Below are 72,089 nucleotides of genomic sequence, written 5' to 3' on the forward strand. Positions count from 1 at the left end.
TTCCTTTTTACCTACCCCTGCTTCGATGCACGGTTTTTGAGTTATTAATTTTTTAAGCATTTTGCGCAAATTAGCCAGTTTTCCATATGAACGCGCTTTGCTTGCTTCAGAACCGTGATCTGATGTCATAACCCTGACAACCACTTTTCCCTTGATATTTTTCCTTCTTACTCCGCGTCATTCGGCTCCACGGTTTGTCCAATATTCATTTTCCGGTTTTTTACACCTTTTTCGTGCGTCTTTTTGATATTTTTCCATGTGAACCTGCCCTGTTTGCATCGGAATTCCAATTTGATTTGACACCCGTGTCCCTTGTGTCTTCCTCACCTTTTTTCTTTTTCCTTCACCCTTTTTTGACTTTCGGATTTTTACTTATTAATTTTTAAATCAGTTTTCGGGAGTATTTTTGGAGTTTTTCGCATGTGAACTCATCCTACTTCCACCGGAACTGTGGTTTCACGTGCCAACCCTGTGCCATTCCTATCTGCGGACATTTTTCCTTCTTCCTGCCTGTCATTCCGGTGAACGGTTCGTCCGATATTAATTTTCGATCCCATTTTCGAGTCTGTTTTTTGGGTTTTTTCCATGTGAACGCGTCTTATCTCAATCGGAATTATGTTTTGATGTGATAGGATTGTCGGGAACATCTTTCTGCACAATTTTCCTTTTTTTTGCACCTCATTCCAATGCACGAATCTCCTGCTATTAATTTTTATTTGCGTTTTTTGATACATTTTTTGTGTTTTTACACGTGACCGCCCTTTCTCCCCCCTGAAACCTCCGTCATATATTTTCCTTGTTTTCCCCTTGTTGTCCTGCCCACTTTTTGTTTTTCCACTATTTCGGTTTGACGTCCGGATTGGGAGATATTAATTTTTCTTTAATTTTACGTGTTTTCATGCGACTTGTCCCGTGTGTGAACACGCCCATTTTTTATTTTACGCGTCTTAAGGCGCCTCAGTCGCTTCCACGTGCCCTGTCGCGACGTTCCGGTGCCTTTTCCATCCCGTCACGGCAAATTTTTTTTACCCTCGTCCCGCGCACGCGCGTGGGACGAGGGGGTCCGCCCCTTGCCTGGGCCCCTGCCCATTGACCCCACCCCCTCCCCTTCCCCTTGGGTACCCCTCCCTATACCCTGCCCATTGACCCCTCCCCCTCCCCTTCCCCCACCGGACCCCCCCCTCAACTGCCTCCTTTCTCTCTCTCTCTCTCTCTTTCTTTCTCCTCCTCTTCCTTCTCGCCTTCATGCTCCTCCCTCCCACCTTCCTTCTTCTTCCTCCCTCCTGCACCTCCTGCCTCTTCCCCTCCTTCCTCCACCTCCTGCCTCAGCGCCTCCTCCTCCTTCTTCATCCCCTCCCTTCTCCCGCTCCTTCTCCCCCACGCCTCCTCCCCCTCCACCCCTCCTTCTTCCCTCCCTCCTTCTTCTCCCTTCCCCGCCGCCTCCTCCCCCTTTTTTCTCCTGCCTCCCTTCTCCCGCTCCTTCTCCTCCTACCCGCGCCACCACTGGGCCCCTCGCCAGCGTCGCCTGCCGGCTGGATCGTCACGCTAGTCGCCGTCCGCCGGGATCGCCGTCGCCCGCCGTTGCAGTCGCCACGCTCGCCGCCGTCCGCCCGAACCACTGGTCGCCCGCCGCGCCGCAGAGCCGACGTCGCCGCCACGCTCGCAGCCGTCCGCCCGGACCACTGGTCGCCCGCCGCCGGACGCCATCGCCTGTCGCCTGGTAGCCGCCCGACCGCCCCTCGTCCGCCGTCTCCGCGCCGGCTTGCCGCCACCAACGCCGCCGCCCCCTCCTCCTCTTCCACCTCCTCCTCCTCCCTCCCTCACTTGAGGTTAGTTCCCTAACTTGAGATTAGGTAACTAACTTAACCTTAGGTTAATTAACTTAACCCTAGCCCTAGTTAGTTATCACTAACCTTAGGTAGGTTAACTAACCTAACCTACCCCATTAACCCTAACCCTAACCCTAGTTAGTTATCACTACCCTTAGTTAGGTTAACTAACCTAACCTACCCCATTAACCCTAACCCTAACCCTCGTTAGTTATCACTAACCTTAGTTAGGTTAACTAACCTAACCTACCCCATTAACCCTAACCCTAACCCTAGTTAGTTATCACTACCCTTAGTTAGGTTAACTAACCTAACCTACCCCATTAACTTAACCCTAACCCTAGTTAGTTATCACTAACCTTAGTTAGGTTAACTAACCTAACCTACCCCATTAACCCTAACCCTAACCCTCGTTAGTTATCACTAACCTTAGTTAGGTTAACTAACCTAACCTACCCCATTAACCCTAACCCTAACCCTAGTTAGTTATCACTACCCTTAGTTAGGTTAACTAACCTAACCTACCCCATTAACCCTAACCCTAACCCTAGTTAGTTATCACTAACCTTAGTTAGGTTAACTAACCTAACCTACCCCATTAACTTAACCCTAACCCTAACCCTAACCCTAACCCTTACCCTAACCCTAACCCACCTTAGGTTAACTAACCCCCTTTAGGTTAGTCTCCATTGACTTAGTCCCCTTGACTAACTTATCTAACTTCACTAGACTAACCTAATTCCATCTGACTAACCTGACTTGACTTAGTCAGACTAACATGACTTACACAGATTAACCAGACTTAACTGACTTACTTTCAATTTACTTATCAGATTAACATGATTTACCTGATTTAATTAATTTATAAATTAATTTCCATATCATAAAAATTCAAAAAAAATTCTAAAAATTTCCTTCGCTTTTTGCCAATTTTTGGAAATTTGTCCGCTGGAAATTACCACCCCCAAAAATTTCTGAAAATTACATATTTCCCAATTTATCCCCCACATTACCAACAAATGTAGCAAATTTATTTAAAAATAGTAGAAAAATTCTAAAAAAATCTCCAAAATTCCCCTCACCTCCCCTTGCCCATTTTCCATTTATTTTTCACTTTAAAATATTATCATACATGGAACCCTTATTTATAAAAAAAAACAACCCCACATATAACAATTAACCATACAAAATCCTCCTCTTATTTTCATATACTCCATTGTGGATATTTTCTCCATGGCTGCATTTTTATTTTTTCCCTTCATCACATCTTCATGTGTTATATATCTTGATTTCCCTATTATTATTTTTTCTTATTTAAAAAAAAAACAAACAAACACACAAACAACACCCTCACAAAAAAAAAAACAACATACATCCACAAAACATAATAACCTCATAAACAAAAACTAACCATAAATAATCATAAATTACAATTTTTTTTTAAAAAAACACCAACAAAAAAAAAACAATCTCAACACATCCGCTTAGGTGTTGTCTTTGTTGTTTTGTCAGTGGTCTTTACTTTTTCTTTACTGGATTCACTTCTTTTGGGAAACTCTTCCGTGCGCATTTCTGCATTACATACATACCTCTTCCAGGTATTTATTTTATGTGCTTTATTTATTTTCATTTCCCTCTTAATTACATATTAATTCGTAAAATGAAATCTTTATTCACCCACAGTTCCACGTGCATTTGCGCGCTCAACACATACATACTTTTTAATTAAAATAAACCCACCGTTCACTTAGCACGCGCTACGTGCGCTACAGAGGCACTTTAATTTTTAATGAAAATGAACCAGCCGTCACATGAGCACGCGCTGGCAAAAAGGCGCATCACCTTAATTTGTAATCAATGAACTTGCATTTAGAGACCCAGTCTGGGTATCGAAGTCCGGGATTCGAATTTAAGCACCGTTTTCACCTAATAATTGGTAATTTAATTTATAATAAGGAACCGCCGTTTTCTTGCTAAGGTTTATCACTTAATAAAAATTCACCCATTCTTATAATTTTTTTTAAAAAAATGAACCCTTCATTAAATTCATCCCCCCCTCACTGCACTTAATTCCCCTTTTTAATGAACCCGTTTCGTGGGATGGGTATGCGCACTCATTAGAGTTGTTTTCCTGGTCCAGTCCTGGTTTATCACCGATGTAGTCTTGATATGTGTTGGATGTGGTATTGTTTTGGTTTACTGTCTTTGTTACGGTTAAGGGTACGGTCTACAGTTTTTTTTCTTTTCTTGCCTGATACGGGGTTCAGGGTGTTTGTCTGATGCATCGCATGAAGCTTTCGGTCGCATATGTCTCAAGGTCATGTCGAATTTTTTCTAGGTTGTGGTTTGCTTGGGGTTAGTTGGTCGAGTCCCGTTTTGTTGTTTTGGTTATTCTCTTATCCTTGGTTTTTTGTCTGTTGCTTTGCAGGCATTCTCCTTGATTGTCTGTGTTTGTGGTGTGTGTGTAACCATCTAAATTGTGCCTTCTCATGCTCCTCCCCCTATCCAGTATGTCCCATTAGTTAGTAGGGATTACTCTTCCCTACTTACTTTTGAGCCTCTCACGAAGGCGGGACTCGCTGCTTTTGTGGCTACTTCCTTTCCATTGCTTCCAGAGGATCTGTTGTTATGTGATGAGTTTCTGGCCTCTTACAGCAAGAAGACAGGACTAGTCCAGGGAATTTCTATGACTTTGATACCTTGAGGCTTAGGGAAGGCTTTGTCTCTTCCCTCCAAAGGTAAACCTTTTGTGACCACTCGTCAGCTTTTCTCTAATGAAGAGATTCTGAAGCTGTTGCAAAAGCAGACAAGGGAAATCCTCGATGTTAAGAAGGTGATCAACTCTTCAGGAGTTTCCTTTTCTATGATCACTGAACCCGTATGGAAGACGATCTGTCAACTTCTCCAGGACAGGTTTATGCCTGCCAAAACACCATCCCAGTACTTGTCCAAAGAGCTTTTTACAGCTTCCAGGATGGTGTTAAAAGGAGTTGCTATTGATTGGAGCACTTACCTCCTCACTAAAATGGATCAGCATTTCGTTAAAGCCACCAGGGGTAACATTACCAATGTCACATATGGATCATATTTGTCTACCTTCTTGACCTATTCAGGTTTACAGAAGACTGTGCCTCCACCTCCTCCATCAGATCCAGTACCTCCTCCTCCACCTTCAGATGAGTCAGAACCTATTGATATAGAGGATGATGATTCTCCGCCTCCCTTGGTCATACAGCGCAAACGCTTGAAGAGGGTAGCGGATAAAGCTCCTTCCGTACTTCCTTCAGTGTCCATCCCTGCTACCTCTGGCAGTGAACTCCCTGGGTATCTCACTTGTAATAACATGTTCAGAGCACATCGAGAAGGATCATTGGACATATCAGTTCCCTCCTTGCACAGTCTAGTTTCAGGAGATGCAATTCCTTTTCTCTGTAAAGATATTCAGAGTTCCATTGAATTATCCGTGACAGCCTGTGTTCAACTGCTATACGCGTCTTTTTATGAAGAACTCATGCAGTCTAAGGACCAGTTGCATAAGGCAACATCTAAGTTAGCTTCTGCTAAGGATACCCTAGCAGATTTATTTAAGCAAATGGAACAGCAAACCCAACTAGTTGCCACCCAAAGCGATGAGATCTCTTCTTTGAAGATCCAGTTACTCGAGGCTCAATCCCAGGTTACTAGCCTTTCAGAGGAGAAGGAGAGGATGTCCAGAGAAGCACAGGAATTCCAAGCTATCTTCGATGACAAACTTTCAGCTTTACAGATTGCTAATGACACAGTGGCCAACCAAGCCTCCCAAATCCAGCAGTTGCACGATCAACTTGCAAAGTCCCGCTCTGTTCCTCCAAGCCCTAATGTTCCATTGATTCCTTCTCTTTCACAACAAGACTTGGCTGCTCTTCAGAGACAATCTACTTTGTGCCCTCTATTCCAAGATAAAGTGGAAATATTGCAGTCCAGAATGGACTTGTTATGGTCTACCTATGAGCAGTTTCAGGAATATGTCTCACTAGACTATTCTTTCTTTGTCCACTACCACTTACAGAAGTTGGTCTTCTACATGAAGCTTTCCACGATGGATTTACCTCTTCCAGAGGATGGATGGAGTGGGGCTTGGTCTGCTGAGTTGTTGATAGAGGTAGTCAGAATGGTGTTTGAAGATTCTGTCACATCAGATACCATGTTGATGTCATAGATGTATCTACGAGGAGACTTGTTAATTCCAGATGAGGTGGATATGGCATGGTATGTGGGGGATGTGGTCTTACAGGCTGTTTTGTATGTTAATCATTTGGAGTTGCGCATAGCTGACATGTTCCAGAGTTATTCCTCCAAAGTGGCTGATTGTCATGATAATTCCTGGCATCCCATGATTGATTCGGTGGTCCTAAATCAAAGACAAAACACAGCTCCTACCTCTGCCCAGAGTACTAATCAACTGAGGATGGATCTCTTAGCCTATCTTTCAAAACATAATCCATTTGATGGTACCTTCTTTGATGCCTATCATCGACGATCTCTCTTAGGACCTTCTGTTCCTACCCTCCTCTATTACCAACAAATGGCTCACCGCTATGTTATATATCTTTCCCTTTGTCAGCTCCCTCCATTTTACATGCTTGAGTATGAAAAATAAGAGGCTAAAATACCCAATGTGCTAAAAGATAATATTTCTTGATCAAGCTATAGGAGTTCTCACCTAGTAGAGGCTCCTAGTTGAGTTGTTCTTAGTTAGGTAGGTGGTTCAGACCACCACTTAGGATGACCTCTTTGATAGTTCTTTGTAGCTTGGTTGTGTTGCAACAGTTGGTTAGTGACTAGTTTTTGGCCTTCTGCTAGTTTATCCTCGGCCTACTCCTCGTGGATTTCATGCCTTAGTTTTGGCAGGGGGTAGGGTGAGAGTTGTGATGTGTTTTGTTGTGTATTTTCCGTATTAGCTTGATGCTCTTTATGGTTGTGTTTATGTGTAGATTAGTTCATGGGATTCGACGGACTCAGTTGCCCTATCCCGTGGTCGGCAATGAGAGCTAGGTTTAGGACCCGATTTGGACCCATTCTTGAAGCGATGGAGCCCGTTTTTGGGGCCAAAAAGTGTCTGAGAGGCGGTAAAGAGTCAATTTTCATGAAAAATCAAACGGTGTGATAGATGACCAAGCTAGAGTTTTTCTAGATGCATTTCGATGTCAGGACTCCAATGCAAGTCTCGTTCGTCGATTGAAGGTCATTTAACCCCCCCATTTAATCCCCGTAAGGGTTGGCATTGTAAAGCAGCTACTAGATGCGGGAGCCAAAAAGTGCATGACAGTGCCCAAGTTTATAGATTTCAACGTCACAAAGCCAACCATCCAATCGGATCGTGAATCGGAGTCCGTTTGTACCCCCAAACACGCTGAAAACCCTTCAATAGTAGTGTGACAATGGTTTTTTTTTAAGTGGACATTTTATAAATGAAATAAAATGAAAATCTAAATGAAGAAAACATGCAAAAACATGTCGTGATATAGGGAGGGGCGTTTTTTGATTCACGCCCCATTTTTGGGGATGTATGTGCCTCTTGGATGCTCAATCATGTAGAGAGAGAAGAGGAGATCCCTGATCTATGCAGAGAGGGTAAGATTTTGATGGTAAGCACATGCAATATAATGAAGGGAATGAAATTCTAATTTTTTGTCTTTATCTCTCTTCCTTATCTCTTTTGCACAGAGGCACTTCATGTCGCAAGAATCAAGAAGAGAATCGGATGATGGATGCTTGTCTGGGAGGCACCGAATTGTTCTAAGAGACTGAGGAGGCTGAAGGTTGGAGTTCCATGCTTAAATTCATGGCTAGTTGGTCAATACACAATCCTAATTAATTATTCAAGAAACCCGAGACACGCAAAAAGGCGGTATGCTCTATTTTATGAAAGAGTTTTGCTTGTTTTCTATCGTTCATGGTCTAAATGGTGTGCACACGGGCTAAATCTTTATTTGAATGTTCCTTGCATTATGTTTGAGGGCTGCAATCACTGTTATGCAGAACCCATATTGATTTACAGCAATTATAAATTTTCAAAACCCGAAAAAACTTAATTTTGATGAAAGTTGATAGTTTCTTTGATTTTTGAGTTGGGAAAAATAAGTGGACATGGGATAAAATAAGGAAAAATATTGAGTTTTAGTTCCAATGATCACTCATTTAAAAAAAACCAAAACTATATATTTTCTATTAAAAAAAGAAAAAATAAAAATATAAAAAAGTGGATTTTTTGCATTCGAAAAATTTGGAAAAATAAGATTTATTTATGTGAATGTCTGACGGGGCTGAAGCATGAGGTTAAGCCTTGTCCTTTGTGTTAAAGTACGTATTTATTGCTTTTACATACAAAAAAATGACATAGAAAACCCTCTATATCTATGCACCACAACAAAATTTAAACGGTGAGGGGGAGGGTGATGTTATACATTAGTTTAAGCATTGAAATAATAAAAAGTCTGATTGTTCTCTTTATACATAACATTTAGGATGCGGTTTATTTGAAAATAATGAATCTAGTAGCACGAGATTAGCCTTGGTGCTAGGTTCCTACAACGAAGTATTGAATATTAGCGGGAATTCATTAAAAGAGTTGTTTTTGCACGACATATAGGCTGATTTTAAACTATAATTGTTTGTGCACAATAAACCATTCACCATTGCATGCGGAGAGACCTCTCGCGGTGGGTTTGGTCCACGTACCCCGCGTGGTTAACAACCCCCTTGGATAGGGTTAGGCAGACAGTCAGAGGTAATTGGTACTCCCTCTCCCTCCAAGCTTTCAACTTGAAGCATTAGTTATTTTTCCTGAATTAGTTCTTTGATCAAGGAAGTACAAACAGTGCATCTAAATGTACAATCACGAGCATTCCAATGATCGTTTGTATGGCCAACTGCTAAGGTGTGACTCCTTCTCTCCGAATGCCTCCAGCATTCGATCTTGGATCAATCGTGACTTGGGAAGATCCCAAGGGTTTCGTAAGCTGAGTTTCTTGTTTACCCTCTTTCCTTGGGTTAGGGTTTATATCGTGTTGACCCAAATTGTCAATACCTTAGGTTTCCTTATATTAAGGTCAATAAATCCTGGGCAACCTCGTCGCCCTAACTAATTAGTTAGTCAATTGCTTCCTTGGCAATTCATTACTTCCTTGGCTTGGAAAATTAGTCCCAAGGAAGAGTGAGTGGCGGGATGACTACTCATATTCTAGAAAATTAGACTTGTAATTTGAACTCGCTAAACTTGGTCTAAGGAGTGGCAATACTATTTTGTGATTTAGACATAAGACCATACGATGTTGCAGCTTGTTGCACGAGATAGGTGTCAGCACCTAACTTCTGGGATTATTTTCTCATCACATGGTATTCCTTGGTCAAGAATACCTTTGATCAAGATGTAGGGTCTAGGAGTCCTCTTGACCCATTCCAAACCCTAACCCTACTAGGCCGATAAACATTTTGGCCCTAAGGTTCCTAGATTCCTTGCGGAAGTCTAGCATTTGGTTAACTGATCCTTAGGATGAGAACTCTAGATCGTTCTTACATGGGTGATTAGATAATCCTAACATTTCGAGAACTGTGGGTAGGACCTTTGAGATCGAAAATATTAGATCGACATCCTAAGTGCGATACTAGGCAGAATTTTAACACAGCTTAACCCTACCTAGCACGTTGAGATGGCCGTCATATGCTAACTAATCGTGAACTTCATGTAGGCTACTCATTTACGCGAATTACTTAATTGATATAACCAACCCACGACTAAAGATGAACTTCCCCTTAAAAGATGCAAATATTTTCTTCTAAACTTGCAAGTACTTTCCCTGAAGGATGTAAGTGACTGCATGACGTGTGAGATGTATCATTCCATGCAATTTCATGACCATAGACCCTTTTTGAGTACATTTATTTTTGGGAAGATAGAACAAGCTGATTGGCACATCAGTTTGGGGAAAATAGGAATGTGTTACATTGAGCTATGGAAATTGAGTAATAATATGGAGAGGGGTCATGGATTTTCAAGAATCAATAGGTCATAGAAAGCTTGGGGTATCCCTTCCTTTGATACCCGTTCTTCTCATAACGTCCCAACACCTTGATTCTATTTGCAGGGATTATTCAAGTCACTTCCTCGTACACATACTTGTTCTGCTTGACCTTTCGACTGCTGACATATAGGGTTGTGTTTGCATGAGCCTCAACAAAGATGAACAACTTCACGATCTTTAAATCCTCCATCCACTTGATTCTCTTGAACTTGGTCTGAATATACGCAAGTCGGTGGGCCGCTATGTAATAAATTCCTGATTCTCTCGTCCATCTCCGTTCCACATAGAGGGGTGAAGGATTGTAGATATGGTCTAGAATATTCATCATGCCTAGCCTCCGTCGATGATCCAAAGCATGCATTGTAGTCATAAACATAACTTGGAACACCAAGAATTGTTCCATGCTTCGCGACTCTGTAGGCCACCATCTATAAGTAAGTAAGGAAATGTTCTTAACGACAACATTGCTCTACTTTCCCTCGTTAAATTCCCTTGTAAATATTAGATCTCGTTGGTTCGCTCTGATACCAACTGTAACATGTCCCCCTATCCACTTGTAGGACACGTCTTAGCGTGAAGAGGAGAATCTCGGACAGTGGTAACCTCGAAGTGCATAAGGGAGCCAAGGAAGTTTGCTGAATCGAAATCTACTACATCAATGGCTCCTAAGCAAAAGGTGAGAGGAGCACATGCGGAAGCTTCCACCCAAAGTATGAGAGTGGACAATGCCGCAGTATTGAATGCCCATGTTCCGAAAAATTAACCCCATATGGAAAAGTTGCATTAAGCATGTTTTAATTTTTATAGGGAAGTTTAAATGCATTGGAAAATTTATATACTCATTCGATCTACAAAGTTTAGTTGCATGTCGTGTATTTGCAATTGCTTGCAATTCCGTGATCAAGGGTAGTTGCAATTCTGAACATATGATGCATAAGTAAAAAGACAGAATTGTGCAAAGGCATCCTTGTTGCATCGCGCAAAGGACAGGGCATATAACACATAGTGCACTCAGGTAATAATTTCCTAGTTGTGACTCGTGTATAAGATAATCATAGACGCCCATTAAGTGATATCCGAATAGTCGTAATGCATGGAAAGGATTTATGGACTTTGCAAATCGCATGTGATGGTAGTTACATTCTAGGTTAGGTTAAGTGCTAAAGAAAGGACTAAATCTATGATGGATTCATGGCAGTTGATCATGAAAGAGTGATGTACCCATGCATGGAGTTCTTTTATTAAAGTTTGAATTTGGGAAAGGATGCATCTTCATTAAAATATTAAAGCTTTCAATTCGATGCATCAATGTAGGGTTTATAAGAGTTAGCTTTGAATGTCAATCAATTTCGCATGGGGTAAGGAAAAGAAAGATCACTGTAGATCCTTTAGTTGCATAAAGGCAAAAGGGTCTATGGTCATGAAATTTCATGGAATGATACATCTCACACGTCTTGCAGTCACTTACATCCTTCAGGGAAAGTACTTGCAAGTTTAGAAGAAAATATTTGCATCTTTAAGGGGAAGTTTATCTTTAGTCGTGGGTTGGTTAGATCAATTAAGTAATTCGCGTAAATGAGTAGCGTACATGAAGTTCATGATTAGTTACCATATGACGGCCACCTCAATGTGCTAGGTAGGGTTAAGCTATATTAAAATTCTGCCTAGTATCACACTTAGGATGCCGATCTAATATTTCCGATCTCAAAGGTCCTACCCACAATTCTCGAAATGTTAGGATTATCTAATCACCCATGCAAGAACGATCTACAGTTCTCATCCTAAGGATTAGTTGATCAAATGCTAGACTTCCACAAGGAATCTAGGAATCCTAGGGCCAAAACGTTTATCGGCCTAGTAGGGTTAGGGTTTGGAATGGATCAAGAGGACTCCTAGACCCTACATCTTGATCAAATGTATTCTTGACCAAGGAATAACGTGTGATGAGAAAATAATCCCACAAGTTAGGTGCTGACACCTATCTCGTGCAACAAGCTGCAATGTCGTATGGTCTTGTGTCTAAATCAGAAAATAGTATTGCCACTCCTTAGACCAAGTTTGGCGAGTTCAAATTACAAGTCTAATTTTCTAGAAGATGAGTAGTCATCCTACCACTCACTCTTCCTTAGGACTAATTTGCCAAGCCAAGGAAGTAATGAATTGCCAAGGAAGTAATTGACCAAATAAGTTAGGGCGAGGAGGTTGCCCAGGATTTATTAACCTTAATATAAGGAAACCAAGGTATTGACAATTTGGGTCAACAGGGTATAAACCCTAACCCAAGGAAAGAGGGTAAACAAGCAACTCAGCTTACGAAACCCTTGGGATCTTGCCAAGTCGCGATTGATCCAGGATCAAATTCTGGAGTCACACCTTAGCAGTTGGCCGTACAAACAACCACTGGAATGCTCGTGATTGTACATTTAGATGCACTGTTTGTACTTCTTTGCTCAAAGAACTAATTCAGGAAAAATAACTAATGCTTCAGGTTGAAAGCCTGGAGGGAGAGACTGTACCAGTTACCTCCGACTGTCTGCCTAACCCTATCCAAGGGGGTTGTTAGCCGCGCTGAGTACGTGGACCGAACCTGCCGCGAGAGGTCTCTTTGTGGGTGCTACTTGAAGCAGGAGGACGCTTGGGTTCCAAGGGAGGCTCTGGCCATAAACCCCTTGCCTTTGGATCTTGCACAAGAGGTCGACGTGACTCGAGATGGGATCTCAAGGCCCACATACTAGTCAATAGGTGGAACTTGGAATAGCAATCCCTATGGATTGCTGGAATAGCCTTCGGGCAGGTTTATTTGACATATTCCAAAGACTAATAAATAAAGATTAAATGTTGAAAAGGAACTTGCTTGACATTGTATTTCTGTATCAATGCCTAAGTTACATGAAGGAACCAGTGATTAATTGGTTAATTAAGGAATCAATTTTGCCTTGTCAAACTAAATGTGGTAGGTAATTAGATAACTAAAGCAACCCGAGGAAAGTGCAGTGGATGTGACCCTGGGTCCGTCCTACGAAAGGGTGGTCTCGGTTGGCCGGGAACTTTTCTCAATCAAAGGATTTGACAGCGAGGTAACAATGACCTAGAATCATTATAGCTAGAGTCGCGATTTATGATGTTTTAGGGGAACGAAATGGGACTATGCCTTACGAGCAGAGAGGTCGAGCTCCGCATCCCTCTCGTTTCCCATTCTCCTTGAACCAAGTGCAGTATATATCTGCTTCGACCCTGATGTTTCTACGCAAAGTAGTTCATCTGGAGCTCGACGCTATCTACCTTCTAGGAACTTTCCCATTAGGAAAACCCTGATTCAGGTCGTTCCTAAGTGGGAACGGCCGGAATGCTTCGGCCTTCTGGCAAACTCGAGAAGACCTAGATCTCAAACCCCATGACATTCCTTGTGGCGGCACTTTCTAGACTCTCTTCCCGATGGGCTGCTAAGACGTGTCCTACAAGTGGACGGGGGGACATGTTACAGTTCCTGTTAGTGCTCCTGGCCATCATGTAGAGTGGCATTGATTGCAGAGTCTTACCTTTCAACATAGTTGAGATGGTGTGACTTTGTGGGACTCACCAATGCAACTGCCCTAGCAGCTTGCTTATAATCCTCTTCCTCATCTGAGAGCAACAAGTTGATGGTGGCTAGGACACGCATCCAATCCCACTTGTCCTTGGGGCAAGGGATATAATTCGTTAGGGGCCCGTAAGAGTTTCTAACCTATGAGTCTCCTTTCAAGATAGTGGAGATGGTATCTATGTCAATCGACGTGATCTTCTAGACATCTATCTCGATTCTTATAGCTTCTGATATGTTACCTAAGAATATGAGACCATTGCCCCAATCTTTTATTACTAGTGCATTTTGCATCCAAGGTTGGCCTAGCAGGATGTTGTAGTCCAGTCCCTTCATGACTATGAAGTTCATTGAGAATTGGAGTCTTGTTATCTTCGATGGCCAGTCTTTCAATGCCCCAAATGGCCTTACTTTCATTTCATTGGCCAGTATGACATTAAACCTTGCAGTCTCCATAGGTGGGTTACTCCAAGCCTACAGGATTGCATGGCAGAGTATACTAACTCCTACTCCTATGTCTACAATCCTCTTTTTTGTGGCATCCCCTAATGCTATGACACGTAAGATTGAGTACATCTCTATGCCTTTCCAAAAGGCATTTATGTGCAAAGACTTAGGCACTGAGTTTAGAGTGAAGCTAGGTATCTACGTGGTTGCATTGTGGTCGAACAAGTCGATCGCTCCAAGCTAATTTGGTCCTTCTACCCACTGCTTCAGCACTTGCCATAATATTGGATTTTGCCTAAGCAATTCTCCCAAAGGTAGAGTCACAGTGGCTGAAATCAACGTCATGAGCGAGCTGCCACGTGCCTACTTTTTACTAGGCTCTACATTCTTTTGCCAATGATATTGGGCAATTTGCCTACCTGTGGCATCTAGGCTTTGTCGATGCAGTGCTACATGGGGTGCGGATGCATTTCTTGATCTTAATCGATTAGGTAAGATTGGTGTGTCACGCTAGAGAGCTCATCGATATCATCTTCGAAAATGGGTTCGTCATTCTTTAGGTGCGCTTGGGCTTCTCTCACCCACTCCTGGACCTTATCAACCACTTCTAATTGGTGCCTCTGATCAAGATATTCTTCAATATTGGCACTTTCCTTTTTTCACTATCTTAGGAACAAATGTCTCTGCTTTTGCATCCGTAACTTGCTTCCCCTTTGGTAACGTGGTGGAATTATCTGTCTCAAGTGTAATCTTCGTCTCAACCCTCTTTTTCTTTCTTCTATGGCTTTTCTTCCCTATTAAAGCTGCACCGAGGTTGCTAGTTCCGGATAATGAAATGCTGACCTGCTTTGCCTCTGCTCTGGTCATGACATTAAGTGGAATTGGTATGGTTTTGCCATCAAGTATCTCAACTCTAAATAGCCCCAATGGTACGGATGGCACAATAGCTAAACTAGCGGAAGATTTTCGCCTAGGGCACTCGATGTACAAGTGTGTGATCCCACACTCAGGGCATCTCAGGTTTGGTGGCGATCTTGTCTCGATTGCCTTGCTCCCTTTCAAGGCATCGAGATGAGATATGCCTTGGGTGACTACAAGTCCATGGGTTCTTGGTTGTGTCCTCCTCCTAGACCTCTACCGTTCCCCTAACCAATGCCATCACTGGCATTGGTTGGAAATCCATCAAGATGGGATTGCCCTCTTTGTTGTATGAGAGTCATTATGTGGGTGGCTTCAAGTAGAAACAGGAGTAAAAAAGGGTGAGGCTTTAAGACAATTGTCTATTTTATCTATTTTGATTAATATATATATCCATGCATTATTAAAACAACTATGGCAATTACTATCCTAAAATGCCTAATCAAAGCGTTCAAGCAACGAACTAATCATTAGGAGCGCAATGATCCATATCAAATATAGTTGCCTATATAGACGGTTGGTCATACCAGCATAAAATCTCAACAAACGTGGCGGAAAAGAGCAACCAACTTTTGTCAGCAGACATGGTTGTCTAAAAATTACTGATCCGCAACAATCGTTTTAAACCAAGGTAATACAGAGCTAGTATATGCAACAGAGCTCGGGTAGAAAGACATAAGACGGGCAATACAGCATCTCCCCGCAGAAGTGGAATGCATTACACGAAGAAAGCGGAAACACATTACAGTGGCGTTACAAGAGGAAAGCGAAACACATTACAATGGGAATAAAGAATAGAACGTCTATGAAGTTGCCCCCATACACGTCGTCATCGGCCTCGACATCGCTGCCATCATCATCGTCATCATCATCACCAGCATCCATGTCGAAATATAGAATATCAAAGAAGTTGTGGAAGTTGACATCATCGTCGTCTTCCTCCTCCCCACCATCGTCCATGTGGAATAAAAAGTCTAGAAACTTGTTGTCAAACAAGTCATGATCATCCTCCTCCAAGTCAAAGAAAGTGCTCCGAAACAAGTCATCGTCATCCTCCAGGCCAAGGTCATCGTCAGAGAAGGCGCTGTCATCATCATCGCCACTGAGCTGGTCATCCATATCGCATCCAAAGGAGAAGCCGTCGCAATTGAAGTACTCCAAGTCGAAGCGCCACGGCGATTGACGTCTATTCTGGTTATTGTCACCTGCATGCTCGATGAAGAAGTCGAAGCTCACGTCATCGCCAGGACGATTCTGATCTGTCCCGTACTCACAGTCTGCAGTAAAATGATTCTCCGCATCCAGGTATACGTCGTCGTCGACACTCTCCTCATTCTCGCCCCCTACGTCCAGCTCGGCACCGCAATCACATGCACCGTCAGTTTGCCGGATACCCTGGTCCTCGTCAATACTACGATCGAGGTCTGCTTCGCCCCGCATGTACACATAGTCTCCCTCTTCGTCGTGTAATTCATCTCTCTCCTCCTCCTGCAGATAGACGTAGTCGCCTCCACAATAATATAGTCCCTCACCGGCCTCGAGCTGGTCGTACAGCGCCAATTGAGACGTTTCTTCTAATACGAAGTGATCCTCGCCTTTCTTAGTTGTAACAACATCTCCTGGATTGACAGCCATCGTATTTCCTAGTTTCCGCCCATACTGCTGCTGGTCGCCCGTGCCCTGCTCCATCCTCACAGATATATATTGTATACAGAGGTGAATGAATCAGCTCGCACCCTGATCTAGCTGCTATAGTTAGCATGCATAGGAAATTGGCGGCTACTTCCACTTATACGTTAGAATATCCAGGTGGCATGGTGAGAGCGTCGGCTTGCATGATTGCATCTAACTCGTCGGAAGGTTGCAATTACCCCTCCATACTATGTGAAAGCTATGGTGTAAGCCTGCAACTATCCCTCCATACATGCTTATGATTATGCTTCAACAATGCGACAAGTTTACCATGTCTTATTCATATCAAAGAGACAAATTTAGTTGTCTTGCATTGGATAAATGACATTTTTGGTTGACTTGCATTGGACTAGAATTGAGATGACTAAGGGAAAGGTTTCATCTCCTCATGTGGGGGGGAAATGGTCATATAATCATTAAGATGTCTAAGGGGCTTTCGAGAAAAATGATTGGATGACACAACATCATGCTGAATATGGATGGAGGGACGTGGGGTGGCTATGTCGACTTAGGCATGCCACTTCAAGGGCATGGAGAACCTCTTGATGTGGTTTAAACACCTTTTTTGGTGTTTTGTCTTTATCCTTTAGGGTTTTCTATATGTTGAACATTGTTTAATACAAGTATTTTTGCAATGCATTGTGCATTATTGATGATGATAATGCATGTGATGAGCTTTGAGTGAATTTTGATGCTTTTGCAAGTTTTGGATGATTACCAAACTCTACAATTCATATGAGTCATTGCTAGGCTTAAGTATAGTTGATAAACTACTGTATCTTCAATATGTTCTAGTATAATGAACAGACAAGAATATTCTTACATATACAACTAAAGGCAACCTAAAACCAAGCAACACAATAAAGTCGAAGCCAATTTTGTGCACCAATACACTAGAATTTGCACTATCTTGCTTGACCCAAGCTAGGAATTTCATGAAGTAAAGCATTCTTCACTCACTTGCTCTTCATGTGCACAATTTTTAGAACCTCCACTTTTTCCTCATACAATAGATCTCCCTAATAAAAGATGTCGCTTGTGTGCTTCAATGTTACAAGGAACTTGATGAAGAGGTAAAGCATTGTATTATTGATGATGGCCACAAATGTACTTGAGTATGTGAAGGCCCAATGCTTCCAAAATCTCTTGAGCTCAAACTCCAATATGAAACTATAGTTCTTGAAAATAGGTATTTCTATAGTGTTGTAGCTTAGTGAAACTTGCTACCATAGTGCTAAACATCACATAGTTTTGTAGAGGGAGTTTAATGGATCAGTGTATCATGTGATGCTAGTGTTTGGGCATGGCTAGATTTGATAGCATCTACTTAGGTTCAAAGTTCTATTTACGAGAGGGAAATGTGAGGTGTTGATAATATAGTTCCACATGATGGTGAGAATCTCAATGCGGAAGCATACCCTAACTACCATGCATCTCAACCAAGTCGACGTACCTATCGTTGGAAAGAGACCGAAAAGATGAAACTAGGATGAGCGTGTCTCTTGCCTCCAAGAGAACCTCCTTACATTAAGAAAAATAGTAAAGATTAAAACCATCTAGATCATCTTGTTGCACTCACTCTAAAGAATAGTTTACACAGTGTGGAACCATATACACACAATATGAATTGTTGTTTTCTAAAAGAAATTTTAAAAACTCCTACTTGTTTGTTAGTTTACATTCAAATTTTCTTAATAACCAATCCTTTTGCATTCACATGGTGTATTGGCATGAGAGAGAGAGAGATGCTAGTTTAGAGAAGAAGTGAGCAATAGAGGGGAGGCCCTTTTGCAAACCTAATGATTGCATATGTACTGACATTTGGTAACAATACACTTGCTTGTTCAGCATCACACACACACACGCACGTACGCACGCATGCACACACGCACGTATGCAGACACACACACACACACACACAGGATCAAGTCCTCAAGGAGAAAAATCAGGGGACATGAATCTCTACAATTGAGAGAGAGAGAGAGAGAGAGAGAGAGAGAGAGAGAGAGAGAGAGAGAGAGAGGATCAAGTCCTCAAGGAGACAAATCAGGGGACATGAACCTATGCAATTGAGAGCACTCCAAGCACTAGCAGACTGATCGGAGATGTGGTGGTTGGAAATGGGGTAGAAAAAAGGATGGATGCTGCAATGGAGGAGAAAGTGAATCATTTTTGTATGTTGCATCATGCCTCCATGGAGAGGTGACTCGCTAGGTACGAGCAAGCCAGGAAAGATTGGAAAGAAGCGTTGTTGAATGCTGAAATGACTAGATTTTTTTGTTGTTTTTTCGTTTTTGAGGCCTAAATGGTTGATTTTTTATGGATTTTGACTGATGAATAGTTTTTTTGGAAGTGTTTAAGAATATTTTAGATGAGATTGATTATGTTTTGGAAGCTCAATGTGATGATTTTCAATAGAAATATGAGGCTCTGTGATGTTCTGATTTGTTCTGTTTAGCTTTTGTTTTGTCCTGATTTTCTTTTGTATGAAGCATGGATTAATGAATGATGGAGATTGAGGTCTTTTGAAAGCTCATTGAATGAGTTTTGATAGTTTGGAATGGTTTTAGTATGAGTTATATGGTTCTGATGCTTTCTGTTGACCTTCTGTAATCCTTTGTTGAGCTTCTGTAGAGCTTCCATTCTTGCTTTGTTTCTGTTTTGTTATGTTCTATATACCTCTGTAAGTGTTCTGTGGAATGTATGTGTGATTTTGAAGAAGTTTTCTAGCCGTGGAAAGAGGTGAATGTAAGTTCAAAAGAGCTCAAGGAAGTGGAAGAAGCAGTTGCTGAAGACTCAAGAGAAGATTGGAGTGAAGTGATAGTGATGAGCTATGAAGAGTCACTGTAGAGACTCTAGTGACCTTTCATATTAGACACACAGTTTGGAAGAGGTATCCCCAACCAAAGAAGGATTATTATGAGTGATTATAGAGTATTGTAGTGAGGAGATGATAAACTATTGATTGAGAGAGAAAGAGAGAGTTAGAGATAGCCAATTCTATGCCAAACAATTTACCTATCAATGAGAGATTGTGAGAGAAAACTATGAAGACAATGAAGATGAATCATATGTGATATTTTTCCATTCAAAGTGGGGCATTATTTTGTGTTTTCTATTTCTTTCAAATCATTTTATGAAGAATATAAAGAGAATGATTAATTTTATTGAAGTTAAAGCCATAGGAGATTGTTTCTATGATGCTGCGTGAAGATTTCTTGCTAGTGGTGTTCTTTTCTTTGTTGTAGTTCTCTAAGGAATGAAACAAAATCTTGTTGATGTTACAAGGTAGATTTTCTTGCAGTAGAAACCCCTTTTCCTTGGTGTATCTCTTGGGGCTCCATGTTTTTGGTATGCAGCTGGGGGAAAACTGCTATCAACAAGCATCAGAAGAGGCTGAAAATGAAGAAAATGGCATTGCCAAGAAGATGAGAATTCAATGGATGTCTGCAAAGTTCTTTCTTTCACTGAAGAGTTGGAGATTCTCATTACCAAAGCCACTTTCCACAAGAAGTTAATCTCACAATAGCGGAAACATATTACCATCATGATGCTTTCTAAATTGTTACAAGCACAATCAATTCCAGTGGTCGTTTATTTGGCCAACTGCTAAGGAATGAATCCTTTTTCTCGAATGCATCCAGCATTCGATCCGGGATCAATTGCGACTTGGCAAGATCCCCAAGGGTTTGTTTGTTAACCCTTTTTTCCTTGGGTTAGGGCCATACCCTGTTAATCCAACTTAACCAATACCTTAGGTTTCATACATTATCAATAAATCCTGGCGACCATGTCACTTCAAATTGTTGACTGATCCTTTGCTTCCAAGCAAATACCTAATTTCCTTATCTTGGCAAATTTTCCCCAAGAAAGGTGCTGTAGCAGGATGGCTACTCATCCTCTTGCAAGTTAAACTTGCGCAAGAATCTGCCAATATCATTCCAAGGAATTGGCAACTCTCCTGTGAACAAACCACAAGATCATGCGACGTTGCAACTTGTTGCACAAGTGTCGCATCTATTCCATGGGATCATTTCACCCATCGAATGGCGTCTTCTAGTCACGGAATCATGATTAGACAAGAAGCAGGGTTTAGGGTGTCTTCTTATCCAACCCATTCCCAATTGCACTAGGCCGACAACATTCGGTCCTAGGGGTTCCAACTCAATCCGAGTTTCAACATTTGATCGAGTGATCCTTAGGGCAGAAACCCTAGATTGTTTCTTGCAAGCACATCCAATTGTCCCTACATTCCATGAATGTGGGTAGGACCTTTGGACATGAGCGTTTCGACTTGGTAACAAGTGCAAAACTAGGTCGACGTGCTAAACCCTAGTTAGCACTTGGAGTATTTATTGTATCGATTGAACCATCCTATGTGAATCCTTTGCGGTTTAGGTGTTTTAGGTAATCGAGTTTACTTGTCTTATGACAAGGACAAACCATTCCTAAAGATGTTATCTTGATCTAAAAGGGGAAAACTAGTTGCATTACGTCACAGTTCATGTAAGCATGCGATTCATTGTCTCTACGTACGACTAGATTCACAATCCCTAACTTTTCTTGTTAATACCAAAACGCATGTGAAATTTTGGCATAACTTCCATTGAACCTACTAGGTCTTACATTCAAGGATCATGCTCACAATTCTTTTTCTAAGCCTTTACGATTTCATGCTTAAATGAACCATGCAGCCTTTCCCTAAATACAACTCTTGATGAATGAAATTCTTCGTACAATGAATGTGCAATATGCAACCTTTCCTAACTACTACGTAGTTAAATGAGATTCATGCCAATTGAAGCTAGAGTTAACCTATTTCATGCAACCCTTAGAATCTTTTCCATGCTTTGCTATTTCCTACGGTTGATAACAACTTCCTTAATGAATCATTATAAAGAAAATTTGTCTAAAAATGTGACATGTCATTAAACTTTCCATGCCTAATCAAAGGTGCACTTTAATAATTTCAACCTTGTAAAGATAGGCAATAGGCGTTCTAGATTGTCACTTTTGAAATGCACAAAAGGCAACTTGCTAATAAGGTCCTAAAATCCATAGACACCTTATGTTTTTCTTTTCTTCATTCATTCCATTGAAAGTACCAATGACCAATTTCGTATCATGAGTTAATTCTAGTAATTTCTAAATAGCCAATTTATTTCAAGTGCATTTAGCTAGGTGGATTTGACACGCGTAAGTGCATCCTAGTTCAAGAGAATATCGTGCATAATACAATACTTCTACGTGAAATCAAAATAGAAAGAAAACCTGGACTTGTGGGCTCGGTGAAATATCCACATGAATACTAGGAGATGATCCTCCTGCAGGCGCGCCTTGTGACTTTTTAGGGGCCATCATAGATGTGACTTCAGCTTCTGGTTTGCCTTCCCAGTTTACAAATTTACTTGCCTTGATACGCAGCCTTAAGATCTTTGCCCGTCTCCCTCGTACACGGAGATTCCCTTTGAAGTACAGATCCTTGAAAGAAGTTCCAGCTTGCGGGATTTGGCGTATGGAAGGCCTTAGGGGTTGGAGCTTGGGCCTTTTTGCGGGAGAGAAGGGGGTTCACGAAAAGGGCTCTTGTGAACGGCCTTGCGGCAATGGAGGCTTTGAGAGTTCTTCCTCTTCTTCTCTTAAAATCCCGAGGCTAGGGCTGGCCTTATGGGGGATTAGTGGGAAGGGGACTTTATAAGCTTCCTCTTCTTCTCTTCAAAGTCCTGGCCTAGGGATGGGCTTATGGGTGATTGGTGGGAAGGGGGCTTAGGAAAGCCCCCTTAGAAGCTTCTTAATGAAGCTTCTGGCTTGCAGATCCACGTGGAAGAGGGAGGGGGCAATCGTGGAATAGGAATGATGGTGTGAGGATGGCGGTGTGAGGATGGCATGAGGATGGCGGCGGCTATCAAGCCACAGGCGGCGGTATCGGCTATGGCTTCCTCTCTCTCTCCATGACTTGCGCACAGCAGCTCCCTGCTTCAACCTCCTTACCCCTCCTACCCCCCCTCCACTAAGGGGGGGTTTTTATAGGTCAAAGGGGGGGAGAGGGGCCTCCACTACGTGGCCACTACATGGCATCCCCCCCTCCTCATGCAGTCCACATCTCACTAAGCCCATCCCCTTCCCTCAGCCATGCATCAGCTGGGGAAAATTAGTAAAAAAACTTGCAATTATTTACACCTTATCCTCTTAACCTCCTCCCAAGAGGAAGTTTCCCCACGGTTTGTGCGATTTTTTTAAACCCCGATCTCAGTTTGCCAATGCAGATGCCTTGATTCCTCGCGTGCAGTTTACAGGTTACACTGCCGGTAATTCCAATACTGAAAATAACCTTTGCATGAGTTTCACACGGTGTGCAGGAAGTCGGGTCTAGTAATATTCTTTGAACGGGAATATTACACAGAGACGAGCATCTTGGTGGCAAATTGTTTGGGAACAAACTGAAGTGCACAAACAGAGAGAATGACCATCCATGGAAGATTTGTTGATATTCATTGAGAAGTTTCCAGAAATCATCAAGTGGGAGATCGTGAAGAAGCTTCACGAGTCGTGGTCAATGGACGTTCACGAAAACAAGAAAGAAAAGAGTTGTAATTTGTTCATAGATGCTCAACAGCAAGACACGTGGGATGCCTGGTGCACTAACAATCTCCTATTTTTCCAAATAGCAACCCACTGGAAGTTGGTAGATAGAGTGTTCTTCACAACATACACTATTGAAACCATCAGAAGCTGGCACTATTATGATGATGGCACAACAAAGATTCTCAGAAGAATGAGATTTAAAACCTTCTGAAGGGAATATCTCCCCCTTTGTAGTGGTTTAAAGGTTGAATTCAAAGACGTAGAAAAGAAGGAAGTAGAAGAGATGTTGGCTAGAGAGTCCTTCAGAGACTGAAGTCCCTTTGATTCTATTCAGTTGAGTACAAACTAATTGATTGGAGCCAACCTCTTGATGAATGACGCAATCAAGAGGCAAGCACTAGAACGAGTCCAGAGGTACATGAGAAGAGAGAAGGAAAAAATCAAGGCCGAGAACGAGCTTGCAGAAAAAGCCTCCTTTGACGCCCTAAAAGCACTCTTTACAGAAGTCCCAATGGTGACTCAAGGTCCCCATTCCTAGTAGGATTTGTCCTGAAAATATTGATGACAAGCCAGCAAATGTAGTCCCATTGCCAATTTTTAAAGGAGAGTACAATGAAGATCGTGATCTTCATGTAGTAGGGTTTATGGTAGCATGTGTGGCTAACAATGCCAGAACCCTCGAGCATTGGTTAGCAATATTCCTCACCACTTTCAAGGGCATTGTGTTTCAGTGGTATGAGAGACAAGTACCAGGAACTGTTGGCACATGGGACGACGAGTTGGCCTTCCTCACTAAATTTAGGCGTAAAGGTTTTGAAGAGCGAATACGATAGGAGTTCATGAACCTAAGTCAGTCCCCCGGAGAAAGAGTAGAAGCTTATGTCTCGTGAATGGAATCCATCCTGAAGAGATAGACCAATCATCATTTGGATGAAGGCATCTAGAAAGGAATGTTTCTTGGAGGCCTACAACCAAAAGTTTGCAAGTTTGTGGAATTGAGAAGACCAGTTAATTTGTAAGCTGCAATGGAAGGTGCAAGAGTGTATGATGAAGTTGAAGCAAGGTTGTCAATGACCTCAGGAAGAGGAGTCTTACCTCCTCCCATACCAGGAATGGTATACCCACCAAATACAGTCACAGGGACAGTTCCCTACCCCTACCCCATATGTAAATAATGCTACAATACAATGCACCTAATCCATAGTGGCTGCAGACGACAATGCCTCAAATGATGGTTCAACCACAACAGCAGTGGTCTCAAACAGTTCCTCCAATGGCAACTCAAGTGGCAACTCAACAATAGTGAAATCCTACCCATCAGAATCAAAAACCCCAAGTCTCAACATGAGCTTTGAATTAGAACTAGAATAGAGGACCTCTTGGATCAACCCAACCACTGTATGTAGTAATTATACAAGGTTCCCAAAACCCTACTACAAGTACTTTAGGAGGTGAAAATGTGAAGGATTATATGTCCAATTTAGTGGCAAGTATCAAGAAATAGCTTATGGATGTGATTACAGAATAGGTACAGACGCTAAAGGTGAATATTGCTAATATATCCACTCCTACGGGAGGTGATAGAGATGTGATTCATTCTAATACATGGTGCGGAAAGTGCCATCAAGCGGGACATTTAGTCGTTGAATGTACCCGAAAACCAACCATTCCTAGAGCCTTCTGTTCATACTATTTGAGAAAGAACCATACAGAGGATATTTACTCTCTGAAAGAGATGCGTGAACAAAGAAAGAAAGATGAAGTCACAAGATTTAACTTGCTGGAATCCAAAATGACAACGCAAGACATTGGACCAAAGCCTAGGGAGTTTGGTCCTAATTTTGGTCCAAGGAGGTTTTCCTCTCAGAGTTATAGAGGATGACAGTCTACTGGTGGCAATCAAAGATCAAAAGTGGAGTGTTACAAATGTGGAGAAAATGGTTATATCCCACCAAATTGTCCAAACCCTAGAAGGTATGTGGATTACAAGCCCTTATGCAGTCGATGCAAAGGAGAAGGCCACATTGCAAAAGATTGTCCAAGTCTAGTCCTTATGAAATCTACTTCTGATACCCAACATAAGACCCAAGAACCCGCTTCCAATTTGGTGGAATTGGAAATGGCCGCAATAACATGTGCAAAGAAAGGAGAACCCGTAGTTCCAAAAGAAAATGTTTCCTCTACTAAGACTGTGAAGTTCAACCTTCCTGGGGAAAAAAAAAACAGTGCAGTACATAACAATGTAGTACAGAGTACTACAGAGCCACAGAGACAGTAGGAGAGGCAAGATTGGAAGTCCAGGAAATAAAGGATGTGAAAGTATCTCCTCATGGAGAAGAAGCATAGATGTTGCCGCTCCTAGAAGAAAAAAGGAAGATAAAAGTGGGTGTGGCCCCATTTCCCAGCCGATTGGAAAAGCCTATGGATCCTATCAAAGAGTATGATTTGGTCAAAGACATAGACACTTTTAAACCAAACTTAACATTCCAACAGTTGCTGATATTGTATCCTAGCTGTTGGAAGAAATTCAAAAGCATACAAACTAGAAGAAGAGGCCTAAGAATTATTCCCTTTGTGGTGACCAAGTCCAACAGAGCCTCAAAACCCGTGAAGGAAGTATATATGGCTAATGCCTTCCTGGATCCTAGAACCCCAGAGATTGGTGTATGGATTGAAGGGTGCTTTATTTTAGATGCATTGATGATGGAGGCTCGTTAGTAAACATAATGATGGATGTGATAATGAGGAATCTATGCTTGCAAGGAATGCAGTCTACATAGTGGCTTATTAGGTTGGTAGACCAAAGTAGAATCAAATCGTTGGGCATTCTCTTATACGTAAAGACAATCCTCGCAGGAAGAGACTATTGGCTAACATATTTGATGGTCAAACCAAATTCCTACGAGATCTCATACCCTTTGTTGTTGGGAAGACCTTGGCTTTTTGAAGCAAGAGCAAGGATGGATTGGTTCAAAAGGAATCCTAACCCTAGGCAGAGGAACCAATAAAGTGGTATTGAAGTTGTATGGATTGCAAAAAGGCAATGGATCCACATCCATCGAAGTCGTAACAGACTCCTCCAATGAAGTAACAGATGGAACATCAGGAGACAAAGAGGCCGTCAAACAGATCTTTCCCAAGAAAACAGAGGCACAGAATTGACTTCTGAAATCACCTCTAACAGTGAGATAGAAGTATGGATGTATTGTTCTCCTTGTTACATGGTGGCAATCGTAGAGATAGGAGCAAAGACAGAGACAAACATAGAGACAGACACTGAGATAGAAGTAGAAGCAGAAGCAGAAGTAGAGGACATAATAGAGAGTTTGTTCTTCTCTTACAGAGCACTCATCGATGTAGAAACAGAACCTCAAGTGGACGAAGGTAATAATGCACAAGAAGATTATGAAAGAGAGCTAGAAGGATCTATCCTACTCATAGAATGTAGAGAAGAGGAAGAAGTTCATGTAGTTCCTAAAGCCTCAAAAGCAAAAGATCCCTCTCTGATCGACATAATGATTATGGTACCTTTTGGACTGATTAATGAGTCACGTCATAAGCAAAGCCTTTATAAGAAATGGATTAAGAATAATAGGCCCTCCTTCAACAGTGGCTCTTGTCGTCGAAAGTTACCCTTAAAAAATATGATGATGATGCACCTTGCCAACAACCCCCAGCCTTGCAGCTCAAACAGAACACAAAAAGTTCCTGTTATGTGACATTCTTGGATGCATCTTCAGAAGACGAATCCTTGAGCCAATAAATAATTCGTCCCTAACCCAAACTCGAAACCTCAATGATACCCTTTTAGCCTCCCAAAGAGTGAGATAGGCCTCCATTAAAAGAGGACATCAATTCTAGTGCATCATCAGAAGATGAGACCACTCCCTTGAAGGATTTAGATCTTTACCTAGAGGTAGTCTGTGGGACATTTATGAGTGAAGTGAAAGGTGAAAAGAAATTGACATTTGTGGATGCTAAAGGTATTGAACGTCACCTGAAGGTGGGTTTATATCTTCTAGAAGAAGAACTATTGGTCCTACGAGACCTACTAAAGGAGAACTTAGACGTGTTTGCATGGTCGTACAAAGATCTAGAGGGGATTGATCCCATAGTATGCCAACACCACATCGACCTAGAGCCTAATGCCAAACCTATGAGGCAAAGACAGAGGCATAAGAACCCTAATTATTATGCTTTGGTGAAGGCCGAACTATTGAAGCTCCTTGAAGCTGAGTTTATTTATCCAGTGGCTAACAGTGAATGGGTTTCACCCATTGTGGTCGTACCCAAGAAGAACATGAAACTTTGAATATGTATGGATTTTTGAAAGCTGAATTCCAAGACGAAGAAGGATAAATTCCCTATCCCTTTTACAGACCAACTATTGGACACAGTGACAAGGCATGAGCTCTATTCCCTCTTGGATGGATTTTGTGGATACAACCAAGTCTAAATCGCAAAAGAGGACCAATCCAAAACAACCTTCACAATCGAATGGGAAACCTATGCTTATAGAGTGATGGCATTTGAGCTCTTTAATGCTCATGCTACTTTCCAACGAGTGATGATGGCTACCTTCTAGAACCATCTACATGATTTCATTGAGGTGTATCTTGATGACTTTAGTGTTTATAGCCTCATTCGTGAACATTGGAGACACTTAAAGCAATGTTTTAACCGATGTTGAGAGTATGTGATTTCACTCAACCTTGACAAATGTGTCTTTGGCGTCTCATCAGGAGTTCTTTTGGGCCACATTGTCTTTGCACAAGGGATAGCAACAGATCTTGCTAAGATTGAGAAGATTGTCACCTTGATAGCCCCAACCAACCTCAAACAATTGAGGGGATTTCTTGGCCATGTGGGTTATTATAGAAGATTTATTACGCACAATGCGACAAACGTAGCCCCTCTACATAAACTCCTAAGAAAAGATGCCGAGTTTACATGGACCAATGGTTGTGATGAGGCATTCAGCACCTGAAGTAGTGCTTGATTGAAGCACCCATCCTGCAGCCTCCTGATTGGATGAAGGAGTTCCATGTGCACACTGATGCATTAGTTGAAGGTCTAGGTGCAGTCTTATGCCAAAAGGGTCCCTCTAAGTTAGATCAACCAATCTATTATGCAAGTCGAAAAGTAATCGACAGAGAGTGAAACTACATAGTGACAGAGCTTGAGTGTCTAGCAATGGTATTTGCTTTGGAGAAGTTCTGCCATTATCTGCTGTCGACGCATTTCAAATTCTATATGGACCATGAAGCCCTGTCCTTTCTAATGAGCAAGGCCAACATGAAGGGAAGAATGATGAGATGGCTCCTTCTATTTCAAGAGTTTAACTTTGAAGTAGTTACTAAACCCGATCGCTCTCATATCTTGGCTGATCATTTGTCATGAATCCCTCCAAGCAATGATGAAGAAGAGCAAGATGATCCAGACCTTCCTGATACTTCTTTGTTTCTAGTCAAAATAGTTACCCCATGGTATGCAGACATAGCCAACCTCTTGGCAACCCAACAGTATCCCCCTAGCATCTCGAGCCGTGAGAAGAAGAAGTTTCTATTGGAATCAGCCCCCTACACTCTATTAGGAGGTGCTCTGTATAAGAAAGGCAAGGACGAAGTCTTACGAAGATGGGTTCCAGGAGAAGATATTGGCATAGTATTGAAACCATGACATGACGATCCTTGTGGTGGACACTTTGCAGGAGAAGTGACAGCCAAAAAGGGCTTACTAGCAGGATATTGGTGGCCCTCCCTCTATAGAGATGCCTATGATTACTACAAATGGTGTGATGCCTGTCAACAAATGAGAAAGCCTACCAAATCTAGTGCCATGTCCTTGCAACCCATTTTTCCCCTAAAGTTGTTTGAGAAGTGGGGAATTGATTTTGTGGGCCCCATTGATCCGCCAACCAGAAGGAAGCAGAATAAATACATCTTGGTCTGTATGGACTACGTAACAAAGTGGTGCGAAGCTAAAGCTCTAAAGTGGAATGATGATAATAGCATGGTCTTCTTCCCGTACGAAAACATCATAACCTGTTTTGGCAGTCCCCTAGAGCTTGTTAGTGAGACTGAGGTACACACTTCCTTAATAAGATCATGGAAGAGTTGACCGAAGTGTACAAGATTTGTCACTATAAGTCCACACCGTATTACACCAGAGTCAATGGCCAAGTCAAAGTTACCAATTGCATCCTCTACTTGATTCTGACCAAAAAAATAGCCGCACATAATCATGATTGGGATGATTGAATTATAAAGGCCCTCTGGCCATATAAAACTTCCCATAAGGCAACTACATGACAAACTCCTTTCCAGTTGGTGTATGGAACGAAAGCCATCTTTCTTGTTAAACTCGAGCTACCCTCTCTACATGTGGCCATCAATGAATGCTTGGGAGATGCTGAGTCCCTGCAATGCTGTCTCTTGCACTTGGAGTGTTTTGATGAGATCCGTAGGATGGCCCTACAGTGCATGGAAGCCACACAAGCTCGCATAAATGTCTATCATGACAACTTCATCAAGCAGAAGGAGTTCGAGGAAGATGACTTAGTCCTCACTTATGATTTCCATTTGGCAAGTTTCCAAGCAAGCTTCAACAACGTTGGATGGGTCCTTATAAGGTACTTTCCATCAATCCAAATGGCTCAGTCCAAGTCTAGACAATCGATGCTTTGGATGATCCCTTCCTTATTAATGGCTATCATCTCAAGAAGTACTACCCCCCTGGGGATCTTGACAATCACTATCAATAGCTTCCTCATTCTTTGCACAATGGTCGAGATGGATTTACCTAATGCTCCTGATAACCCTCTTGCTAATCCTGATGATATGGTTTCATCCTGATAGCCCCTCACAGCCACCTTCCCCTCTCCCTTGGTTTCCTTTTCGTCTGATGCAACAGAGGCAGTGAGGATGGTTTTGATACATGGCATTCCTACCATTTGACGCTCTAAAAACAATAAGAAAAAATGTATATATATATATATATATATATATATATAGGTCATGGGAGAAAAGGACTTTGGTCCTTGTCATGCTGACCTATTCTTCGAGAAAAGGTGGAAACACCCTTGGGAGTAGGGTAAAAAGAAAAAAAATTTAAAAAAAATAAAAATAAATGAAACTGTTATGGGGAAAAGGAAGCAATTCCCTATCATAATAGGCCTTGTTCCAAGACAAGGTGGCACACACTGCTGGACGGGAAGCTGACTGTGGAAAAGGTGGTAACACCCTGCAGTCTAGGATCACTGAATCTCTAGCTTAACTCTTGTAGACAACTTTTTCAAGCCACCTCCCTTGGTGTGCTAAATCCTCTAGCCTCTCCAATGCTTTTGATTTCTCCAACAGACACAATTTTCAACATGTTATCCCATGCCGAACTTGTTGACTACCTGCATGGGTAGGCTTCTTCATCAACCAATCCATGTTGATACCTTTAACAAACAAAGCTAATCTTCATCAAAAAACTTAGAGCATCGTGAGCTTTCATCCTAACCGTATGGGGATGTGAGTATGGGTTGCCTTTGTATTCATCAATAGAGTGTGAGACAGAGGGTGTGGTGAGTGACCAGTCCTTGCCCTTGATATTCAACAGAGAAGTGAGATATGTAAATGGAGCATCGCATGCATGAGAAATGGGTCTCTCAATGCACAAAGCATAAAATTCTTCTTGTGACAGTACTATAAGGCTCCCTAGCCTTTCTTCTCGCACCGTATGCTAGCACATGGCGGGATGCACAATTGCACCATCAATTGCGCACAAGGCATAGACCCTCCGCACAAGTGATTGTGAGGATTACATCAATGGGTTTCAGGAATGGATTGCCTTCCCGTAACTAACAACAGAGTGACAAAGGGGGGGACTGAGCGTGACTAGTGTTTCCTCAATCAACTATTGAGAGGTGAGGATTGAGAGACATTATGACAATTGGAGTTAGGTACATTTCCATTTCCCTATACACACACGAGATGGGTCTTTGCCACCATCAGAGGACACGTCACTATGTTTTGTACACCGCACTATCAGGCTCCTTGGCCTGCCTTCTTGCACCTATGCCAGACGAGTTGGAACACACTATTGCACCATTAACTCTACACATTGGTATACTCTCTCTGAATCATTTTCCCCTTGTTCCATTCTAAATTAGGTGTGTGTTATGGGTTCCCATGATTATTCATTGAGCAATGTGAGAGTTGGGGCGAGTGATTGTTCTTTCATCCTCCTCCATGAGTGATAGTGATTTGAATGTTAAACCCTTCATCATTATCGACGAACTTTCCTGATAGAGCTACCTCCCTAGGTGCTTCTACGTGGTCCTTGCCATGTTGGATGTGTGTTGCAAAGATGCTTTGGTACCTTCTACAGATGATTGTGATACTGCGCATGCCATCAACAATCACTGTTGATTATCTACAAAATTGGGCCAAGTGTTTCTAACCCTATTTCTTTTTCTATTTTCAAGTGATGGTCATGTTTTAAGTGTGGGGACGTCACTGTCCAGTCAAATGTCAAGTCTTAGGTCCACGTTGCTTGGTTTACCCTTCCTGTCAAGGTCTTAAGTGTAGGGATGCATCCCTGCGCGTCTATGATACCTACCTTCATGCATCTCCTAATTTTGATCATGCATCTATTACAGGGCTAGATTTTACCCTGATGGGGTCCCTTCCCCACGCACCCGTCCTCTCTCGCCCCACTCCTGTGGACGTTCCTCCCTTGTTTCTCGCTATCCCTTAATTTGCTGAGTTTCCATGTGAATGTACCCTACATTCATGAGAACCCACATCCAACCTTATAGCCCTGTTTTTCCATTCCAATGGTACACTTTTTCTTTTTCCATCCCTATGTTCCAATCAATGGTTTACAAGTTATTAATTTTTTATGAATCTTAGAAAGGCCCAAGGTCAAATGAAAATATGCACAAATGAGAAGAGGCTACTTTTAGAGTTCCAAGAAAGAGAACTAGTTTTTTTTCAAATTACCAAAGTCTCATTACTCTACCCTTATAGGATGGATCAAATAAGAAGCTTGCTCAAAGGTTTTATGGACCCTATAAGATCCTAAAGTGCATCAGAGACTCGGCATATAAATTGGAATTACCCTCTTCTACTAAGATTCATAATGTATTCCATGTTAGTCACCTCAAGCCCTTTTATGGTGCTCATCTGGATATAGTTGATGAGCTACCACCTATAGATGAAGGAGGTCTTATTCAGTACATTTCTAAGAAGATCATAGGTCAGCATGAGAAGAAGCTTCACTCTCATTCTATCATTGAGCATTTGATAGGTGGAGAGGTTTGCCACCCTTGAAGAAGCTTCTTAGAGGCCTAAAAGTATATTATGTGAGTGTCCTTACCCATTGGATGCATTGGTGGTAGCTGAGGTGTAACTAGAGTGGAGCCAATCATAGACAAGATTTAGATAGCAATCTATTTTAGACCGATTTTTATTCTGCCAAATTTTCAAAAATATGCCACATACATATGGTTAAAATACTCTTTGATAGCTACGTTTGGACATGTGGCATGCTCCATTTGGATACTTTAATCAGATGTTATGACAAACTTTGTTCATCAACAAGGTCTATTCTTAAAGCAAGTTGCCTTTTCATTCTTGAGCTTTTTTCTTAAAGACTTAAAGGCTCCAATCTCTTTTGAAGACATCAAAATCATGTTCACTGTTGAGGCTTACGTTCAGTCTTAATTCTACTCAATATGTCTTCAATCTTTCTTTCATTTCCCATACTTTGTATAGCTGAAATTAGAGTACTACTATGTTTCATCCACCTTTTCAACCATTGTAAGTTTGTTTTTGTGGTCAAAAACCTTTGGGTAGGGATGGATCATGGGAATTTGGGAAGAAGATATATTTTAGTATGAAATTATTAATAATACCTTGTTATACTAACACTACAAGGATATCAGGCCATAATGACGCCGATTAGCGATGACAAATAGCAACGCAAATAGCGACGCAAATAGCGACGGTACACAGAGAAAAAAAACGCGGGCCAAAACCTGAGCGCGTTTCATTTCATGCATTCACGAATTTTTTTGAGAGAGAGAGCAAGAGAGAGAGAGAGAGATAGAGAGAGAGAGAGAGAGAGCGACCGTTTTGCTGAGAGGAGAGCAAGAGAGAAAGAAGGCTTCTCACTGCCACCACCGCCACCATCGCCGCCATCGTCATTTGCGAAGAAGAAGAGGAGGTGTACGGAGGGTGAAGAGGAGCCGCCGTCGCGAAGAGGAGCCGCCAAACCCTTCTTTGAGTCTTTACGATGAGTGCATTCTCTCTCTCTTTTACTTGTTTTTTGTATAATTTGTTTATATTGAGAGAGGGAGAGGAAATGAGAGAGAAAGAGAGGGAGAGGGAGAGGGTGAGGGAGGGAGAGGAAATGAGAGAGGGAGAGGGAGAGGAAGGGGGAGGAAATGAGAGAGGGAGAGGGAGGGAGGGAGAGAGAAAGAGAGGGAGAGGGAGAGTGAGAGGGAGGAAATGGGAGAGGGAGGGGAAGACGACCACGACCACGACCACGACCACGACCACGACCACGACCACGACCACGACCACGAATACAACCACAAGCATGGTCGTGGTCATGGTCGTAGTTGTGGTCATGGTCGTGGTTGTGGTCGTGGTCATAGTCGTAGTCGTGGTAGTGATCGTAGTCGTAACGTAGAAAAAGAGAGAGAGATGGAAGGAGAGGATAATAATTTAAGAAAGAAAAAAAAAGAGAGAGATGGAAGGAGAGGAGAATAATTTAAGAAAGAACAAAAGAATGATAACAAAAACAAATTGTTTGTCGTAACGTAGACAAAATGGAAAACAATGAAGATCCTGTTGTTCAAGATCGCGAGGCATATCTTAATCAGCGTGTCCCATATCCTTACTCTCAATGCAAGCTGGCAATTAGACGAAAACATCGATTGTCTATAGAACACGTACGACAATTTGGCAAGTTTCAATCTGAGATCATTGATCAGGTGATTGCAGATTTTTAGCAAACGGTAAGAAAAGTTAATATCAATCATGTATTGTACTCGTAAGCTAATTGAATACCGTATATAATAAGATTGGGTCCGGCTGGCAAATTTTCTATCCAGGGAGGTGACATCTCGTCCCAAGGAGGAGTGCACCCTTTGCAGCCAATTAGAAGAGTTCGTGGGCATGCGATGGATGGAGTGCATGAGCCAATCCACCACTTCTAAGGCCAATCTATATCGTCAATGCCAGAGGAGACAGGTAGCCTTCCAGACCTACCTATAATCTTGGAGCCTGAGATGGAGACAATGATCGATGCATTGATTCCCATGGATGTCGAGACTTCTGATCCGCTTAGAGAGGAAGCATCCATACCATTATATGATGGGTGCCGAGTATCTCGCCTCAAGACACTGCTTGCACTCTTAAGTATGCAAGAAAAATACAGGTGGAGCGATGCGAGTGTGACCGAGTTGTTGAGGTACCTTGTACATACGCTTCGTTGATTTCTTTTCGGCACTATTATTTTAAAAAATTGTGCTTTTTCAAGGTGTTTTATGATTTTTTTCAGGCTATTGAAATATCATATATTACCACCTGCAAATACCATGCCTGAGTCTCTTGATGATACACGACATGTTTTACGAAAGCTTGGCATGGACTACAACAACATCCATGCATGTATCAACGATTGCATACTGTTTTGAGGAGAATACAAGACTATGGAGACATGTCCAAAGTGTGGTGCTCACAAGTATCGACAGGACTTGCAAGGGCAAACCATCCCTCAAAAAGTTTTCAGACACTTTCTGCTTATCCCCCACATAAACCACATGTTTCGTACCTCCGGGGTGGCGAGATTAACAACGTGGCATGCACAGAATAGGTCCACGGATGGAGTTTAACGAATATCAGTGGATTCATGCGCATGGAGCCACATTGACTCTACCTTCCCAAGCTCTGCTCGAGACCCTCGGCTCGGTCTTGCAATGGATAGTGTGAACCCATTCCGTCTGCGCCGCTCAACTTCTTACAGTGTGTGGCCTATAGTCCTTGTCAACTACAATATCCCTCCATGGATTTCTATGAAGAAAGGACATCTCATCCTTAGCTTACTCATCCCCGACCGCTATAAAGTCAAAAATATGGACGTGTATATTCATCCATTAGTCGATGAGCTTAAGATTTTGTGGGAGGAGGCGGTCACCGTGCAAGATATGAGCAAGCGCGATGGTTGACGGTCCGCCAATATTTGAGCCATTCTCATGTGGAGGATGCATGACTTTCCGGGATTCGGAGAGTGCTCAGGTAAATAGACTTCCGTTCTCGTGGTAATATCTATATTTAATCTCGTTCAAGCTTGTATTCACTAGGTCGTGGTGTTGGAACAGGTCTGGTTACCTCAGGTTATCATGCATATCCATTGTGCGGGCTACAGTTAGACTCTCGAAGGTCACGAACCATGAAGAAGATGGTATATCAAGGACACGCCGCTTTCTTGCAAGAGAGTCATGAACTCAGGGAAGGTTTTTTTGGACGACCTCCAACACGTATGAATGCCGCAAGTTGGTATGAGCTAAAAATGGTCCACCCGGAGTCACATCCAAATGGAATTGGGTGGCTCTCAATTTTCTACGAGTTGCCATACTGGACCCACTTAGAGGTCAATCACAATTTAAGAAATCAATGCATGCATTTAGGGAATCAATTGACCTATGTGGTGACATATATAACAAAGCTTGAGGATAAGAGATAACACATTGGCAAGTCAATTGGCACATATATATGTAATGACTTACTAGACCATCCCACTTACAATTGCATATTATCCCACTTACGTATCAATAGGTGGATTATAAAGCACGAATGGTTTTTAGCAAGAGAAAGATAATGCAATGAAGGTGTACATGAAAGAGATAGAGAAAGGCATATTATCCATCAATTAATCAAAGATATGTGAGCTATAAGTGCACCTTGACATGATTGGAATAGCTTGCATATGCACAAGCCAACTGTTTTACGTCAATCTACTCATGCTATGAATTGGCATGCATGGCTAGGTTAAGTGCACAACATTAAATGAGACATGTGAGTGTATTGATCAATTTTATATATATATATATATATATATTGCAAATGCACAAGTCAACCTTTGATTTATATATACATCTAATCATCATGACCAATCCAATCACATTTGTATAGGGCATGATGGGATGTATATAGGGCATGAAATCACATATATGTAATTAGCTTTGAATGATTGGATGTATATTTGTAATACTCAGAAAGAACTAAAGTTGGTAATGTATATCATGTCCTATGCATGTATATGCCCTATACATGTATATCATGTCGTATATACATGTATATCATGTCTGTATGATCCTATACGTGTATATCATGTCCTAGCATATGATCCAGGTGTAATTATGTCATATATACATCCAATCATGCCCTATCCAATCATGCCCTATTCAAAAAAATACTAGTTGTTAAGAGGTTTGGTCATATTCAGGTAACCTCTTGCTTGCATGATATGTTTTAAACTACTGAGAATCTTGGAAAATTTAAAGAAAAGATAGGATTCTTTGCCACCCAAGCCTACCCTGCTTACTCTATTGTTTCCTAAGAGATTGTTGCAGGGGCTTCCCCCAATTATGAGGTCAATCTTTCCCACTGCATCCACAATCTCAGCCAACTTATCATCAGTAAGATCTCTAACATCATCCTCCATTTGAAATCGGCCTTTTTGGAAGGTTTTGTTCCACTAGCTGGCTATTATGTTTTTACATTTATCATTGATCTCCACAATAACAACAGTCTTCAAAATTATACCCAATTTGTGCAATGCCACTTCTTTCCCACCAAGGCTCGAGAATAAGGACAGAATTGTTAAACCTTGCGGATATAATTCTTTCAGTGGTGAAAGACTGTACGCAATAGTATTGACTTGAAATGAGTTTCCCAATGCATCATACCGATCTGAAAGGGTAGAGCAGCCTCAAGTGTGGTCACGATCATATCCAAGCACCAGCTCAATCTCATGGGGTTCAAGTGAGGCAGCTTGACCTGGGCTGACCCAAACCAAGTTCCATATTTTTCATGCCAGGACAATCTCATGTTGAAGATAAGAAGGTATCTTGCTTTCTTTGTGGGAAGAAAATATTTTTCTGATCAGTCCACATATAGTGCTAGGAGCACCCCGTGTGTTTATGCAATTTAGCTTCTCTCTCGAATCCCATGGGGGCCAATACTTCTTTGTTTTCGGAAGCACCTCAAAGATTGTCATGGGAGCAGGGGGAAGGATCAACCTTCTTCCATCTACTGGAAGGTTATAAACATAACCACCTCAACCTAAAGCATGCTGAAAAATATCTAGAGTCTGTGAACTCTGGATCTATGCCATTAAAATGCCGTTTGATGGTCTCCCACTCTGAATTGGAAATGTTCTCAACATTTTCAAAATAGAAAAAGGGAGGGCCTTCCATCAAACTATTCAATGGTTTTGGCTTGCCTTTAAAAAAGCCAAGAATTCCAAACCCCATGCCCTTTTTGAACTTGAAGGATGGGATAGAACCTAGATGTGGACGTGATGTTTTTCCATTCATAGATTGAGTCTCGAGCCATAAAACACTCGAGTCTTCACTGGCACTTTTATCCAAGTCTAGAGTAGGAGTAATGCTGATCTTTGTTTTAAGGCCCAAGTAAGTGTACCATAGCTTAAGGGCTCTTTCATCTACCCAGTATATTTTGCTACAGACACCTCGTGAGGGTCCAGCATGTCTAGTTATTTGAAAACCTCGTGAGGGTCTAGCATGTCTAGTTTGATCTTTTATCTTTTATGACTAGTGCACATTATTCAATGCACTTTGGTGTGAGGGTAAATATCTTCGAACTCAACGTTAAGATGAAAAGAAAAATACCCAAGATTGTGGTGTCCTTGCTCACTTCGAGGATGCCAATGGTACTTCGAGTAATTATTAACTCTATTTTTTTAATTCAATGATTCAATGTGTATATTTCTTAATTCTATGGTTTTTATCATGCGCACACATGCATGCTCAAGAATCAATTTCAGGTGGTTAAATAATTATTAAATTTGGTTTTTTAATTATGTGAATTGCAATTTTAGGTGGTTAAATAATTGTGTGTCTACTGGCGCGTCTATATTAGCATCTATTTGCGCGGATATATAGACGCACAATTCGCATCTATTTACATGCACGTTTACACGCAGTTATAAATGCTATGATAGACGCACCTCGTTTCTGTTGTAGTGGGTTGGTGTCTGAGGTGCTAGTGCATATTTCACAATCACTACCAACGGTGGATCCAGACAACAAAATGCTATGGTCGCTAAAGGACGATTATAGACTGACCAGAGATGTGGTTGTTGGAAATGGGATAGAAAAAAGAATGGATGCTACAATGGAGGAGAAGGTGAATCACTTTTGTACGTTGCACCATGCCTCTATGGAGAATGGCTCGTCAAGTACTAGGTCGCTAGGCAAGATCGAGAGGAAGCACAATCTGAATTTCGACGTACTACGCGTCATTGACCAATTCGATATCCCGAGGGGATGGAGGAGATGCTGCGGTTCATGTCAATGCAATGGTTGGATGGAGCTTTAACCGTAGCGTCTCGCGAAGAGGCAAAGGTCTCAATGGAGGAGTGGGAATTCTTGAGGGGATGTAGTCCAAAGGTGATGAGGTGTTTAGGATTTGTCGTATCTATATTTTATATGCGACATCTAATTTGAGTGTTTCAATGTACAGTACAAAATATTGTGGTATCATGGCAAGGTTCCAGCAGGAGAGCCAGCAATGAGCAACGGATCCAAACACGGTTATAGATGAGATGGAGTATTTTGGAAACTTGCAAAGTATTGTTATGGTGGATTGCTATAGCTTCTCCATGATACTATTCGATGTGCAGTGGTTCAAAGTGGTACTTGAAGGAGATGGAGCAACAGTTCGACGAGGTCCATCTGGATTTCTCGAAATAGATTCTGAAAAAAAATGGACGGATTTGTGTGACACCTTTGTGTTGCCGGCCCATTGTGAACAGGTGCATGAACTCATTTGTTTGTTAATTGTATTACGACATGGTACATGTCACAATAGTTTAAACTCTCTTGTACGTGTTTGTGAATAGGTAATCTTCTATCCAAACCCCCAACAACCTCGATGGTGGTATGTTATACCTTTAGCTCCCCGAAGTGCAAGAGTATATGATCAAAGCAATGTTCCGAGCATAGATGAAGACAATATGCAAATAGAGGGGTGGATATTGCAAGGGGTGGAGGCCACCGAAAGCTTGTAGCCAGCATCACCTAACAATGATGGAAATACATGAGTCCAAGAATTCTTTGAGAATGAGGTGGACTCATCCTTTTGTGGTGACATGTCTATTGACCTTCCAGTGTATGCAGAGTTGTGTTAGGAGACTGACATGGGACCATAGGATACTTCATACTTGGAGAATCCACTTACTCAATTCATTGACTAATCGCTTATAAGGATACATAAGATATGCATTTTAAGTTAGATCATTTTTTTAGGATTTATATTACCGTGCTTTGTATGATTTAAATTGATTATGCTAACATCATTTTTTGTCTGTGCAGGTGACATTTTCAAGATGAGTCGAGGGATGAGCGATGAGTTGCAGAATATCTTCACGCGCATGTCTCCAAACCAGATCGCGAGATTCAGAGACATGGTAGACCAGGAGCTGTCTCAGACATCGTCAGGCCGCTCTGCTAGATCTACTTCGACACGATTAGATGCTTCAGCTTTGAGCAGACGAGGTTGACGCTCCAGACTTGGGCCAGAGGGAGGGAGTGCTTCAGGGTCAAGGGGATGTTGCAAAGATACGGAGGCAGTGAGCCCACGTTCAGCACAGGATACAGGTGTGACTCCTCGCTCTCGTGGCGGTTCTAGGGAGCGTAGCTCAAGCTCAGGTGGATGCTGTGGAGGCATAGATGCAGTGTCTCCGTCTCGTCGTTCTGCTGGAGTTGTGTTACCTCCAGGATTTGTCATACCTGTGGGGACGTCTACTCCAGTTACTCCGGCTTTTGCTCAGCCGTTTGCAAGTGGCACCCCTATGGGTGCCACTACGATAGATATTACCCCGGTCAGTACACCGGATGCCCAGGGGTCTCCTGGATATGCCCAGGAGCGTGGACGCAAGTGGGAGAGGACCCATCTTAGGCATACCCTAGGGGGATATGCCTATCTAGTCGATGATAGGTCAGGAGCCATCATCATGAATGATGAGGGGAGGAGGATGATGGCTCGCATGAGAGAGTTGTGCCAATAAATGTTTTGGCACAATGTCTTAGATCATTGGAAGAACATACCAGAGGAGAGCAAGGACTACATAGTAGCATCCTTGCATGAGGAGTTTTCGGTTGTTCCAGCCTCAGTAGATAAATTCTCTACGGGCTGGATGATGGACTGCATGCGTGCATATATGTCACACAGACCATCGGACGCACGCAAGGCACTCAAAAGTGGGGCTGCAAAGCCTGAGTGGCTAGACATGGACAACAGGTGCGCTGACTGAAGGAGGAGACTACAAATTCTCCAAGACCTTGGAGTCAGCAGCGCGAGGCAGCGAGGGCACGACTAGAGGCCGGAGTGGTTCATCATCTTGGGAGTGGCGTCCACAGGACATATTTGGAGGACTTTGTAAGTTTTTCTTTTGTTTTGCTTGTTTATTTTTTTGCAATAACCTTTGTACTGACAATCATGTTTCTAACTGTTAGTATCTTTTTTTCTTTGCAGCACTCCATTACAAATCGCGATCTGACCAGCCTTGAGACTCGATATGCAGAGAGGCACGGTCTCACTGCATTGATCGACCGATTGTATAGATGCGGTGTTGAGATATCGAGCTCCACTCGTGATATGCTAGGGTGACCATTGTGCATTTATGTCACCGACTTGTCAGTTGCAGATGCGATTGGTACACCATCCATGAATAATAGCTACATGACAGCTATCCTTATCTACTCTAGTTCGTGGCTCAGTTAGTATGCCATCTTAGTTAGTTGAGTTTGGTTTGAGACCCATATATAGGGTTCTTCTATTTCTATGTACGAGAGTTCTTTTTGGCTTACACAACTAAGAAGAGGAAAACTGTTTTCAGCCTCCACCCTTGTGTGTATTTTAGCCCTTGGTGACCCTGTTTTTTTACTTAGAGGCCATTTCGGGGCCCATTTTGGAGGCGGAAGTTTTCTGCACGTACTCAAGAAAAGGCCCTGTTTTATGCTGTGCGACCACTGTTCTACAGGTTGGTGAAAAGTTACCACAGAAATTGCATCGTATGCTTGTGTGCAAAGACATTGGGAGTTATAGAATCATCCTTGGTTCCTGTTTATGCAAAATCGTCACTAGGAAGTGACTGTGTAGTCAAATACCACTTTCGCCAGTTTTGCAGATTTGCCCTTGTGAGGGTGAAGCTGTGTTTTTTGCAGTGACAGAATTTTTTGCAGTGTTCTATAATGGCGCCTGATTCTCTTTCACAGATTGTAACTGAAAATCTTGACAAGAACACCTTCCAAGCATGGAAGTTTAGAATGACAAATTTCCTTATGGGAAAAGGATATTGGAAATTTGTTGCAGGAAATGAAGAAGAACCAGTTCTTCCTGATGTTCCCAATCAACAGCAAATGCAGGCATTTAAAGCATGGCATGAGAGAGCCAGAAAAGTTATGTACTAGCTGTCTATCAGTATTTCAGACTCTATGATTGTGCATATTCAGGATGCAAGTACGCCAAAGGAGGCATGGGATACTCTGTCAAAAATGTATAGCACAAATACGCAAGCCAGGAAAATGCAGCTCAAGCAAGAGTTGCACAATGTGCAAAGAGAAAGTATGAGCATCAATGACTACCACATGAAGGTGAAGAAGATTGCAGATGCACTTGCTTCCATTGGGTCGCCAGTGGAAGATGATGATTTAGTTTCCGTGACCTTGAATGGTCTAGGAAAGGATTATGCACAGTTCCGAACATCCATTTCCGTCTGTGAAAGATTTCCTGATTTTGAGGAGTTGATTGCTCTTCTAATTTCTGAGGAGCAGAGAAATGGTGGTGCATCTTCTTCAGGAGGAACTTCAAAAGAAGCTGTCTTCTACTCAAATGCTGGAAGAGGTAGAGGTAGAGGTAGAGGTAAAGGAGGCCGATCTGGAGGCCATGGTAGAAATCAGAATATGCAGCAAACTCAAGAAAACCAGTCCTATGGAGGAGGACGTGGTAACTCTAGAGGCAAGGGGAGCCAAAGAGATCATGGTGGATGGCAAAGAGGCCAAAATGCAAATAGTAATGTTGAATGCTACTACTGTGGTAAAATGGGTCATATGGCTAAAGACTGCTATAAAAATCAAAATGACATCATGAATGGAAAACTACAACAAGGGAATTATGCATCTTCTAGTAGACAAGGTGATGACAGAAATGAGCATTTGCTTATGGTGCAGCACATGAACAATTCTGTGACAAGTGCAGAAGAAAGCAACGAAGTGTGGTATGTTGACTCAGGTGCATCAAACCACATGACAGGTCATGCAGAATGGATGCAGGATGTAAGAAAAATGGAAAAACCAGGATTTGTGGAGACTGGTGATGATACTACACATCCTATTGTGCAGATTGGAAAAATTCATTTATCTATGCAGGATGGGAAAAAGAAATACCTGTCACATGTATTTCATGTCCGGAATATCATCAAGAATCTGGTTTTTGTTGGTCAAATGGCTGAGTAGGGCTTGCAAGTCAGATTTAATCTTCATGATGCTTTGTTGAGGATATGAAAAATAAAGGTCGCTTGATAGCAAAAGGAAAGAAGAAGGGCAGAATGTTTACATTGGATGTAGACATGCCTGAATTGAGTGCAGCAATGTTTGCACATGGGACCGGTGTAGTTGCAAATATTGATATCTGGCATAAACACATTGGTCATGTTAATGTACATCGACTTAAATCAATGCAGGCCCAAAATATTGTTGCAGGATTGCCTAAATTCAAGGTTGTAGAAATGCATAAGGTATGTGAAGCCTGTCAGTTTGGAAAACAGGCAAGGAAACCATTTCCTAGACATGTTCAAGAGAGTAAGAAGCCATTGGAATTAATCCACTCTGATGTGTGGACTATTAAAGCTGCATCTCTTGGAGGCTGTCATTATTTTGTCACTTTTATTGATGACTATAGCGAAAAAGTTTGGGTGTATTTTATGAAAAAGAAAAGTGAAGTTTTTGGGCATTTCAAAACTCTTAAAGCTATGGTTGAAAAAGAAACAGGCCTGCAAATAAAATGCCTAAGGTCAGATGGAGGGGGAGAGTACCTCTCAAATGAGTTTGCAAGGTTCATGTAGGAGCATGGCATAAAGCAGCAATATTCATGCAGTCATACCCCACAACAAAATGGAATTGCATAAAGGAAAAACAGGCATATTGGAGAGGTTTCTCGTGCCATGCTCAATGAAAAAGACCTGCCAGATTTTTATTGGGCTGAGGCAGTTGCTACAACAATCTACATAATGAACAGGACTCCCACTGCAACAATACATGGGATGACTCCAGAGGAGAGGTATACTGGTAGGAAACCAGATATTTCTCATTTGAAAATTTTTGGTTGCATTGCCTATGTTCATGTGCCAGATGAGTTGAGATCCAAGTTGGATCCAAAAGCTGAGAAGTGCATCTTTATTGGTTACTCTTTGCAGCAGAAAGGGTATAGATGCTATAACCCTTCTACTCGTAAGTTTACAGTGAGCAGAGATGTTGTTTTTGATGAGATGAGTAGCTGGTATAAACCAGTAAATGTGATTGATAATGTAGATGCACAAAATGGTAATGCTGCACAAAATTCACAGCAGCAATCACAGGATATTAGTGGACCTGGAGCGTCCTCTAGCAGTGGTTCACATTCTTTGCCATGGACAGGCAGATTGAGATCAGGAGAATCTTCTCAAAGCAATGGAGATAGTGGTATGCAGGTATCACAAAAAGGAAAAGAGAATGTAGATCAGCCCATGTTTGATGTGAATGCAGGTCACTCTTATGTGGATGGTGAATCCAGTGGCTCAAAACAGAGCATTGATGATGAGTTGGGTATTCCTTCTATTGTTACACCTGGAGTAAGGAAGACCAGGGATGTTTTGAGAGCACCTGGGAGTGAGCCTACTTTGCGTAGGTCTACCAGAGCTAGGTATCCTGTGGATAGGCTGAAATATGATGGATTTACATCCATTCACTATGCATATATAGTCAAAGTGATACAGGAACCAGAACCCATTTCTTTTAAGCAAGCCATGGGAAAAGAAAAATGGGAGAAAGCCATGGATGAAGAAATGGATGCCTTGGAAGCAAATGCTACATGGGAGTTGGTACCTTTGCCTAAAGATAAGAATGTAATTGGCTATAAGTGGGTTTATAAGGTGAAGCACAACGTAGATGGTTCTGTGAATAGATACAAGGCAAGATTAGTAGTCAAGGGGTATGCACAAACATATGGCATTGACTATGAAGAAACATTCAGTACGGTTGCAAGGATGGCAACCGTAAGAGCAATCATTGCTATGGATGCATCAAAGGGATGGTCTTTACATCAAATGGATGTAAAGAATGCCTTCTTGCATGGTGATTTGCAAGAAGAGGTCTATATGGACCAGCCACCAGGTTATGTGCATGTTGTTCATCCTGAGTTTGTTTGCAGGTTGAAGAAAGCCTTGTATGGCTTGAAGCAAGCACCTAGAGCATGGTCTGACAAGATAGGACAGTATCTTGTCACTATTGGCTTTCAGATTTCCAAGGCAGATTTCTCACTTTCTGTGAGAAAAATAGAGAAAGGTATTATGCTGCTTGTCATTTATGTTGATGATTTGATTATCACAGGTGATAGTGATGAAGATATCCTTCATGTGAAAATGCTATTGAAGCAAAAGTTTGAGATGAAGGATTTGGGAGAGCTGCGTTATTTCTTGGGCATTGAGGTGATTAGATCACCAAGTGAGATATGGCTCTTGCAGAGGCAGTATGGATTGGACATACTGTCCAAATATGGGATGACAGGCTGTAAGCCTATTTCAGTTCCTTTGGAGCAGAATGTGAAGTTGAGCGTAGATGCAGGTGAGCTTCTCGAAGACCCTACTATGTACAGACGCATAGTAGGAAGTTTGATTTATATGACTATTACCATGCCAGATTTGAGCTATGCTGTTGGATTGGTAAGTTAGTTTATGCAGGCTCCAAGGAAACCACATTTGGATGCGGCTAGACGCATACTCAGATATGTGAAGTCCACATTGCAGTATGGACTATTTTATGAGACTGGGGTTCAGATACAGTTGCATGGATACACTGATGCTGATTGGGCTGGTAGTATTTCTGATAGAAAATCTACCAGTGGATATGTGTTCTCTTTTGGGAGTGCTGCAGTCACTTGGAGCAGCAAGAAATAGCCTACAGTTGCCTTGTCGAGCACAGAGGCTAAGTACAGGGGTGCAGCAATGGCTGCATGTGAGGTAGCTTGGTTGCATAAGCTACTTTATGATATGCATCAACCTATAGATGGGCTAGTTGTCATTTATTGTGACAACATGAGTAGTATACACTTGGCAAATAACCCAGTCTATCATGCTAGAACAAAGCACATTGAGGTGCATTATCACTATGTGCGAGAGAGGGTTCTACTAGGTCTTATTGATCTAGTTTATGTCAGCACAGAGGATCAAGTAGCTGACATATTCACAAAGGCATTGGGCGTAGAGAAGCTGCGCAAGTTTAGAGACCTGCTTGGTGTGCAGGAATTGGGATTGAGCTCGAGGGGGAGTGTTGAGATATCGAGCTCCACTCGTGATATGCCAGGGTAACCATTGTGCATTTATGTCACCAACTTATTAGTTGCAGATGCGGTTGGTACACTGCCCATGAATAATAGCTAGATGACAGCTATCCTTATCTACTCTAGTTCGTGGCTCAGTTAGTATGCCACCTTAGTTAGTTGAGTTTGGTTTGAGACCCATATATAGGGTTCTTCTATTTCTATGTACGAGAGTTCTTTTTGGCTTACACAACTAAGAAGAGGAAAACTATTTTCAGCCTCCACCCTTGTGTGTATTCCCCCATTGTGAAAGCAAGAAAGCTACAAGTGAGACTCCTTCCTTCTCTCCCACAATCTTGACACGCGGTGGCCCTGTAAGTCACTCATCTTTCTTGTCCGTAGTTACCATATTTAATTAGAATGCATTATTGTATGGTGGACTGATGTGTTGTTGTTTCTTTTTTTGTAGAGTCCGTTTGATGCTCCTTTGCAGTGGGATGAGCTTTCGGATGATAAGGATATGTAGGTCGCCCTTGGATCCCTGGAGCTCACACACCTTTCTTTTTTGGTCGCCTGATCTATGTAGACATTTTCTATGTAGTAGTGATATCTTGTCATGATTGTACCAATCGCTTTCATTATGCGATCATGTATTTATTTCATGTATCAGTGTTATGATTTCAGTATACTTTGTTTTTCTTTACACGAGCATTGTATACAATGTAGAAACTATTTTGTATGGCCCAAATTTTTTTCGGTGTTACAGTCGCTATTAGCATCGCAAATTTACTGCTTGCGTCGTTATTGGCGTTGTTATTAGCGTTGTAGAGCGTGATATCAGCGTTGTTATTGGTGTCGGTATCAGCGTCGCAAATACCGATGCCAATCACGACGCAGATACCGATGCCAATAACGACACTGATACCGACTGTTCTATGGCGTAGCCAATAATGACACTTTTTGCAATGACGGGGGCAAATTTTGTAATTTACATTTTCGTTGCTTTTAACGGTGTATAAGGCCTATATGTTGTAGTGTAACATAGGTACAAAAGGGGTGGGACGTGTAAATTTTTGCATCTTTAGATAATAGTACAATTGTTGTCTCCCACCTCACCTCCTTATTCACAACTTCTATGGCTTCTCTCTCCTCATCACTCTTTTTTAGTATTTCTCTCTCCTCATCACTCTTTTCTCTCTCCTCTCCTCTTTTTTCTCTTACCTCTTAGCTCTCTCCTTCATAGATGTGTCTACATTAGAGGCCATTCACGAGTATTATTTATCTCTTAGCTTAGTGAATATAGGTTTGATTTTGATATGTATATGATTTTGGTCTTTTCTAGTCTTTCTCTCTCCTCATCACTCTTTCTCTCTCCTTGTCACTCTTTTATCTCTCCTCTACTCTTCTTTCTCTTACCTCTTAGCTCTCTCCTTGATAGATATGTCTACATTAGAGGTCATTCTCACAAGTATTCTTTATGGTCTATTAGTTTAGTGGATAGGTTTGATTTTGATATGTAGATGATTTTAGTCTTTGCTTTTTCTTTTTCTTAGAGGAGGTTAGGGAATGTGAATTTTTTAACAAAGATATATTATTATCTTAGGTTTTTTGTGTCTACTTTACTTTGATTTTTATTTATATTTTTAAAAATAACCAAAAAATCAAGAAAACTACAATTACAAACCACATCATGGTTCGTTTATATCTTTGTTATTTTTAGTTTCTCACACACTCACCTTGTTAGTTTTCACATAGTAGGGTCATTATTTGCATGCATAGTTAGGTGCTCCTTCATCAATAAGAGGCAGCTCATCAACTATTTCCACCCTGGTACCATAAAGGGTTTGAGAGCTGAGTAATATGAAATACATCATGAATGTTAGTGGAAGAGGGAAGTTCCAATCTATATGCTAAGTCTCCAATACACTTCAAGATCTTGTAGGGCGATCCATATAACCTATGAGCAGTTTTTGTTGGATCCATTATTTAATGTAGAATAGCAAGACTTGGGTACTTTCGATAAAACTACTCTCCCCCTCTTGGAACTCCAAGAGTCATCTCTTCTCTTCAGCATACACCTTCATTTCATCCTGAGCTTTTCTAAGATTCATCTTACATTTTTTAAGAAGGGTTTGCATTCTTTTCAATTCTTCCTTTCCATGAGGGTTAATCTTCTCACTGAAAATACATGTGGATAGGGGCACCTTGTAGCTGTACATAGCCTCGAAGGGTGAAACTCCAATGCTATCGTGAGTAGACTTATTATAGGCAAACTCAGCCAAATGCAATCATGAATCCCACACATGCTGCATATCATCACGATAGAAATGGCAAAGTTAAGTCTCTAAGCACTTATTTACCCTTTCTTTCTAACCATTGGTTGGATTATAGGCTATAGAGGGAGCCAAGTACCTATGGAGTTGAATACTGCCTGCCAAAAGTTACTCATGAACTCAGTATCCCTATCATACACAATCACCTACAGTAATCTATATAATTTTAAGATCTACTCCATGAATTAACTAGCCATATATGAAGCAGTGATATGGGTCTTGGTGGGAATAAAATGATTGCATCAGTGAGTTGTCCACTACTACATAAATGCTATTTCAATCCTTTTTGGTAGTAGGTAAGCCAGTAAGGAAATCCATGGTAATATGTGTCCATTTTCCTTTAAGGATAGGCAATGGCTACAACAAACCACCTGGCTTATGGATGCTATCCTTGTTATGCTAACAAGGCATGCACTTCATGACACAGTCCTTAATATCTCTCCACAATCCTTTCTAGTGGAAGCTTTTGCTAATCTTATCATAGGTCTTAAACACTCCAAAATGTCTAGCTATAGGTGAAGAAGACAACTCCTCAATAATTTTTAGTCTAAAAGAAAAAGTAGAGGGAAAAATAATCTTGCCATTAAGCTAGATTAGGCCATTTCTAAGTTGATAATGTTCGTTTTCTTGCCTAGACCTTACTGTAATTTTTTAAATATATGGCTAAGCTCATTATCCAAAACATAGGCCTCATGTAACTCCTCAATCCAATCACCATGTAACTCAGTCATAACTAAAACTCAACATGCCCACATTCTAGAAAGAGAATCAGCTATCACGTTATCTTTGCTTGTCAACCCTAGTTCAAGACGAGAGAAAAAGAAGTCCAAAGAAGTCCAAGAAAACTCCAAAGACAGACACAAAGGAAGGAGCTGGAAGGGAAATGGCCAAAAGCGCAAGGGCGGCCTCAAAAGCTAAGCCAAAGGAAAAAATGCATTTTTAAATGCAAGGTGCCAATAAAACTTTTGTAAAAGAGTGCCAGGCTCCCTTTTGTGAAAATTGTAAAGGGTAGAAGGGCATAGGTAAGGAGAAAGGGCAACTAGAGGACCTTGCCATAATGGCCGGTCATGTAAAAAAGGTGATGGGTGCCCAAAGGGATAAGTGCTTTGTATATAAACTCAAAAAGTGAATGAGAAGCTCATTCTTTGGTGTGTGGCAAAGTGAACTCATCTCTTTCTCTTATTCTCTCCTTCTTTCTTGCTTGTGTGTGCTTGAGAGAGTGAGTGTGAGAGTGTGAGGAATTGAGTGAGTGTGTGAGGGTGAGAGATCAATGAGAAGAAGCTCTCCATCATCCTCTCTTATTCTCTTCTCTTCTCTTTTGTTGTCTCGCATGTGTCTATGGAGGATGGATCTTGAAGTGGAGTCTTGAGGTTGCTTGAGTTTTCATCAAGAATCGTGGAGCTACCGGTGTGCATGAGGGAGGAGGGTACTCAATCGGCATTGAGGTAAGCTCACTACACTCATAGAGAGAGATAGCACATTGTCTATGTGAGAGGTAGCCATTAGTGCTCAACTTAAAATGCTTGAACCAATAAGCGGTCCATGGGTCTTGGCGGTCGAGGGTGAGCTCCCAACATTTTGGTTCCATTTCTAGCAAGACCAACGGAGTTGACCCTTGAGTGCTTGTGCACTTTGAATCGAGCATTGAAGTAGGATTTTGCCCCCGAATCGGTGCTTGATATATGTAGGAGATTTAGGCGCTTTAATCTTCAAAACACGTAAGCATTCCAATTTTGTGGTGATTAGGCAGTAGGAGGAAGCATTTTAGTTTTCTCTTTTGGATTTCTATTGCATTTAGAGTAGACTAGGACCAATAACTTGTAAGAAAACAATAGGATTTTTCTATTATGAAATAGGGAGAACAGAAAAAAGAAAAGAAAAAAAGATGAGTTTTGGTTTAATGCATGCAAGACATGGAGTTGGAAGGTCAAGGATGGCTAGACAAGACCCTGAACGTCCAAAACCAATAGGGAAGAGCTCATTTTTGAACTTTAGTGTGAGAGAGAGAGCTTGAGAGAAAGAGAGAGAGAGAGAGAGCTACATCTACAAGACCAATCAAGCATGGTGATCCTGATCTTTCAGCCCAAGTACCTCTAGGCACTCCTCGTGTTCTAATGATTGGCTATGGAAGGTTACACATTAGGCGCGGTGAATCCTGGGGATCTCTAGCATCGATCACGCCAACATTCGTATTTGTGCTTGCCAGAGTCGAGACCAACAGTCCACGTTCGACTCCCAGAGTCGAACCAGTCAGACCATCCCAACTAATAAAATAGGACCCCAAAGTCGGACCACTTGGAGAACTGGTCAGTCGGATCAGGACCATCGGACTAATGCCATTCGAATGACCTCACGTCTAGGTGGACAACCCCACCTAGACACACCATTCGAACCACTTTATGCCCAGTTGGACATACCCAATCGGACTCGGACCGTCCGACTCCCTGAGTCAAGACCACTGTAGTCAAGACCAGTCAGACCAACTGCGATTAGGACCAATTAGACCACTAGAATCAGGGACCATCCCCAAATCTGGAAATCAGACCAACAGGTCAGACCAAAAATAGGAAAATCTACTAGCCTTTGACCAGAACCAGCTAAACCAGACCTCGAAAACCCCCTGAGATAAATGACCCGCGGCTTACAGAAGCTGAGAACATGAGAAATCATGACCTACGGCCTAGAGGCAGCCTCTAGTGTCCTAAATGAGGGTCCAACCCTACTTAGAGCCAAAACCAACTCATAGACCCTAAAATTACCGTGATCGAGCAAAGAGAAGCAGTAAAAAACCTAGACAATTCTTAGGAGCAGCCATGGAACACATCTAAAGCCACATTAGACTACTCCGAACAAAAAAAGGAGAATAGCGCGAGCTGCATTTTTCATTTTGCATTCACACCCCACATCAATTTTATCACTTGAAATGCATTGAAAATCTGAGAGCCTGATTTTGCATAGTGCATGGAAGAGAGCACTTACACACATCCATCAAGTGAGTTTAAGTTTAGGAGTGTTTGTAAATAATAAGGAATTCACTTAGACCTAACCATCATAACAAACCCACCAGTAGGAAAAGACTCTAAAACATAGCCAAGTGATCTAGAACCCTAGGCATAGGACCAAGCAAGAATCGACACCATTGGAGGAGTGGATCTACCCAACTTGATCAATCTCATCGACACCCTAGTGGAACAAGAGACCACAAACATGGTAGAGTCAAGCAATAACCATGAATGGGATGAAGAGCTTAACCTAGGTGGTTTCCTTATAGAAATCAAGTGGCTAGTTGCCAACTATGATCTACAAACTTGGATAGACCGCCAGGGTAGGATGACTGAGGATATAATAGTGGAACTGGAAGAGCAGAGGAGACTAGCGCAAGAAGGCATAGTGACTTACAATCAGGAGCAGCAAGCCACGAGCTTGCGACAAAACATAGAAATGCACAAGATTCAGCGAGTGCTAGCCCTAGCAATCTGAAATTGGATAGGACCTAATGCAGAGAGGGAAAGAGCACTGGAAGGAGATCTTACGTTGAGTGAACTTCTTATGAAGCGACTACTAGACAACACTTCCATTGAGCAAAGTGCTGCTACAATGGTAACCTCATTGCTTTTGCGGGATTAGGGATTAAGAAAGGCTCTAAGAGCCAATCAAGAATCCCTATTGTGGCTAAGGAGTTAGACAAAGTACCAGCCAAATGATGACCCATATAGCTTCGTGGAGCAATTTGAGCTAATCTGTGAGGCCAACAACCTCACCGATCTCACTTTGTGCTCACAAAGCTTTTGGTCTATTCTTATTAGGAGATAAGGGTAGAACCTGGTACACAAGTCTGGATGCTAGCGAGTGGGATGAATTCAATGATCTCAAGAGTCTCTTCATTAAGAGATTCTTTGAGTTTGGGTACTCAGATAACCTCCTAGTGCAGGTGATGAACGTCAAGTAGAAAGACAAAGAGGACATCAGAGACTATGTCACCCATGTGGGGAGTCTCTTCAAGAGGATCCAACTGGTGAGAGCGACCTACCAAAAGAGCAGTCTCCACAGTCTTCATCAATGGGATACGAAGCAAGGAACTCTACAAGGCCTTGGCAGGCAATTCAAGCTTGCATCGAGACATGCTAGCTAGGGTCTTTGACAAGGTAATCAGAGTGGACGACCAAATCAAAGAGAGAAGCTCCAAGAGCTCCACCCAAGAGGAGACAAATGCTAGAAATCTTGAAAGAGTTTCAACGTCAGGTGAAATATCAGGCCCAAGTTCTCACGATAAAGGAAAGGGCATGGGCTTAAGTCAAAGGAGCTAGCAAAGATGAAGATGAAGCTAAGCCAAATTACAAGAAATGATGAGACGAACAACACGCCCTCATGTCCAATGTATGTATTGTGGTGGAAACCATCTGCCAGCTGAGTGTCAGGACCCTAGGTCCCAACCTTGCACCAATTGCGGTAGGTTTGTTCATGATGTCATGCATTACTGACTACCAAGGAGACTCTCATACTCACAACCATACAGATAGCCTCACCTAGCAAATAGGCCGCCAAACTTCTTCAAAAGGGGAGCCCCATTGGCTCTCTCGGCACCTAGTGACGCCAAACTAGTCATTCCTAGGATGAAGATAAAGCCCACATGCATACCTAGGCCACCTAGTCCCTACGTAACCCATCCACTGAGTGATGCTCCAGTCCACTATGTGGAGGAGCCTGTGGAGGATCCGTATGATGAAGTGCCTATGTGAACCCCTATGTATCGTATGACAAAGAGAGCAATGCAATCCTTATGGATTACTGACCTATATTGGTGATGGCATTAGGTAGAGGTAGAGGTAAAGGCTTTGAAGGGAAAACCCAAGAACCAATCTTGTTTTGGACTGGTGGACACCCAGCACATATCTCCTCATGCTGCCTCGAAAGGGAGTAGACTAATTGAGAAAAGGCCGATCTTAGATGCCTATTCGGAGTTGAGACATTCACCAAAGAAGACACACCCATTCCATTGCATGTCATGACTCGCACGCAGAGACAAGGCAGATTGGCATATCACTACATGGACCCAGCAACTTAGATGCAACCTCAATCGGAAAGAAAAGTTGTAGGCGAAGGAGAAGGAAAGCTGACGCAAACGTGACGCTAAAAACAGAGAGTGCCATGATGCTACCTACCAGAAAAAGATGTGTAATATTCCCATTCGAGAATATTACTAAACCGACCTCCCGCTCTCATCGTAAACTCGTGCAAAGATTATCACTAGTGCCAGCAGCTAATCTATAACCACACGCGGGAAATGGAGACACTCCGCCTTAGGAAAATAAGGCCGGGGATTCAAACCTGCATAGCCGCGGGAAAACAGCCTCTTGGGAAGAGGTCAAGAGGATAAGGTAATTGCAAATTTTTTTTATTATCTTCCCCAGCCGATGTGTGGCTGGGGGAAAGGGATGGGCTAGTAAGGGCAGCATGAGGAGGTGGGGGGGAGAGAGCCATGCAACAGGCCACGTGGGGAGGTCTCCTCTCCCCCCCTTGGACTATAAGAACCCCCTTTTGGGGGGGGGGGGGGGGGAAGGAGGACAAGGCGGCAGAAGGCTGTCGTGAAGGAGACGGCCGTGAGGAAGGGTCGCCGTGTGAGGGAGGTGGCCGTGTGGAGGAGAGACGGCTGTGGAAGGGAGGGACGGCTGTGAGATGGAGGAGAAGACGCCGCTGGACGCCGTTTGGAGGAAGGAGGGCTGTGCTGTTGTAGGTGGGGGTTGCCGCGCTGAGGAAGGGGGAGCTGCCGTATTATGAACGCTGCCATGGAAGAAGGCTGCCGCTGGCTGTGAGACGCCACCGTGATCGCCAGACCACCGCCCATTTCCCCCATTCATTGCCATCCTCCGACCCAATTACTACCCCTCCACATTTCTCGATAAGATAGAAGCCTTTAGAAGCTTCTTGAGAAGCTTCTAAGGGGGAGGGGCCTTCCTTAAGCCCCCTTCCCACTACATCTCCCCAAAGGTCTATTCATACCCCCCCCCCCCCCGGGACTTTGAAGAGAAAAAAAGCTACGAGCCTTCTCACCAATCACCCAATAAGTCCATCCGAGACTTTGAAGAAGAGGAGGCTACAAAGACCCCTTCCCACCAGTCATCTCTCGGCCGGGATTTTGAAGAATAAGAGAGGAAGCCCATAAAGGCCCTTCCCACTAATCACCTACAAGGCCGGTCCTAGGATTTCAGGGAAGGAGAAGAAGAACTCTAAAGCCTCCATTCTTGCAAGGCCAATTTGCAAGAGCCCTTTCCGCGAACATCCTCGTAAGGTCCAATTGTTGAAACTCCATTCATAAAATCCCCATTTCCAAGAACCAAGCTCCAACCCCGCGAGGCCTTCCATAAGGCCAAATTCCCCAAGCTGGTATTCTTAAGGATCCACATTTCGAAAGGAATCTTCCGCGTACCAGGGAGAAAAGAGCAAGATCTTGAGGCTGCGTACCAGGGCGAGCAAATTCACCGATTGCGTAAGGGAAAAGGCAACCTGGAAGTCCGTAATTATGTCATAATGGCCCCTAAAAAGTCACAAGACGCGCCTGCGGAAGGATCTTCTCCTAGTATTTACGTGGATATTTCCCGGAGTCCACAAGTCCAGGTTTTATCTATTTGGATTCCACACAGAAGTATTGAATTAATCACGATAACTTCATGGATTAGGAAGCACTCATGCATGTCAAATGCAACTAGTCAAGTTAAATGCAATTGGAAAATGAATTGGCTATTTGAACATTTATTAGAAATAGCTTAAGATATGAAAATTGATCATTGGTACGTTCAATGGAGTTAATGAAAAGAGCATAAGGTGTCTATGCATTTGCAGGACCTTATTAGTAAGTTTCCTTTTGTGCATTCAAAAGTGACGAGCCTAGGACAACTGTTGCCTCATTACAAGGTTGAAATTATTGAGATACACCTTTTTACTAGGCATGGAAAGATTAATGGCATGTCCCATTTTTAGATAAATCTTCCTTGTAATGATTCATGAGGAAAAGTTAACACCCATAAGATGTTATTCGAAAAGGAATAGAAGGGCACGAAAATGATCTATGGACTTGCAAGTGGCATGATTATTTGATGTAAGTCCTAGTAGGACCTAGGAAAGTTAGTGTTCAGATTATCAGGCATTTTTACTTTGCCAAGGAAAGATAGGGTTATTGTGAACCATGTGATGCGTAGAAGCAGTGAATCGCATGTTTACACGTATTGGTGAAGTTGTATCTATTGTTCTCCTGTAGATCTAGTTTATTACCTTTGGGAAAGGTTCATCCGTGATGCAAGACAAGTATATTGAGTTGACTAAGTCACCTAAACCACAAGGATTCTTATGGCATGGTTGGGTCGATATGATAGGTATCCCAAGTGCTAACTAGGGTTTAGTGCAATAAGAATTCGACCTAGTTTTACACTGGTTGCCAAGTCAAAACCCGCAAACCCAAAGATCTTATCCACATTCACTAAATGTTGAGTCAATTGGATACTCATGCATAAAACGATCTAAGGTTTCTACCCTAAGGATCACTCGTTCATATGATGAAACTCGGGTTGAGTTGGAATTCCTAGGACCGAACGTGGTCGGCCTAATATAATTAGGAATGAGTTGGGTAAGAAGACACCCTAAACCCTGCCACTCGCCTGAAGTTAATTCCGTGACCTGAAAACGCCGTTTAATGGGTGAAATGATCCCATGGAATATATGCGACACTTGTGCAATAAGTTGCAATGTCGCATAGACTTGTGGTTTATTCACAAGAGAGTTTTGCCATTTCTTGGAATGAGGTTGGCAAGTTCTTGTGCAAGTTCAACTTGCAAGAGGAAGAGTAGTCATCCTGTTACAACACCTTTCTTGGGAAAAATTGCCAAGAAAAAGGAAAGTTAGGTATTTGCCTGGAAGCAAAAGGACCAATCAATAAATTGAAGCGACATGGTCGCCAGGATTTACTATTACCTAAGGTATTGATTAAGTTGGGTTAACAGGGTATGGCCCTAACCCAAGGATAAAAGGGTGAACAAACAAACCCTTGGGGATCTTGCCAAGTCGCAATTTGATCCCAGGTCGAATGCTGGATGCATTCGGAGAGAATGATTCACTTTTTAACAGTTGGCCAAATAAAACGACCACTGGAATTGATTGTGCTTGTAATAGTTTAGAAAGCACTGTTTGCATTGTTTGCTCAAGGAACTAAAGGATGAAAAGATATCTAAAGCTTCAGGTTGAAGCCTGAAGGGAGAGGCAGCTTCAGTTACCCCCGACTGCCTGCCTGACCCTAACCAAGGGGGTTGTTAACCGCGCCGGGAACGTGGACCGAACCCGCCGTGAGAGGTCTCTCCGTTGAGTTCTACTTGGAGCAGGAGGACGCTTGGGTGCCAGAGGGGGCTCTGGCCGTAAATCCCTCGCCTTCCGGGCCCTGCACAAGAGGCTAACGTGACTCGGGATTGGATCTCGAGGCCCGCATACTAGTTTACGGGCGGAAACTTGGATTAGTGATCCCTGGTGGATTACTGGATATCCTTCGGGCGGATTATGAATACGCCTACGGGCACGAACTCCTTGTATTTCAAAGATAAAAGGATAAAATGATAATAAAGAAGTTGTTTGGCATTGTTTTCTTTATGTCCTATGATAAGATTACGTGAAGGAACCAGTGCATAACAGGGTTAATCAAAGAAGCTGTTTGTATATGTCAAACTAATGTGGTAGATAATTACATAACTAAAACAAACCGAGGAAAGTGCGGAGGATGGACCATGGGTCCGTTCTATGGATGGGTGGTCCCGGTTAGCCGGGAACTTTTCTCAAAGTCTTCGACGAACAGAGGATGATCGTCATCTCCGAAACAAGTAACGAGAACGATGACTTATAATTAACTATTACCCGATTCACGCTGTTTTAGGGAAACGGAATGGGACTATGCCTTATGGCAGAGAGGTCGAGCCTTGCATCCCTCTCGTTTCCCATTCTCCTTGAACCAAGTGCAGCGTAAATCCACTTCGGACCTGGCGTTTCTGCGTAAAGTAGTTCACTCGGGTCTGACGCTAGTTGTTGCTAGCTAATGACCAAACAGAAAAACCCAAACTCAGGTCGAGCCTAAGTGGGAACGGCCAGGATACTTCCGCTACGTGGCAGACGTGGGAAGACCTAGATCGCAAGTCCCGTAACATTCCATGGGAGTGCCGGGCGGAGCTTTCTAGACATCCTTCCCGATGGACTGCTAAGATGTGTCCGGGATGATTCTAGTGGACACGTTACAAGATGATAGACATAGATGCAGAAACATCAGCTCCAAAGACGGCCACCAAGAAGGGGAGTGTGAAGGTCGGGGAGTACCCCAACCCAAAATGCCAACTCGAGGCCATCAAAAAGGTCAAGGAGTGGGTGAAAAAAGCCCAAGAATATCGGAAGGATGTTGAGCCCATATTGGAAGATGAGATCGATGGTCTCTCAAGCGTAAGCACACAAACCTTGCCTCCATGACCAAAGTTGAGAGATGCATTTGTAGCACAAGTAGTGCCGCTTAAACATAGTCTACATGCTACAGGCTAGCAAATCAATCGAGACCATTGGCCAAGAAATGCAGAATTAGAAGAGAGGCGAGCAACTAATGACCTCCTTACCACACTAATGACCACCCTGATGACTCTAAGCCTCGGGGATCTGCTTAGTAGGTAGCATCCGATGCTATGACAAGAACTGAAGCAATGCATTGAAGGACCAATGAAGCAAGGGGTAGCTAATCTACATGATCATGACATGGTAACTCAAATACCTAGTCTAATGCTGCACTCGGTGCCTAAGTCCTTGCATGTCAGTGCTTTTTGGGAAGGCACCAAAATGCATGCACTCTTGTCGGTCCTAGCTCTAGGAGACACCACAAGAAAGGGAATTGTGGATATGGGAGTAGGAGTTAGTATGGTGAGCCACATAGTGCTCCAAGACTAGGGTAACCCACTTGTTGAGAATTCTAGGTTCAATGTCACCCTAGTCAATGGAATGAAAGTGCGGCCATTTGGAATATTGAAGAACTAGCCATTGAAGATCGCAAGGATCCAATTCTTCATTGACTTTATAGTGATAAAGGGATTGGACTATGACATCATGTTAGGCCGGGCCCTGGATGCGTAATGCACGAGTCATAGAAGACTAGGGCAATAGTCTAATCTTCCTAGGAAATTGAATAGAGGTAGTAAGAGTGGAGATGGATACATGGAAGACCACACAAGTCGACCTAGATGACATCTCCACCATGCTAAAAGTTGACATGCACATTACAAACTATTATAGGCCACTCACAAAATATATCCCTTGCCCAGAGGATGAGCGAGATGATTGGATGCATCTACTTGCTACAATCGATCTACCATTGTTAGATGAGGAGGAGGAGTACAAGCAAGTTGCAGAGAGAGAAAGAGTGCTGAAGAAGGAGCCTACAGTGCCAATCTACATGATGGCCAAAAGCTCGAATGGATAATCCAACCTTGTCAAACTCCATGCCCCAAGTAACAAGCAAGAACTCTTGGACATCTTAGAATATCTAACAAGCAAGCTAGTGGGAAATCGAGACGCCAACCTTAACCTCTCCATGATCTCTTGGACGAACCTAAGTGGTGATGGACCAAAGTCCATGACTTAAAATTAATGTACAATCGGGCCTTAGCCACTGACGGGAAGCAAATACCCTATCAAGACCTAGGAGATGGCGAGTAGTAAAAGGAGGATAGCTCTATCAAAGAATATAAGGATTGATGTTCCTTCAGTGATGGAAGCCAAGGAGATTTGGACACAATAGAATATAACACTAAGGGTGATAGAGCAAATTCAAGCTAACTCCAAACCGCGTAGAAAGAATGCCTTTAGAATCAAGAGAAGAGTCATGTGCACGGATTGCGATTGAGCTTGGCAAGAGCACATGAGGGCAATTGACTATGAACAAGCAGGCATTGCCTAGCCAAACGCTTTGCCAGTGCTTAGGATAGAGTCACCGTTGTCGTATTGCTGCGCATTCGAGGTGTGAATCCACCCAAAAGTTGTGTGTGGGATTTGATACTTTGTACATATCTAGTTGTTGTGTTTATACTTATGTTCTGTGTGGAAGAGGGTTTGGAGCAAGATTATCAATAATGCTCTAGTTGGTATGTCTTGTCAAGTGGTCGAGGAGGTTTTGACTAACCAACTGCTCCTTTCTTATCTATTTACCATCTGGATGAGGTGGATCCTGTTTTCCCCAACCTTGATGTCTTGGGTGCTATGCAACATCTTACTAAAGCTATGCAGACAAAACCAAACAGCTGTTTGCAACAATGCATCTGCTACAACTGAGCTCAGAAACTGTCTATTTCAATCTCGCTAGGGTATGCTGTCCAAGTCTATCCTTACATCCTTCTTCCAAGGGATTTACAAAGACCAGAAATCACCTTCAAGGCTTGGAATTCAAGAGATAGTGAAATTGATTTTGATGTGGACACAAGAAGGTCCTTGAGGTCAATCTGCAACAGTTCGTTTGTTTCCTTCATGGAAGACATAGTCATGGAAAAGAATCAGTGTGGTAAAGAAGAACAAGAACCACTTCGCCTCCATAGACATCATGTGTAGAGATTTGTACAAATGAACAGAGAGAGAAGGTCCACCATTATGGACCAGGAAATGGATGATGACGAGATTCATTATGGGGATGACTATTTTTAAATGTGTGCTTTTTGGAGGGAAGAAAAAAAAGGAGTGGCTTTTCTGGTTGAAAGGGAGGAAGTTTAAAAAAAAGAGGAGAAAGGTGAAAGGGAGCGCTATGATCAGATTTAGGGAGGTCGAGAAAGAACTGTGTCATGTTTGTTTTCGTGGGAAAAAGCTAAGATTTTTTATGGTAGTGGCCATGAGAGGACGGCCTAATTTTTATCACCAATTACACAGGGAAAATGGTCGCCATCGCTCCTAAGGTTCAAACTTCAGTGCTTGTCTTTGGGCAGCATATCATTCGTAGCTCCAGTTCTATGCAATACTAATCAGATGCTTACGACCCCACTATCAATGGCAAGCTTAAATTATCGATGACTATTGTTCACAGAAGGAGCGGTTTTAGTTCGGGACCAGAGGTATGCAAAGGAGGACAACAACCACTGTGGTACCGTTTCAGAATTGCAATTATGACACGTTTAGTTGTTAATGCTTCTTTACTCACAAGCCCAAGAAGTCGCAGCAAACCACCGCAGCATCTCAACCAACAAAAGCTTCTTTGCTAAAAGACTCTTCTTCAACATCTTCTGTAATAGACTTAGGAAAAGCAAGCGGAGATGGGAGGAAAAATTCTTTCTCTCTAGGCTCTACTGCTCCACTGGGAGGAGGGAGGATTTCTGCAATTTAAAAACAGGGCGAATCTGGATAACTGGAAAAATGGAACTACAGAGGCAAAAAGAGGGGAAATTGAAGATGATGGATGGGAGGGAGAACTCAACAACTTCAAAAGGGAGATTCAGGACATGAAGAACAGAGGAGTTGAGAGGAAGGAAAATCCCAATTCTAGCATTCCTTTGTGCAAAGCTTCAAGGGATCTCTGTCGTTTCTCCCATGGAGGATCACATGATGATACCAAGGTTTCAGTCAGAGCTTGACGGCAACAATGGACTAAGGATTTCAACATCGCAGGTTGGAAGAAGGGATGCATCTTGATAGACTTCGATAAGGATTACAAATTCTGCAAAGTCCTTCTTGACTCTCTGGAAAATCTCTATGTGAACCACGTTGTTGAGAGATATTTCTCCTGTACTTGCATAATATCGTATGATCAGATTCTATAGTGTGTGACCTGACTATGCCATAGCACCACCATTTCTTCAAGTCATGAAGATGACGCCAAGTGCAGTGAAGAAGATTTTGACATACTGGCGGATTTGATATGACAGAAGACAATCTTCAAGATGATGTCAAAATTCGATCGTCTTCTCGATGGAGTAGTATGCTCGATATTTTCCAAACTATGTTGTGATTAATCTATGGCACGATGCTCGATGATCTGCATGCGCTGGAGTACCCTATGCCAACATATGGACATCTCTGAAGTAGATTACTATCTGCAATTCATGTTGTCTATGCTAGAGGGCTCAGGAGGTTTAAGATCTGTTTGCAACTGCACTAAGATGGGGCTACATTCAAATGGATTTTGAAAGTTGTCTCAAGCTGTCATGACTTTGACAATGCCTGCTCTTGTCACTCAAACTCAACCCCTATCGCCACTACAAATAGTATCAGCCAGGCTCATATCAATTGTTACCTGGCTGCTTCTATTCTAATTAAAATCTCATATATGCTATTCTGTTACTATTGCCCTGTAAGTATTGGAATTGCTTGCTGAAATGAAGCAAATTTACAGCAAACACATGATATATACCATGCAGAACTGAGAATGATCCGGAGATGCCAAAAAACATATTGATATATAATAGAAAAAAATCATAGCAGTGAATAAGACTGCTGTGTGTACTTCTTCCTCGTTTATGAAGGATTGCCGGTTCACTCAATACAAAAGGTTGTGTATGACCATGAACATTATTGATCTTTCCAACTGATCAACATCACAGGAAGCAATTGCAGTCATATCAGATTTGAATTCATTCACTTGCTTGATCTTCCATCTTGAAATTTAACAAGGTCTTCTGGAGACACGACTTTGCTTTCAAAACCCTTTGACATCTTGGTGAACCCGACGTGAAAGCATCATAGAAATTTCAGGATGGGAGATACTTCAGCATCTATTTCAGCCTCTTCTACAATTCCAGCTGCGTCCTCTACTTCAGCTCCATCAATGACTGCTGCATCAAGTACTTCAACAGATGATCTAAAGCAGATTTTGCAAAATATGTCCATGTATATGCAGCTTCAAAATCAGCAGACACAATTGTATATGCAGCAGCTACAGCAATTGCATCAACAATAGTTGTCTCAGCAAAGGCAACTATATTCGGAGCAGGAGAATGCAAACAGCGCGACTAAGGCTATTGAAGCAGTTGAGAATGAGAAGAAGCTATTTGATGGCCGTAATGTTTCAGCATATTTGAAGACATATGAGATCAAGATGGGGTTTTTTGGAGTTCCAGCTGGACTTATGAGTAAGTACTTCCTTCGTCTTGTCACACCCGCCTTGAGGGCAAAAGTGACTGATCTTTTTATTCAAAATTCACATTGGCAAGATTTTAAGAAGGCCCTGAAAGAAGAATATTTCCTTGAGGACTTTGGGATGGCTACACGGCGCTCATTCCGAGAGTGGGTCTACATGCCAAACAAAAGTCTAGCTGCTTCAGAGTTGATTCGAGAATTTGAAGAGAGGTATAGTCAGCTTGATGCTATTGAACAAAGAGCATTGGATGTTGAAAAAGTTGAGCTTTTCTTGCAAGCTGCAGATCCTGCTCTTCAGGAAGAATTGGGAGAACTTCTTGAGGATCGCAAGAAGCCTATGGGACTTAAAACGGATTGGCAGGATTCCCAGGATGCAGTCTCGACTTTGACCAAGAGGAGGATATGGAAGACCCGCCTACAGAATGGTTCTATGACACCGACACCGTCTTCTACTCCTATGCCTGCTTCTATTCCTGTTATTTCTTCTCCTCCTCAGCCAGTTTCTTGGCCTATGCCAGTGCCTACTGTTTCTACTCCTCCTATTCCTCCTGTTCCACGACCGATGCCTGCACCTTCTGCTCCAAATCCATCCGCTCCATCAGTGCCTACCTCTCTTGATGACATAATCAAAGGCATAACGGATTTGACACTAGAGTCAGTTAAAGCGGAGTTGGTGGGAAAATTGAAAGAGCAGTTTGCTTCTACCGCGCCTACTATTTCTTTTAGTGCTCCTACTGCATAGGAGTGCTCCTAGTGCACCTAGGAGAGACCGGAGATGTATTTGGTGTGATAGTACGGACCATCAGCATTGCAGGGATTGTGAATCTTTTCAAGATGCAAGGAGGAAGAATTTGGTATTTTGGGGACAAGATGGTAAGATTTGGTTGACTGAAACAGAAGCTCCGCTTGCTACCAACTTTGGGAAAGGCGGAATGAAGAAGTTAGTGGATGACAAGGCTGCGCGTACTTCTTATGTGACAGCTAGAGGAGATGCTTCTGCATATGGAGTCCAGATTGAGAAGGGATCAGAGAATCAGTCAGCACTATGGACTTATGCTATGGAGACTGCAAACAAGGGAAAAATTCAGCAAACTGTTTTGACTAGTGCAGGCTCTAGCATCAGATCAGAGACAGGTTGGGATTCGCCTGTTGACAGGTACTCTCTTTATGCCTACTTGGCTAAGTCTCAGGGAGCAGATGTACTTGTTGAGGAGAAGCGTAAGAGGGATGAAGAAAATCCAAGTGCAGCTAAAAAGACTAGAGGGGGTGAGTTTGTTACTCCACCTGCTGCAGGACCGTCTTTGAGACCAGAGCTAGAACGATAGATGGAAGATGCTCAAAAGAGAGAAAAGAGGCAAGAGCCTAGAGAGAGAAAGCAGCCAGGGTTTAGATTGATGTCCGATATTGAGACATCTACGGACATGAAGAAAATTTTTAATGACAAGATACTTGGCAGTGAGGTGACTTTCACTATTTCTGAGGTTTTGGGCATCTCGAAAAGAGAGTTTCAAGATCAGTTTCAAGAGGTCCTGAAGAGGAAAAGACATGCATTGCCTACTACTGATACACAGGGAGTTTGGATTGGGGAGTTGGATGAGGATGAGGGGGGGTTTTTTCCATTATCCTTAGTAATTTATAAAAAATGCTATATCATTATCCCCATTTCCTTTTAGAAGTAGTTCAAGCAAAAAATAGAATTAGAACGTTACAATTTAGTACATCACTAAAATAAAAAACCATTAACTGCACCCGCACCAAAAAACAAATGGACCTCTTGGCCAAACTAAATAAATCATTTTAGTGCAAAATAAGCTGCCCTTTTGGCCTAACAAAAGAGAACCATAAAGCACACCATTCAATACCCTATTGCTGAAAACAAACCCTTGGTCCCCATGCTTCTGTTTTTCCGCAAGTAGAGAAGAGGGTTCAGCCTATGCATTATGCTGAAACTGATGAGCCTGTCTTGATACCGCGTAGTCACTTTTCGCGGAGTCATTGGGCTAGGGCAACTACAGAGACGATGGTAAAAATTGGAGAGAAACAGCTGCCCTATGTTGCATTGGTGGATCATTGTTCGGAGATTAATCTCATAGTTCGTGGAGTTTATGAGAATAACAGATGGCCTATGGATGTAGAGCATGGGTGGCGTATGAGAGCCGCCAATAACACTGCATGTGATTTGTATGCTGCCTGTCCCAGTGTCAGGGTTTCTATTGGAGATGTAGAGGAGGATTTCCATTTCTTTGTGCAAGATTCATGCTCTTATCCCATAATTCTTGGACAGCCATTCATCACAGAGATGCGCATGGAAACAAAGGTAATGGATGATGGATCTGCTTATGCACGGATTCGCAGTAAAGATGGCATGAGAGCAGTTCAGTTTATGACTGTGTGTGTGAACCATGTTAGAAACAGGGATACTCTCAGAGATGCACCTTTGCCCACTGTGAGGGATTCGGGTTTTCATTAGGTACCGCCGTTTTGCGAGACGACGGTGGTACAGAGCAGAGGAGATTGGAGTTCTCGCCTCCTGGCAGCAGTGTTTTCTCCTCCGGTTTTGTTGGGATTTCAGCAAACAGTTCGATGAGTTATCAGAAGATTTCTAAGTTGCCTAGAGCTGCCAGGCAGTACATATGCAAGAAGGAGAAAATTTGGAAAAATGTAGGAATTTTAGAGGATGATGAGCACATATATGGGATGTATGACAGTATGATTTGTGCAGATACGATGGAAGAGATGGAAGATATGCTGAAAACTGATATGCAGAGTTGTCACAGTAATGTATTAGTGCAATCCCTGGACATGTTTCATGAAATTGCAGATTTTGTGTCACTGATTGAGTCAGAGGCTGAGGTGGCTCAGCAAAAAGTGTTGAGTGCTGAAGAAATTCAGCAACAAACAGAGTTTCCAGCTGATTATGATCAGCTTACAAAGACACAGAGGGCTGAAAACTTTCAGCCAATAGAGTTTACTGCTGAAATATTTCAGCATCTAGAGTTTAGGGCTGTTTCTATGCAGTCCATAGAGCAGAGGGCTGAGGATATTCAGCCAATGGAGTGCAGAATTGCTGATTTACAGCAAGATTTGAGTAATGCAGAGGATCATAATGAAGCTAGGGTTGACACGAAATACAAGACTATGGATAAGAAGGTGAAGCCAGTAGCTGTACCGCTTCCACTTGACAATGATCAGCAAATAGAGAGGGCTGCCAAACAGCCAATTTTGAGGAATCCGGAGCATATAGGCCATAAATTTTCAGCAGAAACTCTTGTTGAATTGAAAATTGGAAATGGTGATTTCTTGCTACCCATAGAGAAGTAATGCTTTCAGGAGATGCTTGAGCAACATGAAAGGGGGTTTGCTTTTTTTCCGCATGAGATTGGATGTGTGAATCCAGATATTGTTGCTCCTATGGTCATATTTACTATTCCTCATATTCCATGGAACCTCCGACCTATTCCAGTGCCTAAGGCACACCTGCCAAAGCTGATTGATTTATTGAATGAGAAAATCAGGATGGGAATTCTTGAGCCTTCATCTGCACCATACTCAAACAGGTGGTTTACGGTTCCAAAGAAGAATGGTACTCTTCGATTTATACAGGACATGCAGCCAGTAAACAGAGTTACTATCAGGAATGTTGGTATAGGTCCAGTTGTGGATGAGTTTGCAGAAGCATTTGCTGGACGTGCCATCTATTCTTTAGGTGATTTGTATTCGGGATATGATCAGTTTCAGCTCGCTTTGGAAAGCAAGGACATAACCACTATGAGAACTCCTATTGGGCTTGTCAGGATGTGTACCTTGCCTCAAGGTGCGACTAATTCTATTGCGCATATGATGAATGCCATGCATAAGGTTCTTCGTGATTATATACCTCAGCTTACCATGCCTTTCTTGGATGATGTGCCCATTAAGGGGTGTGCAGAAGAAGAGAAAAATGAGAGTCTAAATGAGCAGGGATGTAGATACTTTGTGGCTGATCATATTTCAGCTTGTGAGAAGATTTTGGCTAGGTTAGAAGAAGTGAACTTGACACTATCAGGGCAAAATTCTATTTTTGGAGTGAATGAGGTTGTCATTGTTGGACATATGTGTGGATATTATGGCAGGAAACCCTCACCTGATAAGGTGGATGCTATAGGCAAGATTACGGAGTATTGTTCTACCACTTCAGAGGTACGGAGATTCATTGGAGCTTGTGTGTTTTATATGATTTGGATACCTCATTTTGCACACATAGCAGATTGTTTATATCAGCTACTTCGAAAGGGGCAAAAACTCTATTGGGATGAGAGCCACACTAGAGCCATGCGGAAATTGAAGAAGTTATTGCAGATTGCTCCTACTCTTAGGAAAGTGGATTATAATTGCGGAAGGCCTATTGTATTGACAATTGACACTAGTCCAATTGGCATAGGTTGGGCTGTGGGTCAAGATGATGCAGATGGAAATAGGTATGCTATTCGGTTTGGGGCGAAAGTCCTAAACGAGAGATAGAGGAGATATCCGCAAATCAAGAGGGAGTTACTAGGGATTGTTATAGCTCTCAAATGTGACAAGGAGTACTTTATTGGAGCTTCAGTTGTGGTAGAGACAGATTGCTTGCCATTGATTGGTATGATTACGAGTTGCTCTACTCCGGATATAGCTATGTTGAGATGGATTGCATACATCAAGTCATTAAATCCAGAATTTAAACACATAGCAGGGAAGGATAATTCAGTGGCAGATATGCTGTCTAGAGCCAGATATGATGAGGAGATGCTATTTGCAGAAGAGGATGATGCAGAAATTTCAGCCGCTATGGTTGATCATGTTTGCCATGTCTATGATATTGTGGCTTTCATAGAAGAACTCTATGTTGGAGATTGGTTGCAAATTGGCAAGTACCTTAGTACACTAAGCAAAAGAGATGAATGGACAGATGAAGAGTTCAAGAAGATCAGAAGGAAAGCCTATGGTTATTTTCTCAAGGACGGATTTCTTTGGAAGCATCCGAAGAAAAGAGGCGGATTACCTTTGCGGGTTGTCTGCGATAGAGAGACACAGTTACAGGTGATGAGGGAGTTTCATGAGAGTCCTTGGGCTAGTCATAGAGGAGTGTGGGCTACTTATGAGAAAATCAAGGAGAAATATTGGTGGAAAGGCATGTATAGAGATGTTTCTCACTTTGTAGAGACTTGCAGAGACTACCAAATGTATTCGGTAGTGCGTCATCGAGATGAGCTTCATTCGACCTATCCGCTATGCATTCATTATAAGTGGGTAGTTGACTTGGTTACTATGCCTATGGGTCTATGGCAGATGAGGTATATTGTTTTGGCTAGAGAGGATCTTACCAATCATGTTGAGGGCAGATCTTTGAGAACGAAGACCACTAGTGCAGTGTGTAAGTTCTTATTGGAAGAAATTTTCTGCAGGTATGGTTGTGTGGGTAAGATCACTGCGGATCGCGATGAATTGGATGCAGATGAAGCTAGGGAGTTTTTCTCTCAACTAGGAATCAAGTTGGCTCTAACTACAGCATACAATCCAGAGGGAAATGGGAAGAGTGAAAGAGGGCATCTGTCGATAGTGAAAGCATTAGCCAAAGCATGCAGAGGACGGATTGGAGAATGGCCGAGACTTCTACCATTTGCTTTGTGGGATGATCGTATGACTCACAGTGTTACCACAGGATATATGCCTGCAAAGTTGATGTATGGTCAGAAACCGATTATGCCGACTGAGACTTGTGCTTTGACTTGGTCAGTTTTACCTTGGCAGGAGGATTTGTCAAGAGAGGAGCTCTTAGCTCTTCAGATTCGACAGTTGGAGAGAAGACCAGAGGATATTCAGCTAGCTATTGATAGGTTGAAGGTTGCTAGACTAAGAAATAAGGACAGGTTTGACAGCAAGCATCGCTTGTGGCCTAGAGCAATAGAAGAGGGAGATTGGGTATTAGTCTTTGATAGCAGCCTTGAAAATCAGCATACTGCAATTTGGAAGATGGTGAAAATATGGTTTGGGCCGTACATAGTACATATCTTTGATAATGCAACATATGAGTTGACAGAATTGGATGGGACAGTGCTTAGAGTGCCTATTGCTAGAAAAAGAATCAAGATTTTCAAGAAAAGAGATGATGAAGATTATGCATTGGAAGAATTTGCAAGAGAAGAGCAACGAGAAGAAACTCCAATGGAAGAGACAGATGATATGACAGATAATCTTGTTGATATACCGGAAATGCATAATGAAGAGATTGATCTGTTTGTGGATCTTGATGATAACGATCATGGGTAGTTGGCCCATCCGGAGGATGCGCAGGATTAGAGGGGGTGGATGTCGTATTGCTGTGCATTCCAGGTGTGAAATCCACCCAAAAGTTGTGTGTGGGATTTGATACTTTGTACATATCTAGTTGTTGTGTTTATACTTATGTTCTACGTGGAAGAGGGTTTGGAGCAAGATTATCAATAATGCTCTAGTTGGTATGTCTTGTCAAGTGGTCGAGGAGGTTTTGACTAACCAACTGCTCCTTTCTTATCTATTTACCATCTGGATGAGGTGGATCCTATTTTCCCCAAGCTTGATGTCTTGGGTGCTATGCAACATCTTACTAAAGCTATGCGGACAAAACCAAACAGCTGTTTGCAACAATGCATCTGCTACAACCGAGCTTAGAAACTGTCTATTTCAATCTCGCTAGGGTATGCTGTCCAAGTCTATCCTTACATCCTTCTTCCAAGGGATTTACAAAGACCAGAAATCACCTTCAAGGCTTGGAATTCAAGAGATAGTGAAATTGATTTTGATGTGGACACAAGAAGGTCCTTGAGGTCAATCTGCAACAGTTCGTTTGTTTCCTTCTTGGAAGACATAGTCATGGAAAAGAATCAGTGTGGTAAAGAAGAACAAGAACCACTTCGCCTCCATAGACGTCATGTGTAGAGATTTGTACAAATGAACAGAGAGAGAAGGTCCACCATTATGGACCAGGAAATGGATGATGACGAGATTCATTATGGGGATGACTATTTTTAAATGTGTGCTTTTTGGAGGGAAGAAAAAAAAGGAGTGGCTTTTCTGGTTGAAAGGGAGGAAGTTTAAAAAAAAGAGGAGAAAGGTGAAAGGGAGCGCTATGATCGGATTCAGGGAGGTCGAGAAAGAACTGTGTCATGTTTGTTTTCGTGGGAAAAAGCTAAGATTTTTTATGGTAGTGGCCATGAGAGGACGGCCTGATTTTTATCACCAATTACACAGGGAAAATGGTCGCCATCGCTCCTAAGGTTCAAACTTCAGTGCTTGTCTTTGGGCAGCGTATCATTCGTAGCTCCAGTTCTACGCAATACTAATCAGATGCTTACGACCCCACTATCAATGGCAAGCTTAAATTATCGATGACTATTGTTCACAGAAGGAGCGGTTTCAGTTCGGCACCAAAGGTATGCGAAGGAGGACAACAACCACTGTGGTACTGTTTCAGAATTGCAATTATGACACGTTTAGTTGTTAATGCTTCTTTACTCACAAGCCCAAGAAGTTGCAGCAAACCACCGCAGCATCTCAACCAACAAAAGCTTCTTTACTAAAAGACTCTTCTTCAACATCTTCTGTAATAGACTCAGGAAAAGCAAGCGGAGATGGGAGGACAAATTTTTTCTCTCTAGGCTCTACTGCTCCACTGGGAGGAGGGAGGATTTCTGCAATTTAAAAATAGGGCAAATCTGGATAACTGGAAAAATGGAACTACAGAGGCAAAAAGAGGGGAAATTGAAGATGATGGATGGGAGGGAGAACTCAACAACTTCAAAAGGGAGATTCAGGACATGAAGAACAGAGGAGTTGAGAGGAAGGAAAATCCCAATTCTGGCATTCCTTTGTGCAGAGCTTCGAGGGATCTCTGTTGTTTCTCCCATGGAGGATCGCATGATGATACCAAGGTTTCAGTCAGAGCCTGACGGCAATGGACTGAGGATTTCAACATCGCAAGTTGGAAGAAGGGATGCATCTTGATAGACTTCGATAAGGATTACAAATTCTGCAAAGTCCTTCTTGACTCTCTGGAAAATCTCTATGTGAACCACGTTGTTGAGATATAATTCTCCTGTACTTGCATAATATCGTATGATCAGATTCTATAGTGTGTGACCTGACTATGCCATAGCACCACCATTTCTTCAAGTCATGAAGATGACGCCAAGTGCAATAAAGAAGATTTTGATATACTGGCGGATTTGATATGACAGAAGACAATCTTCAAGATGATGTCAAAATTCGACCGTCTTCCCGATGGAGTAGTATGCTCGATATTTTCCAAACTATGTTGTGATTAATCTGTGGCACGATGCTCGATGATCTGCATGCGCTGGAGTACCCTATGCCAACATATGGACATCTCTGAAGTAGATTACTATCTGCAATTCATGTTGTCTATGCTAGAGGGCTCAGGAGGTTTAAGATCTGTTTGCAACTGCACTAAGATGGGGCTACATTCAAATGGATTTTGAAAGTTGTCTCAGGCTGTCATGACTTTGACAATGCCTGCTCTTGTCACTCAAACTCAACCCCTATCGCCACTACAAATAGTATCAGCCAGGCTCATATCAATTGTTACCTGGCTACTTCTATTCTAATTAAAATCTCATATATGATGTTCTGTTACTATTGCCTTGTAAGTATTGGAATTGCTTGCTGAAATGAAGCAAATTTACAACAAACACATGATATATACTATGCAGAACTGAGAATGAACCAGAGATTCCAAAAAACATATTGATATATAATAGAAAAAAATCATAGCAGTGAATAAGACTGTTGTGTGTACTTCTTCCTCGTTTATGAAGGATTGCCGGTTCACTCAATACAAAAGGTTGTGTATGACCATGAACATTATTGATCTTTCCAACTGATCAACATCACAGGAAGCAATTGCAGTCATATCAGATTTGAATTCATTCACTTGCTTGATCTTCCATCTTGAAATTTAACAAGGTCTTCTGGAGACACGACTTTGCTTTCAAAACCCTTTGACATCGTCTGAACTACAACCACTAGTCAAGACTCCCTGTTCTAGTGAAGATGAAGAGTTTGATTTTGAGTCGTAGAGGTAAGCTCAGATAGTGACCCTGAGGTGCCACAACCACCTAAAGCCAATTGCACCAAAGGGAATTTTCTAGTCCACCTAAGGTGTATAAGGTTGAAGGAAGAACATCACAAGCAATCTAGGGACACACAAGCTAAAGAGCAAAGGAAACTGTACGACTTGCCATAGCAATTTACTAATTTTAAGAAAGGTGATAGGGTAGTGATCTAGCTAGGAGCCAAATGACAAGAGCAAGCAAATGAACCAATAGAAGGACCCAGCCAAACTCAAGGAGGTTGATCTAGCTAAGGAAGGGGAGACACCCCGACCTATCTTCATTGCCGATGACTTGACCAAGGAAGAGGAAGCAACTCTCATGTCTCTCTTGCGAGAGTACATCGATGTCTTTACTTGGTCCCTCAATGAGCTGAAAGGGGTAGATTCAAGTATCATGACTCATAATATCCCCATGACCCCTGACGCAACGCCGGTCAAGCAAGCAATGATTGTACCCCTTGGGGGGTCCACTAGGGTTTACCATATGGTACCATGTGTGTAAGGGAGAGGGGTTATTTAAGGGAAGGAAGGTACATTTTATAAGGTAAGGTCCCATAAATAGGGGTAGATAAGGGGTATTTTC

General features: G+C 42.3%; 1 pseudogene; it reads right to left on the reverse strand.

The window, feature by feature from the left end:
• Positions 1–36,584: 36,584 nt before the first annotated feature.
• On the reverse strand, positions 36,585–37,193 carry LOC148035432 (DNA (cytosine-5)-methyltransferase DRM1-like; annotated as a pseudogene).
• Positions 37,194–72,089: the final 34,896 nt, after the last annotated feature.

The sequence above is a fragment of the Lygodium microphyllum genome, chromosome 5, assembly GCF_053477565.2.
Source record: "Lygodium microphyllum isolate KBCC chromosome 5, Lygodium_microphyllum_v1.1.10, whole genome shotgun sequence".
NCBI classification, from domain to species: domain Eukaryota; kingdom Viridiplantae; phylum Streptophyta; class Polypodiopsida; order Schizaeales; family Lygodiaceae; genus Lygodium; species Lygodium microphyllum.